This window comes from Lactuca serriola, chromosome 7 (assembly GCF_051521515.1).
Source record: "Lactuca serriola cultivar US96UC23 chromosome 7, Lser_US96UC23_V15, whole genome shotgun sequence".
In the NCBI taxonomy this organism is placed as follows: domain Eukaryota; kingdom Viridiplantae; phylum Streptophyta; class Magnoliopsida; order Asterales; family Asteraceae; genus Lactuca; species Lactuca serriola.
This window is the reverse complement of record NC_136414.1, coordinates 70,740,734-70,812,822: the sequence shown is the minus strand read 5'-3', so window position 1 is coordinate 70,812,822 and position 72,089 is coordinate 70,740,734. Positions and strand designations below refer to the sequence as shown.

The following is a 72,089-nucleotide window of genomic DNA, read 5'->3' as shown; positions in this document are numbered from 1 at the left end:
GTAGAGAAACTTCGAGGACGAAGTTTAGCTTAAGTGGGGGAGAGTTGTAACACCCATAATCAGAAAGACTAAGAAAGGAAAGGAAAACCCTAAGTCAAGAGGTTAACTCGTCGAGTCCATAGGTGAACTCGACGAGTCAGAGCGGGATCCGGGTTATGGAATAAGTGACCGACTCGACGAGTCGTCGAGTGGACTCGGCGAGTCTAGTCTGGATGTGAAAAGCCCTAATCTTAGGGTTTGCACCCTATTTAAAGGACCTTATGTCCTCTCCTTAGTCCCCCTTGTCGGCCAGAAGCTGCTATACACGATTCCAAACCATAAGTTGAGTGAGAGAATGAAGAAAGTGAGTTTGGGGCTTTTGCAAGAGGAAGATTTGTAGGATTTGACCACTAAGGAGTTGGAGGATCCAACCCTTTTGTGGTGAGCATCATTTTGAAGGTAACAATTTGTCACCTTGCCTTTGTTGCTTCTAGAACTTCAGATCTAGGCTTTCCTGGTAGGGAGGTGAGGATGGGCGAGGTCACGTATCTCACCAATAGCAGAGTCTGGACGGTGTTCCATATTTCATTAGCAGCAGAGCAGGGGGCGAGGCCCAAGTTAGGAAAGGAGTGAGTGTGGGTTGGTCCCGTATCTCACTATTAGAAGGAGCGTGGACGGGGTTCCACGACTTATCAATAGCAGGACAAGGGTGAGGCCCAAGATAAGCGAGGCCTTAGAACAAGATTTAGTAGTATATGTTCAGTTATGTGTTACATGATATTTTGTACTATATGTTTAGCGGACAGGGCCCAGAGACAGGCGGGGCCTAAGAGAAATAGATTTGTATCCGAGCGGGGCTCGAAGCCAGGCGGGGCCTAGAACGGCAGGGCTGTTGTAGCGGGCAAGGCCCGAAGTAGCGAGCGAGGCCCGTAATAGAGGGTGTGGCCCATTATGCGAATTATGTGTTTATGCAGGGTATGTGGTATGTTGGGGGAACTCACTAAGCTTCGTACTTACGGTTTTTAGTTTTGGTTTCAGGTACTTCCGCTAGCGGAGGGAAGAGCTTGGGGTGATCGCATGGAACACACCATTGTTTAGACAGACTGGGATGTTTTACTCTAATAACAAGAAAATGTTTTGAATTGATACTCTGAAATATTGTTATGATTTATGATATGTTTTTATAAACATGGTTTTAGTAATGTTTTAAGAAAAATTTTTGGCACGGATTTTTGGGATGTTACAGTCAATAATACGTTGGAAGTAGGTATTAAGGCAACACTGTCATGAAGTTGGCTTGTAGATGTCTAAAGTGTTGGACATAGAAAAAGTTGCTACAACATTCATGATTGCTCATAAGTTCTGAGTATTGGATTAAACCCACGCTCATTTAAATCATTTCATGGATTTTATCCCAAGTGAATCATGAGACGATAATATCTTGTATTCTTCAAACCTAGAGATATGAGTTGTTGAATATGAGTTGGTTATACATTCATTGCACGAAAACGCATTGGTAACTCGATGTTATAAAACATGCCTTTGTGTATGATTCAACAAGTAGTTAGTACAAACATATGAGTCGAAGTTTATCCATTCCTTTTACCTCATAAGGATAAAAGTGATATCTTTGGGCCCCTCAATGATTTAGTGATGACACCCCTAAGTGCTTGGCCAAGCCTGGATTAATTTCATTTGCTCAATTAGTCAGTTGTCATAAATCGAAAATTGGGAAACAACAAATTGACAGAGAGAATGATTATAATCCATGTCTCAGTCCATATGATATCTAGAATGGAGGAATATATGATCACTTATCGAATGGACGCTTCATTGATTTATTCAGACTTTGACAGCGGCTTTTAAGAGCTACGATTGTTGGTCGAGTTATGAAGTCATACTTGCAATAATAGTTATTAGAATTATCCAAGTGGGAGACTGTTGGATTAGTATCTAAGTCCATAACTATAATTGGTATATACTTGACCCGACCCGACATGGTTCATTTGGGTTGCATGGCATCGGAACATTTGGATAGACCTTTTGTGAGAAGAGGATATTTGTGACATATTAATATATTATAAGTTCTAATATATTAATACGAAATCATATTATTTAATTAGTATTGATCAATAATTAATTTGGAATTAATTTTGTGATCAAAAGAGACTAATTAAATATATGGGGATTGATTGTGTAAATTATTCATTCTTATATATGTGGGCTTACGATCCATGATTCCTTATGTTGGGCTATATCCATGGGGTGACCCATGGATACTCCATGGAGGTTAAAACCCATGGAGCATAAGGAATGGGTAAAGACATGGGTTACATGTTGTAACCATAATGTACACACTATATAAAGACCCCATTGTTTGGTGAAATGGGAACTAGTGGATACACAAGAGTGCAAGCCGATTTCTAAAAGCCAAGTATCTCTTCTCATGGTTATTCCAAATGTTGATGATGTGGTGTGAACCATTTGAGGTGTCACACTTGGGGCACTAGGCTCTTAAGCTCCATGGAATCCAGCTACAACAAAGAGGTATGTATTCTATCTAGTTTTGTATCCAAGTACATATAATTGTATGCTAGTTATGGTAATACCTTGGAAAATTGATATTTGCATGTATAATAGAGAAAACATTGATCCAAGGTATTTAGGGTTGCATGTACACCTTAGGAGTGTTAGAATGCTCAAAACCCAACAATATGTTAGACTGGTATATCAATATGATTACCTGTATTCACTGGCAGATATGTATGATTAGTTATAATTGTTGGTTATTGAGTTTTATTGTATATGTTGACATGTTATGGTTTGTTGGGTAGATGCGATCCTACATTGTGTTGAAGGCCAAGATACTCGGGGTGGTTCGGATAGGCTGTAGGCCTTACAAGGTGGTCCAGTCAGGTCAAAGGCATGGAGAGCAGTTCATATAGGTTGTAGGCACTGCGAGGCGGTCCAGTCAAGCCGAAGGCTCAAAGTGTGGTCCATATAGGTTGTAGGCCCTGCGAGTTGGTCCAGTCATGCTGAAGGCTCATTTTGCATGTCGTTATTTGTTTGATGGTGTGGGGTACTCTAGGGAAACTTACTAAGCTTTGGCTTACAGTTTGACTTTATGGTTTCAGGTACTTCAAAGGATAGGGGCAAGGCGAAGGCTTGATTGTGCATATCATCCTAGATATGTACTTAACCTATTATTTTTGGGATACTTTGATTTATAATTATGGCTTTTGGAAGCTATGTTTTGTATAATTAATGGATTTCGATATGGTTTAAAAATGAAAATTTTGTCATAATTTTTGGGATGTTACAAGTTGGTATCAGAGCCCTAGTTTGAAAGAATTGGATGAACACTTGTGTGATTCCAGACTCAAACTAAGGATCTGCAAAATATTTTTCAAAAATTAACTCTAAAGGACCGACAAAAAGGATGCGATGTGTACAATCAGCCGGAGCCAAGGAAAGTGTTCCCCAAGATTCCCATACTTGTTATGTGTATTGATGATATGACAGAATTGTTGGGTTTTGAGCACTATAATACTCCCACGGTGCACATGCAACCCTAAATGCTTTGGATCTATGTTTTCTCTAATTATACATGCATTTTGTTATTCCAAAGAATTCACCCTAGCTAGCATACAACTGAAGCTATATAATAAAAACTTAGTCTGGATGCTTACCTCTTGAGTAGGGTAGAGTTCTTGACCTTTTAAAGCTTGCGCACCTCAAGTGTGATGCCTCTAATGGTTCACAAACACTAATATGCAAGAGGAGGCTTTAAGAGAATAAGATACTTGACTCCAAAGAGTGTGTCTGTGTAGCCGATTTTGGCTTATGGGGTCACTATTTATAATGTGCCAAATGCTAGGGTTACACTTTGTAAACCCTAATAACCCATGACTTTCCACATTCTCATGCTCCATGTGTTTAACCTCCATGGACTATCCATGGATTAGTTTAACCCATAATCATGGATCATTGGCCCACATTACAAGAATCATTCATTTACATAATCAATCCCCATATATTTAATTAGTCTCTTTTGATCACAAAATTAATTCCAAATTAATTTTTGATCAATACTAATTAAATAATATTAATATATTATACTTGTAATATATTAATAAATCACAAATAACCTTATTCTCAAAAATGCATCCTATCAAATTAATGCGTTGTGAGCACTACATCATTCCTATGGTGTACATGCAAACCCTAAAGCATTGGATCTAGTTTGTCTAATGAACATGCAATAATCATCTAAAGCCATAAACCCTAGATCTAGCATACAATAAATGATTCAACATATGACTTAGGGTTTAGATCTTACCTTACAATGGTTACAAGAGTTCTTTGATCTCCAAGAAGCTTAGCGTCACAAGTGTCACACCTCTAATGGCTCACAAACACCAAGAGCAAGAGGATGACTTATGAGAAGGAGGATGAGCACCAAAAACATCCTAGGGTTCTTCCAAAAGAGTTCACCACATTTTTGGGGCCATAGGGGTCTTTATATAGTGAGGCAATTAGGGTTATCAAACAAAGAAACCCTAATTTGACTGCTTAGGCTCCAAGCAGCCCATGGGCTCACTTTAGAACACCCCTTAGACGAATTCCTTATGGGCTTCCCATAGAATTCGTCCAACCTATGTTCCAAGGTGATCCATAGCCCAATTGCAATTATCTTATAATTACAATTCCAGTCCCCTAAGTTTAATTAATGTCTTTTAGTCACAAAACTAATTCTTAATTAATTCTTGACTAATATTAATTAAACAATATGATTTGTCCTTTAATATATTATTCATATAATATATTAATAAATCATAATTAATCCTCTTTCTCCATAAATCATCCTATCAAATTGCTTTGGTGAAGGCAACCCAAAAGGACCATGCACAACCGGGTCAAGTACGTACCAAATATAGTTACAGGCTTAGACACTAATCTAACAGTCTCCCACTTGGATAAGTCTAGTAGCTATAATGTAAGTACAATCCGATTAGAAATCGTAGCTTCTCAAAGACGCTGTCGAACTCTGATCTTATCAGCAACCTATCCTTTAGATAAGGGATCATATATTCCTCCATTCAAGATATCGTATGAACTGAGACATGGATTTTAATCATACTCTCTGTTCACGTGTTTTTTCCCGATTTCCGATTTACGACGACTGACAACAAACTATAGTTGAACACATCAACTTAGTCCTAGCTTGGCCAAACGCTTAGGGTGTCATCATTAAATCATCGAGGGGCCCACAAATATCGCTTTTATCCCACTTTGGGTAAAAGGAACGAATAAACTTCGACTCAATGCTCGCTTGTATTCACTCACCGAATCATACACAACAATACATTTTATAACACTAAGTTACTGGTGCGTTTACATATTATCAATGTGTAACCGACTCGCAAGATACTGATGGGTTTTATCCATAAGAACATCCTATGTGCTCATGCAAACCCTAATGCTTGGATCTAGGTTTCCCTATTGTACATGCAATGTATCCAAGACTTACAATCTTATATCTAACATATTAAAAACTGAAATTAGGGTTTAGAGAATTACATTTGATTGTTATGTAGCAATAACAATCTTAAATCCTCTTTGTAATGACTTTAGAAAGCTTAGAGTCACAATTGTCACTCCTCTAATGGCTCACAAACACCAAGAGCAAGAGGATGAAGAATAAGGAGAGAGGAGGCTGCCCAAAACGTCTAGAAACCCTAGTGGAACTCTTAGCCACGTTTTTGGGGCTTAAGGGTACTATATATACATGTAGGCTATTAGGGTTTTCAACTAGGAAACCCTAATCTGACTGCTTAAGCCCTAAGCGGCCCATGGACCCTTTTAGAATATCCCTTGGACAATTTCTAATGGGTTTCCCCATAGAATTTTTCCAACCTATTATTCCAAGGTGATCCATAGCCCAAATGCAATTATCTTATAATTACAGTTCCAGTCCCTTAAGTTTAATTAATCTCTTTTAGCCACAAAATTAATTATCAATTAATTCTTGACTAATATTAATTAAACAATATGATTTCTCCTTTACTATATTATTCTCATAATATATTAATAAATCATAATTAATCTTCTCTCTCCATAATTCATCCTATCAAGTTGCTTTGGTGAAGCCAACCCAAAAGGACCATGCACCATCGGGTCAAGTACATACCAAAATAGTTATGGACTTAGACACTAATCCAACAGATACAACTCACACATCTCGGTTTCAAGAATATAAGATATTACCATCTCATCAATCACTAGTGATAAAATCCATGAAGTGATCCAAGTGAGTGTGGGTTGAATCTAATACTCTAATCTTATAGCAGCACTCATGAATTCTGCAGCAAACTTGTGCTATGTCTAAACACCTTAGACAATCTACAGACGGATTCATGACAGTCTTCATTCATACTTATTTCCAAAGTATGAGCGACTGTGGAGGGTTTGAATAAACTTATTATTCAGGAAGTCAAAACATGCAAAGTGAAACACACAAAAATAATACTAATCCTATATGGCCTCAAACCTTTGAGTATAAATAAAACATTTTATTTAATGACCATACTGATTACTCGTTATTTGTTGTTTCAGTTAATCAACTTCTTACTTGAATTATAACAATAGTTGTCCCATGCTCTTAGCATGCACATTATGTTTTCCTATGGTCTTTACTTTGTGAAATAGATGAAATGAACACATTTCCAATGATTCTCATTTCACAATTCCTAATCCATTAGTGTAAGAATACAAAATTCTCGGCACTATTAGAATATGTTAGATTCTAACATTTTATACAACGGTCCTTTCGTAATATCACAGCGCCAAAGTCACCAAGACTTTGCCAATGAAATTACAAAGTGCTCTAGTGGAGATTGTTACAAGACAATTCCATAGTCATGAAGTCTCACATTCAAAGTACATTCCTTTGAACATCCTTCTTGCATAGAAGTTTCTAATCTAGACATAGATCCTTAACGTCCAACTCCCAATAAGGAAACATTTCCATATTTGCCATATGACAACTCATTCTAAATAGAATCTTATCTATTCATAATAATGTCAATATGGTCCATCTATGACTATACTTCCAATTGTCCGCAAGCGACCAATCCTTGGAGAACCTTAGATTGTCCTTGACAGTTGTTTAATTATTTTAGTCAAATCCTGTTATATTCCCTCTTTCCCTCTAAATGCCCTAGGCATTTGGAAAATTTTAGAACGGTCGAATATTAGAGCATATGCAATCTATCCTATACCCAAAGCGTATGGCATACGATTCATAATGAAAAACGTGATACTTTACCAGTTTCTTGTTATAATATTGCCATAATATTTCTAGTTGTCGTGTTCTCAAAATTCAAACTATGAAGAGGGATGCCGTAATCATAATTGAACTTTGAGAATGCAAATAACAAATATATCCTTGACTAAATACAATTAAAATTTCTCGATATAAGCTCTTAGATTGGAACGAATTATAACATTCTCTCCCTTAATTATAGCAAAAACAATTTTTCAACCCCCGCAACTTTGCAAAGTAAACTTTTTTTTTTCTATAATTAATATTGCCAAATTGCAATACTTAAAATAATAATAATCATGCTCCCACTAACATGATGATTATATCCATTCCAGCATAACATTTTTACTCCCACTAGCTTTGACATGTATTCAAAAAACAGTTGGACTTCTAGAAGACAATACTTATTGACTTCCAAAGTTCATATTTCCAATACGATGTGCTTTGATAAGCCTTTATCTAAGCTTCTCAAACTCATACACCTTTTCTTAGATAGCTCACATGTGTGTCTAGACTAATTCAGAACTTATATTACTAAGTCCCAAAATGCTCAGACTATTCGCCAAATCTCACTAATCGAACTATGAAGAGGGATGCCGTAATCATAATCAAATTTGAGAATGCAATTTACATAATTGCTATCTCCTTAAAATCTCTCTTTAGCGAAAGAGTTTCCTCACAATCATTTTCATAAAGGAGAGAAACCTTATGTCACTTAGATTTTATGGTACATGTGTTCCTATCCATGCGAATTTGTCATAACCATAATCGTAAGATAATGTTTGTGACAAATCCAAACTCTTATGGATAGAACTTTTTCATTCTTAATTTCTTGCCATCAAGGTCCTACCATTGCTTCCAAGTTATTAAGCAGCTCACCCCTACCTTTCAATGTACTTTCCATTGATTAAGGTGCCTTGCCCCTATGCAACCTATTGAGAACTCGTAGAACTCATATGCATAATCAACTCAACTGGATTGGCACAGAAACAAGAATATGTCAACACGATAGGTTACAATCCTCTAGTCGTGTTCTAGTGTTTAATAGGTTTACTTCTTGATTTGTTCTTGAAACTTTTCAAGATCTTTATACTCCCACTGACCTCTTGACATATTAGACTCTCTTATCAAGAAACATTTCTTGACAAAAACAAATATCCAAGAGTTAGTGTGTGTCTATATCAAGACAAAACCTACACGCAATTTGGTACTAGTTAGTCTTTGTCTTATTCAAGACATCACAACTCACCAAAATGTGCAAGTATAAGAACATTCCTACTTAAGATTATATCACTCAAGTCACAATCTTGGAGTATGACTCTAAGACTTGATTTTGGAACGAAGTACGATACATCTTATTGACTTAACCACTACAACAATTCTTGATTCCTCTTCTTAGCCAAACTAGTGCACTAAGGTGTCCTTAGATGATGAATTGTAATATGGTTCCTATGATTAGCAAGATGATCATAAAAACACGATACAAAGGTACTCTCCCTTCTTCTTAGATTGGAGAAACCTTTTATCTTTCTGCCTTCATTGATTCTACTTATTCGTTCTTCCATTCATTGAAACTTTTCAATGATTCAGAATTACATTTAATCTTGTAAGTATAACCACATTTACTAGACTTTTAGTAAATCATGACAACTAATGTTATTATTATTTGTGGTGGACTTGACTAGTGTACAACATTGTGTACTAGTTCCTTTAGTCCTTCACTTGACTCACATACTTATGTGAACAAGGAATTAGTCTTAATTACCTAAGTACCAAGATTTCCATACATCACACAATACAAGTTGTATGATTCCAAGTTTCTGTCCAATTGAAACTTGGGCGATGGGAACCTTTCCTTACTTAGAAAATTATGACACTACCATAAATAACACATCCATTTCAATATTGCTAATAATAGAAATACACAAACATCAATTTTTCATACATGTCATTACAAGGATAAATAAATAAAACAAAATCAAAATTTATTTTATTGTGGAAAAAATTGTCCTTACAACGCAACTCAATTGAAAAACTATGCAATTACATTTCTTAGAAATCTATCCTAACTCTAAAGTAGCACCTCAAAATCCGATCTTCAAATCCATACGATCGAAATCCATTTCTTCAAGATCAGATTTAGCACGTTTCTTCCTTTGATCTTCCTTTCTTTTCTTTGATTCTACAAAACATCAAAAATGTAATCTTATCACATAATGTATTAAGAATCAAACAATAGGAACTTATAGAGTTAGTTAATGGATTTTACCTGAAGCGGATCCATACGTCTTGACTCTCCCATCTCTTAGATCTCTCAGGTAGACAGGGCAGCTTCGTTTCCAATTCCCCTTCTCTTGGCAAAAAAAGCAAATTGACTCTTTTGGAACAGCACACGGAACTACTTCAGACTTTGCCTTTCTCTTATGATCAAACTTTTCGACCATGGCATGCCTTTCGTTGCCATTGCCTGTGTCCATGGAGGTTCGGAAGGCAGATCCACCAATCAACTTTGCTTCTCCAGTACGCCAAATCATTTTTGATTCAGCAGCAACAAGCAAATAGGTGAGATCGATGAGGGTCACATCGTGGTCTATCATATAGTACTCTTTACGAACTCGCTATATAAGTTAGGAAGTGACTGAAGAACCCAGTTAACAACCAGCTTCTCACAGACAACGACTCCCATCATTCTTAACCTATCAATGTGTGACTTCATCTCTAAGACGCGCGTGTGCCCACACTGACTTTCCTTCTTTATGTTTACTTGCCAAAAGGGCTTGAGTGAGCTTGAACTTTTCAAGCCTTTGAACTTGTGGGTTAAGGAGAACAATAGCAGGAGGTGGAGGAAGTGAAGCATGATTTCTTGTTCCTCGATCGAATCGTGGAATATCATCTTCACGTGGAAAGCTTGTTGCAAGGGATTTGGAAAGACCATAGTTGTCATACTTTGACATCTACAAAACAGGAGAAAATTCAAGTTAGTCGATTGATTGAGTCATTAATAAAACACCCAAATGAGATATTAAGGCTACGACCCAGCACAATATTCTACAACTTGGAAGAGGGATGTCGTAATCCAAATTGAAGAACATTTGAAGGTAAGTGAATGACGATTCACTAATTTTCCACCATGAAAAACAAAAAATCAATTATGTTTTAAATGTATTGAAAACTCCTACATCCTTTGAGATTCATTGAACTTTTCAATGGCATGTTTAAATCTCGATATGCCCCTCGATTTGTGAACGGGATGCCGAGGATCACAAAACAGGGTGTACATAACCATGCAAACTCACATGGTGCCTCCAATGTTACAGTCACTTATTCGATGTGTCGGTTAACCACACACGCTCCACCGAATTATGAAAAACATCGAGTCACCCTTTGCTAACTTTGCTTAGAACCCATTTAGCGTGTCGGTTAACCACACACGCTCTACCAACGCCTTAGCAAGGGTACAAAGTGTAATTTCATGGAATTGCATCAAATTAACTTTTGCCTAAAGTAACTAGGATTGGAAATTTTGTAAAAACATTTAGTTACTTTATAATTCATTATACTTTTAATGTAAAGGGTTTGCCATATCCTACCCGTTCGGCTAACGACCATCAACTAGTCAAGAGTGCGGTGGGTAAGAGTGGATACCCAATGGCGGTCATTTTACAGGCCGCTTCCTTAAACACCCCTTATAGACCAGCTTCGTGAATGAGGCCTAATAACGGTAAGACTGACATTCAAGTTATACATATATAACATTAGACTTTTAATTTTATATATAATATAAGGGTGTATCTTACACTTTTAAAATACTATTTGGTCTAATTTAATAAATTACACTTTTAATTTAATTAAATGTAAACCATATCACTATGGATTTATTAACTTTCTTTAAATTATACACTTAATTAATTTAATAAAACCATAAGGGTGCAATTTGAACTTTTCAAAACTTAGGGTTTCAGAATTTTACATTTTAAAAATTAAACTTTTAATCAAAAATATAAATTCCAAAACATGAGGGCAAGTTTTGAAACTTTTCAAAACTATCTAGATCAAATTACAAATAATAAAAATTAATCAAATAATTGGTAATTATCTAAATTTGACCTAATTCGATTTCTAACAATATAATTCAAAAACAAAATTACAAATAATTAACATTTATCTTATAAAACAAGTAATTATCTTAATTTTGAAAATTATCTTCTATTTTGGTAAGGATAATCACCAAATATTGATAAAATTCGGATTTTATTAATGAAAAACGTTTTTGGTAATTATCTCACAGCAAAATAGGTCAAAATCCCGCAAAATCAGCAACCAGACCTGAAAACTCGTCGAGTCAAGGATGGACTCGTCGAGTTCCCAGTGAACTCGGCGAGTTCAGGCTCCAAATTGCAGATTTTCGCGATTTTTAGCATGAACGATGATCTAAAGCATCAAATACGTCAAACAAACAGTCTAGGCTCTGATACCACTAATGGGTTATGAGCACTACATCATTCCTATGGTGTACATGCAAACCCTAAAGCATTAGATATAATTTGTCTAATGAACATGTAATAATCATCCAAAGTCGTAAACCCTAGATCTAGCATACAATAAACCATTCAACGTATGAATTAGGGTTTAGATCTTACCTTACAATGGTTACAAGAGTTCTTTGATCTTCAAGAAGCTTAGCGTCATAATTGTCACACCTCTAATGGCTTACAAACACCAAGAGCAAGTGGATGACTTATGAGAAGGAAGAGGAGCACCAAAAACATCCTAGGGTTCTTCTAAAAGAGTTCACTATGTTTTTGGGGCCATAGGGGTCTTTATATAGTGAGGCAATTAGGGTTATCAAACAAAGAAACCCTAATTTGACTGCTTAGGCTCCAAGCAGTCCATGGGCTCACTTTAGAACACCCCTTAGACGAATTCCTTATGGGCTTCCCATAGAATTTGTCCAACCTATGTTCCAAGGTGATCCATAGTCCAATTGCAATTATCTTATAATTACAATTCCAGTCCCCTAAGTTTAATTAATGTATTTTAGTCACAAAACTAATTCTTAATTAATTCTTGACTAATATTAATTAAACAATATGATTTATCCTTTAATATATTATTCATATAATATATTAATAAATCATAATTAATCCTCTTTCTCCATAAATCATCCTATCAAATTGCTTTGGTGAAGGCAACCGAAAAGGACCATGCACAACCGAGTCAAGTACATACCAAATATAGTTACAAGCTTAGACTCTAATCCAACACAAATTGAACTGGTGAAGGAAACCCAAAAGGACCATGCTACTATCGGGTCAAGTAGATCCCAATTATAGTTATGGGCTTGGACACCAAATCCAACAAGAACTGCATGTTAGTTTGTAGGCTAGGGATCTTCAGGAATTGGATGATAGAATTGCCTGATTTATAATGCATGATAACCTAGGAGAATCTGTGTATATGTTATATAGAACTGAAAATATTATTGTATGCATCATAGTTGTACATAACTATGATTTTATAGCTCGAGAATATTTGATTTAGCTTTATTTTTTGTTCCTTGTTAGGTTGTGGGCTTAGGATAGAATCAAGTATTCGACTGTCAATCGAATATATTGTTATATATGATTAGCATACATGAGCGGCTGCATGGTTAGTGGAAGTTTCATGAGTGATTATGGTTTGTACTAGGCCAACATGAGGAAAGATTAGCCACTCTCAAGAGAGTGAGTATAGGATGTATGTGTATCCTAGAAAGTGATTTAGTATGATTGGTGTGCTATTTAGCGGGTTTTGGGAATATCATCATGAGTAGTTACTTAGATGATCCGAAACGATTCTTGAGGAAAGTGCAGATAGGTGTGGAAGCTAGTATTGGGCCTGTACTACTGAAAGCATGGGATACTTACTTGGATCCAGGAAAAGTTTAAGGATTTTAAGGAACTGTTAAGGGTAGATTGTACGATTTGGCACCATGATTCACTACAAAGTGTTGCTTCTTATTCGGTTTATCGGTTATAGGTGTTCAGGATGAGGATAAGTCTGGTGATTATTTGGGCCTTAGTGGCCATGTCAGGTTGGGTTTGAATGGTACAGACCTAGGTGAGTCAATTGATTTTGAGATCTTAAAGGCCTTGCTTGAGGTAGTTCCAGTTGAGTTGTGGGACTCAAGAGGGAAATGATTGTGATGGTCAGCTCCGGGATTGTAGCCGTAGGCTGAGTGATTGGCAGCTAGATTGGGATGTCACTATCTACATTGGCGGTTATGCTCTTCCAGCTTTCCGTGTTTGGAGGAAAGAAAGAGCAGACATGTGATTTTCATAGTTGGGGTGTAGACCCAACATGGGGCTAAATAGTTGCAGTTTTGGCAGTAAGTATGGCATTGTGGGAATGCACAAGAGGATTATTGTGGTATAAATGCCTTGAGATACAATCAAGGGTCTACTTTCTTTAAATATAGGCAGGTCAGGTGCTAGTTGATTATTTCAGGTGATCAGGGAAGTGAATCGGGAATGACAACTTTTGTTGTCTCTGATGTATCCCGACTATGAGAATGATGCCTCTTGTATTTTGAATGATCGTCATGATGAATTGATGGTTGGAGATTTATAGACTAGGTGTATTTTAGTTTATTTGTTTCTAGATAGAGAATTGGTGCTATGAATGGACTGTCAGAATTACTATGTGTGCATCTGCATGAGATTCTTAATGTTAAAGGCGGTTATGTGGGATGTTTAGGGGGTATCCATCTGAGATTTAGAACCTCTTTGATTTTTCTTGGTCTTTATCTGGAAGATCATCTTGCATTGTGTTATACATTCCAAGGGTCGGGGATGCTATGTATCTGGTTGAGTCGGTTTGAGTTTTGGTCTGTTTGAAATGTTAGTTTGTGGTAGTTCGAAACTTAAGTGGGGGAGAGCTACGTATTCTGCTTGGAGCATCATTGATCTGTTCCAATTATGGTTTCAGAAAAAAAGGTCATAGGGATTGGCGGTTCGGGTATTTAAAACATTGGTTCAGGATTTAGTCAAGACGGGGGTACATAGCAAGTTGCCATCAGATGTATGTGTTCAGGAATGCAAGAGTCGTCTTTGCAGCAGGAAGTTGTTGTATAAGAATATCGCTATAGCCAGTGGTTCCTTTCGGGAACGTCGGGGAATAGGTGAAGAGGCATTTGGGTCACTCAGGTTGATTATCAATTGTTGAGGGATTTTCCAATCCGTTGTATAGATTGGTATCTATAGTCTAGGATGGGCATTTGCTGATCGGTCAATCAACTTCGGTGTTTGGTATGTTTAGTTCCTCATGGGCTTTGTCCAGTAGTGTATTGGATCAACGGATTAGCTGTCAATGCACAACCAATCGTTGGTCTTTTCGTTCATCATCAATAGCAGAGGTTCTTCAGATGTTTCGAGTTGTATCAATTAGATTTCAATGGAGGCATCAACCTATCGTCAAGTTATGTACGTTGTATATTTTGGTTTTGAGTATGGGTGCTCTCAATTTTTGGTTGTGGAATTATTGTCATAAAAAGATCAAGTTTGACAAGTGTCCTTAATTATTGGAAGTTCAAATGTTAGGGCAATGTTGTTCAGTTTTCCATGTGTGGATTTAGATTTACGTAGAATCCAATTTTGGCATGGGGTGTTTACATGGATCGTATTTGGATTGATTTGACCAGGGTTTTAACAACATTTATGGATAACTTTGGAAGCTTTTATCGAACTAATTGTATATTGGTAGGATCTGTTTAGTTTCAATCAAGGTATAGGATCTTGTTTCAGCCATTCATGAGGATGTTTTTGTTAACGGGTGAGGTTCATCATTTCATTTAGATCTATTGGCACCTCACCCTTTGAGTAAGGTTGTGAGGAGGAAGGAATGAAACAGATCTAAGGTTGGTTATGTGTTTCCCGTGGGGGTGTATGTGGATTAAGTAAGATATAATGAGAGCACTTGGTCCGAATTTATTGGTATGGTTCTTATTTTTACAATATCCTTTGAATTGGAGCAAGAGTACAACCTCTTATCTCATTCATTGGTTGAGTGCGACCATGTTTTCATCTAATTTTGCATTGGTAGCCGCCTGTACTGTGAAAGGAATTGTGTGTTATAGAAGGGTATGGCTCGTGATGTGTCTGGTTAGTGATTGAGACGAATGTTGATTGGGTTCCTGCAAGTCAGTGGGTTGAGGGATGAGTGCCTTTAGGCCCTTGTGGTGCTGGTCGTCGGTCTTTAGGAAAACGATGGAATAACAGCAAGACCAATGTAGCACCATGAGCTTATCGTTCTAGTGGCTAGAGGGTATCACGATGTATCATGAACCAGTGATTGTATGTCTCATATGGGTGGGACCCGATAGTCATTTGATTGAGACTCTTAAGTCTCAGATCACTAGTCTTATTGGTATCTTTAGGTGTTAGTGCATTGATTGGGAGTCAGGTGACTCAGTGACCAGCTGGTTTAGACAATATAGACTGTAAAAGTTTGATGGGAGTTCTAAGTGTTCATCAGAAATCTCTTGCTGAATGTTACAGTATCAACCCCGTTTGCTTGCAGGTTGTCTACTAGGAGGTTGGTTACCAATGTTGAGTATCAGTTCTGAAATCTTGAGTCATGAAGTTCGTCATAAATGCATTGAGTATTTTTTTGGGTAGAGGTACACCTGAGCGGATGAGGGATTTAGATGCAACAGTAGATTCTTGGATTGACCATCATTATACTTATGGGAGTAGCAAGTTGGTGATAACTTATCATGAAGTCAAGCGTGAATTCAAGGGTTTCAGGCAGAATTTACGGAATTAGGATTGGGTAAAATTCACGATCAAGATGTTTTAGGTATTCTTTCTACATGGTTTAGTGGTGTTCCTGGTCAGGGAACTAGGAGTAGGTACGATGATAGGACGATAATTAGTACTAGGGTATGGTTTTTGAAGTTTAGACAAATGGGTTCCCGATTTTGGGGAGTATATTGTCGAAGATGGTTTGTGGTTGTAGTTTTTAAGAAGTTACCCGATTTCAGTGGTTTTCAATGGGAGTTGGGCCTTACAGGTATTAAGAGAAGGATAATGGTTGTGATTGAGTATTTTCAAGTTATTAGGTTGTTTGCTTGCAACTATGGTTTTCCAAGTGCTCTCTCAACTTCTTTGTATAGATGCCTTGATTTCAAAGTGGTTAACAGGAGCTTTTGGAATATGTTCATGTTGTTTCATAGATCCTAACCAATATGGATTTTGAGGACGAAATCCACTTTAAGTGGAGGAGAGTTGTAACATCTTGGTTCGAGAAGTTTCTTATTTCAGGATTATGGAAAATAAATGGATCAAGTAAATACCTTAGGCCTCAAGGGAGTAGGATTTAGACCATATTGGATGTTGATAATATTGACTATGTGGTCCAAGCCCTTGGTTTAGGTTTTAGAATCAAGTGGTAAAATGGGAGAAATATTGTTTTGGACTTCTTTCGTGAATTAATAATTTTAGTTTAGTATGTTTACATCAAACATAATTAGATAGGATTGTGGGTCTCTTCAATACCTTTCCATGCATATAAATGCCAAAAACGAAGTTGAAACGAAGAAGTTACGGTTGTTTGAAGTTGAAAGGGAAATTGGGAACCTTTGGGTTACATTGGGCGTAACATGTTTTAACAAACTATGCCATGCATAATTAAATTACGTTGGGCATAATATGAGCAGATCAAAACCCTAAATATTTGGTTGTGAGCCCTATGTAAGGTCTCTAACTTACAGGAAACCCTCTAATTACCAACCTTCGTCACCTAAGATCCCATGAGAAACCCTAGCCTCCTCTCACTTATTTTTGAGCCTTGGCGTCATTTATGAGCTTATTTCTCCATTTGATGGTTGAATCTTGAAGAACAAGGTGGAGGAAAAGTTTATAGAAGAAGAATTCAAGTATAGATCCGACAATATTGCATATTCCTGGACCTTTGTGAGTAAAAAGCTTCTAACTTGCTCATTGGTTTCATAGATCTAGTTGTTTGTCATAACTGCCATATTTTGGTCATTTTAGTACATAAAGTTTAGATCTTGAAAGCTTGTGACTTTGTTATGGATAAAGTTACAAACTTTATCCATCTCAACATCATATTGATTTAGATCTAAAAATTTGGGACTTGGACTTAATGGATTAAGTTAAGAAAGATGCATTTTGGTCCCTTTGGAACTTAAAGACTAGATCTTGGTTGTTTGGACCATCCTAATGGATAAATTTGGAAACTTTATCCATTATGGAGCTAGTAGGAATTAGATTTGAGTATTGGAGGAAAGGTCTTAAGGGAATAAGTGCTTAATAAAGAGATTGATTTTTTTGGCTTGAGTATGCAGTCGTACCTAAAGGTATGTAGCATGTACCCCTGTATTGTCTCGTAAAAGCTAAGCTACACTTTACGCAGTGCGTAGAGTTAGAGTACGCATGGCGTACTTAGGCTGTATGATGACCTTTGACTTTTGACTGTTGACTTTGACCAAGTTTGACTTTAGGTCATTTGGGGTGAACTGAATAGTGGATTGAGATTGGGTCCCTGTTTATTGTATATGTGATATGTAGAGGCAATATTTGGAGTAGTGATCAGCTTAACTATCCTTCAGACTTGTGAGGTGAGTTTCCCTTACTATACTTGTGGTCGAAGGCCCCAAGGCTGACCCACTAGGTTATATATCCTAGTATATAAGATGATTTTATGACAAATATATGTTAGACTGGTAGATGTGTATGATTGCCTGTATTCGTTGGTTATATGTTAGACTGGTAGATCTGTATGATTAGCTATACTTGTTGGTTATTGATTTTTATTGTATATGTTGACATGTTATGGTTTGTTAGGTTGAGGTGGTCCTACTTTGTGTTGAAGGCCAAGATACTTGGGGCGATTCAGATAGGTTGTAGGCCCTGCAAAGTAGTCCAATCAAGCTGAAGACCCGGAGAGCGGTTCGGATAGACTGTAGGCCCTACGAGGCGGTCTAGTCAGGCAGAAGGCTCGAAGAGCGGTCTAGATAGGTTTTAGGCCCTTTGAGGCGGTCTAGTCATGTTGAAGGTTCATGTCTGCATGCTGTTATCCATTTGGTGGTGTACGCTACTTTAGGGAAACTCACTAAGCTTTGGCTTACAATTTGACTATATGGTTTCAGGTACTTCAGATGACAGGGACAAGACGAAGGTTTGATTGTACACATCATCTTGGATATTTACTTGACCTATGATTTTGGGATACTTTGATTTATAATTATGGCTTTTGGAAGCTATGTTTTGTATAATTTATGGAATTTGATACTGTTTTAAAAAAGAAAATTTGTCACAATTTTTGGGATGTTACAACATGACCACGTCGTGGCACCCATCTAATGATATACACGATCCTGGTAGAATGTCACATCATGGTGATCCCTTCACCACGTCGTGACTATCAAAATTCTCACAATTGAACTATAAAAATCATATCTGAAATTTAGGTGTTACAGCAAGGGGTTATCATTTGATGGGTGAGTTTTTTTATATTATAAATATTTATGAAAAATAAAATAAATCGAAAAAGAATAAAAATGCCAGAATAGTCATTTCATGTCTCAGAGAGGATGAAGCGTGCAAATTTAAACTAACGAGGGATGACACGTGCAACTTTTAAGCAAACGAGGGACAATCCAATTTAATTTTTGAAAAAAGAGATTGAATGTGCCTTGTGAGTTGTGACACCTGCACGAGGGACGATTCGTATAGTTTACTATTAAAAAGTCGTCTTCATCATCGTCATCCACATACTGTTGTTGTCTTCAATATATATGTTTCGTCAAATTATGAAGAAGTTTAGGGTGTGTTAAGTATTTTGTATCTCTAAAATTGTCTCGAAGTATGGTGGGGTATCGGGTGCTATTTGCTTGCGATTAAGTTCATCGTTCGGATTATACATACACACAGTCAAACATTCTCTTCTATTATTATATTATATAAAATTAACACATCATACGGTACCATTCTTAGTTTTTCTGGCTCCCATAATCGTGCCAAGTATTTAAGTACGTGTCATTTCTCATTTATGACTTCAAAAGCTCGTTTCATATCATTCCTTGCCGCCTTTTGTTTTGTTTTGAACAATTTTCAATTTTCATCTTGTGGATATAGATACAATTTGACAAATGTAGGGGATTACAGATGTATATTATCACAAAGATAACAATCATATCCGGTGCATCAAACATTTTATTAATCACTTGAAGAAAAACATCATTCTCATTCGAAGATGATGATGAATAAGTTTTCATAATTAAATTGTGTTTGTGTAAAGTATTAATTAAAAATAGTGGGAATTTTATGAAAGTTGTAGATGGTATTTATAGTATTTACAAAGATTTAAAAAAAAAACAAAAAAAAATATATTATTTTAAAACGACCATATGATTGTTGTCTGCCCCTAATAACACCTGTAATTCCAACCTCAGATGGGTACCATTATGCTGACCACGCCGCCCTTGTGGTGGTGTTCACAACCATTGTGTGCACAACGCAGCTGATAGCCATAGGCTAATTTTTAACTATGTTTTGAAACATAATTGATGAAATTGAAGATATTTATCTTTTTTGTTTTGTTTTGAAAGTTTTATTAATAGTGGTATTCGTCGCATAAAACGTTATTGTTTTAAAAGTTTGCGATAAAGATGGGCACGGTTCACCAAGTAAGAGATTAGAGACACCAACACACATATATATTTTGTACATATACCTATGGGAGATATCTTTACTACTTATAAATTTCTATTCGTGCTTTAAATTTTAATCTACCAAAAATACAAGAAATTGCAATATCATAAGACAAACAATCTTTATAAATTTGCTCACTTTTCATGATTACCCATAAATATAAACTTAATTGCGTTAAACTTAATTAAATTAGAGTAATTGTTATAATGTTATTGCAAACTGGTTGTCAATATGTTTGCAATACACACGATCGCAACATTGTTAATAATGTTATTGCTTTTTTGATTTGATTAATTTCATTATAATTTAATTTATGATAACACGAGGAGAAGCGATTTTAACATTTTTGTGTCCACTTAAAATTGGACTAGTCAACAAGAAGCTGCTGCTTTTTTCCCAAAAAAAAGTTTTACAAAATAAAAATATCGAATTTTCTTTATTAAGAACATCTAACTGAATTAAGTGTATAACTTCACAATTTACTATTAGTATCAATAATAAAGTAAATATTTTTATTTCTATAATCATATAATTTATTTATAATTACAATATAATGATATTTCTACACTGATAATTACACTTTGACTTATGTCTTGAAATTTTTATATGACAAGTATTAGTATTATTTACAAAAAATAAATATATGTTGTTATTATTGATGAAACTATATATATATATATATATATATATATATATATATATATATATATATATATATATATAGGAAAAGTGAATATACCCTTAAGGGTATACAAGCTTAGGTACCCAAACTCACTATACTACATCGTTTTGTATCATATATATACATTGTAACTGTCTAATGTTCTTATAATTCAACTTCTAACTTGATTTCATTCAAAGATTTTTATAAATTTCACATTTATTTTCCTCTTACATAATTTTCATTTTCAACTATAATATATATAGCCTAATTGATGTTCGTCAAAAAGATGTGATGTAAGAGGAAGATAATAATGGAAATTTGAAAATCTTGAAAGTAAATCAAGTTAAGGATTGAAGTTGAAGAACATTATAATAAATATATCAAACAAAACGACGTATTATGGTGAGTTTGGATACCTAAGCTTATATACCCTTTAAGGGTATATTCACTTTTCCCTATATATATATATATATATATATATATATATATATATATATATATATATATATATATATATATATATATATATATATAACAAATAAATTTATGTAAATTATTTTTATTTCATGATTGTCGTGTTCTTTTTGAAGTAAATAAACCGCCATGCCCTTCCACTTTATCATATGGATATCATGACACTTGCTATCATGCATAGTCCAAAAAAGCCATTCCCACTAAATGGGATGTATCAACCATATCTCATTTTAGAATATGATATATATATATATATATATATATATATATATATATATATATATATATATATATATATATATATATATATATATATATATATATTGAGTAAATTATAATTTTGGTACACGTATCCGTGGAATTCTTCGTATTTTTGCCTACAAACAACACTATACATGGATTATCTATCTCCACACATAACGTGTTTTGGATATTTCACAAAACTTATATTATATAAATTTACAATGTATATTTTTTTTGTTGTTCTAATCAAACTGCTAAATAAACTATAATCTTCTTGTTTTGACATCTAATTTGTATGTGACCGATATAATGCCGTTATTTCTTTTTTTGACATATTTTAAATTTCTAATTATTTTATCTATATTAAAAATAAAATAATATTTATTGTGGGTGTAGTTTTTGAGAGAAGTATGGATGGTTGGAAAGAGAACCACAAGTTTTGGTAGTAGTTGGTGAAGGTGATTGAAGTTGAGGGACCGGAAATGAATGTCTTCATTCTCAGCCTTTTATTTGGACCACAGCCTTTTGGGCCCATTCACCATACTTGCAAACCATTACGAAACCGATCATTTATGTTGAGGTGTTGCATTTCTTTTTTTTCTAACATCTTACTATATTTTTAATATATTTTAAAAGCGTTATTTAATAATTTAATACTAAAAGGACCATTATTTCAAGTTTATAAGTCATGAGCATGATCCAAGTATTTTTTGGGCTCATACAACTCTGTGAGTCCAAATGAGTCAAGCCCGCGAGTCATGTACACATGTATTTTCTAGCCCACTAATGTTACGTTATGAAGGTTCTTAAGCCATTGATAAGATGTATTGGCCCTGATATACATTAAGGTATTGTGCCCACATATAAGAAATATACATCCAGGTATCCAAAACATCAAAAAGTTATTTACTAAAAAGTTATTCATATTTATATTTAGAACTAGTGTGGTTTGTATTTAATAAAAAGTATTCAAATTATGAATATAACAAACGTATTCACTCCATATGTTTAATACGTGATCATTTAAATATTAAGTAGATCTATTTGTTTACGTAACATGTATTTAATAAATAATAAATTGGTTTGGTTACTTTGTAGTTTAAAGTGTAGTTCTTATGTAGTTTATGGTGGACAATATCTTTTCATTAATCAAAATATATACAATACAATGATAGGTAATGGTTTGATTATTTGGTATTTTAAAGTGTAGTTCTTATTTAGTTTATGTTGGACAATATCTTTTCTTTAATCAAAATAAGGAGAATTCCGTCTATGGCTTTATAAACTTTTATAATTTGGTCTATATTTGTATAAACTTTTATAACTAAAACTATATCCATGTAAAACTTCAAATTATATGTATATCTTTAATCTATAAACTCACATATATACTTAAATACCTAATTTTATGATAATTAATATATTTAAAAACTAAAAACACTATCTTTAACTAGATTATAACTAAATTACTAAAATACACATTTGCAATTTCTCTCATAATCAATATCCTTATTCACAATATGGCTATTCACGACCTGATTCTTTATAACTTCATATTTTTCATATTCGATTAGCAAAATCTGGTGATTGCATATATTCTCAGTCGATTACTAAACAATATGTTTCATCTCCTACAATCGGTTTAGGAGACCAATAATTATTCTCTTATAAAAAATTTTTGTTGTTCCTCTAGTACTTCATGTAAAATCACGAAAAAATGTATTTCAATGTCGGTTAAATTGAAGCTAACTATCATCTAGATCTGTGGCTCAACACTTCATTGGCATATGGACTTGTGTCCTTAATTCTTGTATTGACAGGGGGTAACTAAGGGGTTCTGATAAATTGGATCTGTTTAAAATCGTTATTCTTTCTTTCTTAGTCAGCCATATGTTGTCCCCTCTGCATGATCAGAAGATCCGACATGGGATACAACATATGCACTCAAATGATGTTCACTGCTTTTAAGTTAGTATATTGTCTCCTACATATCTCCTACTCTCTACGTTAGTTGTATGTTGTCCCCTTTGCGTGATCGGTAGATCCGACCTGGGACACAACATATGCATTCTACGATGATTATCTACTCACCTAAAGTAAAGGATTTCGAAGAAATTTCCTTGATTACAGGGGTATGCATGAAGTGGGGAACATGTTGTAGTGTATTAACATTAACTGCACCCAGAAGTAAAGGCTGACTGGTAGATTTTACTGGCTAAATTTAAGTGGACAACAATATCCCTGGTCGCCGTCAGACAAAATGGTCTATCTAGGAATATAGTAGCTATATATCGTCACTCATGATCTGTCCTGAAAAATGTCCTTTGTGCTTAAGTGGAACACAGTATCAATGATTGACCAGAGCTTTTCATGAACGTTTGTGCTGATAAACCTTAATATTTTGCTTCATAACGTTTGATCCCAAAAGTTTTTGTTTTATTAGAATATGTTTATTACATTTGTTTTTATTTAGATTTGTACATATTTTCACTGTTATGCACAAATTTAGGGGGTGAAATTATTTTATTCCAAAAAAATATATTTTAATTTTATTTTTATTCTTAGTTATTTTTATTTCTAAAATTTCTTTGTCTTGAAACGTGGATGAGAAATGAGAAGATACCTAGAAAGGAATTGATGGACATTACACTTCACACTACTTTCACAAGGAATTGACAGCTTGCGGATCCAAACTGTTTAAGTTTCTTGATCTCGTTGTTATAAATTGCTCTGGATGTCCGAGCTTAATTGCCTTGGTTAATCCAACGCAGCCGAAAGGCACACACTCACTCTCAATAAGCGAGAGAAGATGGGAACTTATTATGTTCAAGTTGGTTTTGGTAGTATCTTCCTAAGAACTGTTATATTTAAGGAATTAAAGGCATGAAACTGTACAAATTGTCATGCCATACCCTGTTAAGACAGGTGTCGCCCTTTAAAGGTTAACCATGTTCATTCAACGAGCAGTGGTTGGGAATTACATCTCCATGTCGGTCTTATCAGTTCATGTAACCTAAGAACTGTCATGACACCATGACGATTCAGCTAACTGGGAAATAGATATCGTTGAACATCTCGCCCTGGGTCTTGACATTCTTTTTTTCATGCAAAACTGCGGAGATTCAAATGTATTCTCGGATACATTCTACGCAGGTAAGGAATAAATGGTATTGACACCAGGGCGATGCACTTCGCAAGGCACGATTATCGCTGAATGTCCCGCCGAGGGCCTTGACCTCGTGTCATGCTAAATTGTGGAAATATGTCTTTGGATACATTTGTCGCAAGAATGTTTATATGGGTTATTCCTCATTAATTCTCACTGGCACTAGAATGGTACACTCAGCTGAGCTTCATAAACCATTGAACGTCTCGCTAAGGGCCAAGTTAGCTTGTTAACTTGAAAATTGTATTGAGATTTTTGATCGAGGATATGCAGGGGCTAACATCGAAAATAATCATGAGTAGTTCTCCGATACTCAACAAATCGCAGTGCGTTCCTCCGTGTTCACACATATACTGCGAGTAGTCTCCATCTGAGCCAAGGTTGGGTCCTTGAAAAACTGTGGTGAGAAGGGTCTTTATGAGTCTGTGATCCACAAGGACTTTTATTCATGGTTACTTTTCAAGATCCATATGTGATCGATGAAGAATATTCATTTGAAGGAACAAGAAGTGAAAATTATTTTTCAGCATACAACCTTTCAACCCCAGAAGCAAGGTGAAGTTGTATTTGAAGTTATGTGACGAATTGCATTGAAGCCTCCTCAATCAATTTGCTACTATCTATGAACCTGCAAAAGTGATCAAGAAGCATCGAACTCTATGTAATTATCAAGGAAGAAATTTAAAGCTGAATGTGCTGATCTTGAAGAACTAATACAAGAAGCCTCTATGCCCAATGTGTATTAAAAGTCAAATTTTGAAGGAATTCCGACTACTAAATATGAAGTTATTCATGTAGAATATTCATATGTACATCTTGTAGTCAAGTCATGAGAGATCGAGGAAAGATCTGAAAGTCAAGATCAAGGAAGACTGAAAAGAAAAGAAAGCTATAAACCAAGGGGGGATTGTTAGGACATAATTTTTTTTGTTTATACTTTTCTTCTCAAGGATTTTAGAGTTCTCAGTTTAGGACCGAAAGCACTATATATGATCTCGGTGGTACTTGGACTGAAATCACCATGTGAATTCGGTGGGCTTAATGATGTTTTTGGTTGGGTTGGGCTCTAGTAAGTAGGTATTAGTATATAATATGTTATTTTCAGCCGTGAAGATAGTTATTCATTCAGTTTTATCAGAGAGAGATTTAGAGAGCATTAACAGTTAGAGAGAAATCGTTTGATCTTATGTACCTGACTATTAATCAATAATAGTGTGGATTGAAGATTCGTGTTTGTGTTCTTGTTTTGTGTTTATCACTTGATTAGGATTCCGCACTAATCTCGTGTTTTAGATTTATACCTAGATTGGGGTTTTACATAATTTGATTTATGAAATTCCATTATGGACAAAACCGATATCTACCATTTCTATCATGTGTGACAGTGAAACAAACTTGGCTAAGGCTTATAGTAAAGTGTACATTGGGAAGTCTAGACATTTAGGTGTCAGACATATCATGATTCGTGAGCTCATCAAGACTGGTGTGATATTTGTAGAGTTTGTGAGAAATTAGTTGAATTTAGCCGATCATCTAAACAAAGGGTTAGCAAGAGATCTGTAACACTTGGTTCATTGTGCTTTTCAGTTTAGACCCTTTGGGAGTGGTAGGTTTTGCAGATTTGGTCCCTAAGGGGCAAAATTGTCAACTTTGGGGAAGTTGGAGTACAATGGGCGTACTCATGCAGGTTGGTCGTGGAGCTCATCCATGTATGTTGGGCGTACGTAGAGTACATTTAGTGTGCATGAGCAAATTGGAAACCCTAATTTTAGGGCTTGTACCCTATATAAACCATAAGATAGCCTCATTTTGCTTTGTTTAACCAACCTCCATACCCTTGAAAACCCTAATTCATTCCTTAGCCTTTGTGTGGTGGTTTTGATCTCCTGTGAAGCTTTTGGTGGGTGTTATGCATCTTGAGGTGGTAGAAGAATAAGCTTGAAGACTCATTCTTTGGAGGAGAGCTTTGAGATCTAGCTTTAGCACCTTCATTTCATGGATTTTGAGGTATAAAGTTCAAGGCTTTTCATCTCATTTCATAGATCTACTCTTTAGCTTGTTTATGGTCATTTTGGTCCCTTTTGGTTGGTTTTGTGAGCTAAGGATGTTTTTGGAGCTTATCCTTGTAGATCTGTACACATTAAGGCTTTCTTGAGCATAAAGGTGCAAACTTTATGGTGGTTTTGGTCTCATGCATGTGTTAAGTCATTTATTAAGCTCTTTTGAGCTCTAAACCCCCATTAAGCCATGCATGCATGTAAAGTTGGCAACTTTACGTGATAAACCACCTTAAGGAAGTTATATTGGAGTTTGGGTTGAAGTGTTAATCGATTAAGAGCTGAAAACGGGAAGTGGGTTAAGATGGTGGAGTACGTTGGGCGTAAAAGCAGGTACGCTGCACGTATAAGTCCTCCAACTAGTACGCTGAGCGTACGAGCTGAGTACGCCCCGCGTACTTAGTAGTTTGGGCTTCGAACATATGGGCTCACGGTTTTGGGCCATGTTGGAATTTAGTTGTTATAGGCCTTGTTGGGCCATCATAATTCCATTTTGGGTTGTTGATATTTTATTGGACTCTCATGGATGAAGGCCCATGAAAGAGATTGGGCCTAATTTGGAAATTTGGGCCATATTGGGCTTTGGGTGATTATTTTAGAATTTGGGCTTTTTGGACAATCGAATTGAGCCTTGTCCTTGGGCCAAGTTGGGTAAAGGGTAAAAAGGTCTTTTACCCTAGTTTGGACTCTTAGGGTGAGTCAGGATCCAATTATTAATTGGGTGATGTTTTATGATTATAGCGCAGGGATTTTTAGCGGGCCAACAGCCAGAGATTTATCTATGAGATTTAGCAGTGTGAGGTGAGTTTCTTCACTATGATTAGCGGGTCGAATGCACCAATTTCGGACCATGATTTTGTTATGTTAGGATGCTAGATGACTGTGTGACTCTTGCATGTGTTATGTGCTCATATGCTTACCGGGCGGGGCCCGATGACTATTATGTATGTTATGTATCTTTGTGATTATTTCATGTGTTATGTGTTTATATGTTAATATATTTATATGATATTGGGCGGGGCCTGATAACTAACAGATCTATATTGTAACATCCATAAAATTCATAAAAACTGGAAACTTTTTCAAGCATCCAAAAACCATTACTTATTACAAAATATTTTCATAATAGTTTCATATCATAGTATCCCAGAAATCAAAATCATAAAATGTGAGGAGGTGCACGATCAAGCCTTCACCTTCATGCGATCATCCGAAGTACCTACAAACAAAATCCAAAACTGTAAGCCCGAAGCTTAGTGGGTTCCCCCAAAATACCATACAAACCAGATCAATATCATCATAACAACAACATACATATAGAATCTTCAGTATGACCGGACCGCCCTCGTCGGGCCTTCAGTCTATCTGGCCCACTCTCAGAACCTTCAGCATGTCTGGTCCGCCCTACCGGGCCTTCAACCTTTCTGGACCATTCTCCGGGCCTTCAGCCAGACTGGTACACCCCGATGAGCCTTCAGTCTATCCGGGCCGCCTTGGGTCTGTTGGCCTAGAGCACAAAGCAGGACCACCTCAACTCACTCACAATCACACAATCAAAACATAAATATCATACACTAGCTAGCATGTACAAATAGTCAGATAGATCTAACATATCACTAATCATAACATCATCCTATATATCAGGATACCGACCTAATAGATCAGTAAACATAACATCATCCTATATACCAGGATACAAATCTAACAGATTACTAAGCATATCATCATGCGATAACAAGGATAACAATCCAAAAAGGGCCGGCCTTGGTGCCTTCGGCCCTGTTGTCATAGTGAGGAAAACTTACCTCACAAGTAGTGTTGAACCGATAAATCGAATCCCAACTCACAGCTCCAAAATCAACTACCTGTAACCACCATATGACTAATTCCATTAAAATCCCAAATTACCAAAATACCCTCAGAAGTTAAACTTAGTCAACCCTAGTCAAAGTCAACAGTCAACAGTCAAGGTCAACAGTCCATGTTGACCCAACTCGTCGAGTGCATCAGTAACTCGTCGAGTTCCTTCATATCTTAAAAGATCGTAAAAAGCTCGAGACAACTCGCCGAGTTAACTCATCGAGTTCTTCAGTGTTCAGAAAACCGGGAAAACTCAACCAACTTGTCGAGTTATCTCATCAACTCGCCGAGTTCACTTAACATCCATAAAGCGGGAAAACCCTATCAACTCGTCGAGTTGGCCAAGTAACTCATCGAGTTTTCCTGTCTTAACGTGCTCAGCCCCTTCCGGTCGAATTCAAGGCCCCAAACTACAGATCTAGCCTCTTAGGACTGGGATACCACGTAAAGTTGCTAACTTTACGTGCATGCAAGACATCAAAGGGATTAAAACGCTAAAACTAAGCTTAATAAGAGGTTTAGGGCATGAGGAGGGCCAAGACTAGATAAAGTGGGCAACTCTATGTTCATGGAGGCCTAGAGGTGTCCAAATCTGAAACCACATCCTCTTGACAAGCTCAAATCCGAGAATGACTCCGTTTTGCACCAAAAATGACCATATGCTTTCATAAGAGGAGATCTAAGCAATAAGAGGTCAAGGTATCAACTTTATACCTCAAGATGGGTGCCAAAACAGAGTAGATGCCGGATCTATAGCCTTCTCCTCACTCCAATCTCTTCAACCTTCGAGTTTCCTTCCAAAATAGCACCAAAAGTCACCTTCCAAGCTTTCACACAGACACACACACACATAATGTGATATGATGCACAAAATAGGGTTTCTATAGGCAATAAGGTGGTAAGGGAGCCTCTGAGGGGACTTAAGGTCCTTTAATTAGGATGCAAACCCTAAAAATTAGGGTTTTCATGATCTGGTGCCAATTCGTCGAGTTGGCTTCCAATTCTTCGAGTAGGCTTTGTAAATTACGCGGCCATCTTGGTCTCTACATGACGAGTTAGGGACTCTAACTCTTCGAGTAGGTCTTATGAAATGCATAAAAACCCTTAAATATCATACCTAGGAGTTGGGATGTTACATGTATACCGAGTGGGGTCTGATGTTGGGCGGGGCCCGATGATGGGCGTGGACCATTATGTGTTTATTTATATATGTATGGTATGTGGTATTTTGGGGAAATCATTAAACTTTATGCTTACAATTTTCAATTATGTTTTAGGTACTTCAGGTTCCAAAGGAAAGAGCCCATGATGATTGCAAAGCACACACCACACGATTACGCATTTTTTGATTTACTCTGATGATTGATGATGTATTGATACAATTTGTTACCTTGGTTTTATGAAAATGATATGGCTTACTATTTTATTAATCTAAAAATGAAAAAAAATCGGCTCTTATTTTTGGGACGTTACAAGTAGGTGGGTTGCACCTGATCCCACATCGGCTTGGAAGGAGAACGAAATGTTTCCTTATAAGGGGTGTGGATACCTTCCTCGTCATAACGCATTTTAAAGCCACACAAGCAACAGATCCTATAAGAACTCTACAGTTAAGCGTGCTCGGGTGAGAGAAATATAGGGATGGGTGACTCCCTGGGAAGTTTTTCTTGTCTGGAGCCCACAACAGACAATATTATGATATGTGCTAGAGGGGGATGTTACAAATGGAATCAAAGCTAGGGCATGGGTCGATGTGTTCGACGAGGACGTCGAACCTTATAATGGGGGGTGAAGGTAGGTTACACCTGATCCTACATCGGCTTGGAAGGAGAACGAAACATTTCCTTATAAGGGGGTGTGGATACCTTCCATGTCACAAGACATTTTAAAGTCGTGCGAGCAACATATCCCATAAGAACTCTGCAGTTAAGTGTCGGAAGTTTTCATGTCAGGAGTCCATAGCGGACAATATTGTGATACGTGTCAGATGGGGATGTTACAAGATCTTGTGTACAAGGTTGCTGTAGGGATGAGTTTAAAGTCCACCTAAAATCTTTCATATTGAGATACCCAATGCCCATCTAATGTAATATTAGATGTTGAATTCAATGTGGAAAGCTTGATATTTGAAGTTTGGAGCACATTATTATCATAATCCCAATGTATGTGTTTAGTATTGCAAGTAAAGGATGTTGAAATTTTATTTCTTAATAGTTCTTTTGAAAAATTGCATTTGCAGGTGTAAGAATAAAAGGACTACCTATATAAGTATGAAGTTTAGCTTCTTCAAGAAGTTGGGACTTGGCTTTAATATGCTTACTGAAGAATAAGACACAAAGCTAGTAAAATACAGTGTCAAGTTAGAACTTATGAGAATGTAAAATGTTGTGTGTATTATCTTCATGTATTCACTATAAATATAAAGGGTTCAATCCTTAGTGGCACCCTCATATTCAAATATTTTGAATGAATATTATACTAATTTTAAATTTAATTGTCACGACATTTCATTTATTCATCAGTTTGTTGTTGTTGTTATGTTTTGTTTTTAAGTTAATCAAGATTACACTTAAATATGGGAAGTTTGTTGGTGATTTGTATTACCAATATGTATTTAAGTGTAATGGATTAATATGTTGACCAAATATTATCTTGATAAACGTTAAGCAAATAAGGGTGTTGTAGTGTGCACACTTGTTTGAGTTTATTTAGGGGCGAAGCCCCTAAATAAACAGGGGACTGTGGGGCAGTGCCCCTAGAAGTGGGGTCCAAGGGGCAAAGACCCTCGCTAGGGTTGACTTTGTTGTAGACCCTTAAAAATGCATAAGAAATCCGGATTCTAGAAAATTGACCCGATTTCGTCTTTGTTCCAGACCCTTATTGAAAACCCGATTTTGTGATAGTTTTATGATTGTTGAAAACTGTCTTGTCACAATTTTCAAACATAAAACTTTTTAGTGACAATTCTCAAACAAAGATATACATGACACAAGTTCTTTTGAGAACCAAAAAATTTGTGCGAACTTGACAACTATTAATCCACACATCATTTTTCAAAATCAAAACCACAGATATTAACGAAATGCAACATCTAAGCCATATCTAGGCTAAAAAAAAAAAGATTTGATGATTTTTTTTGGCTGCAGATTCTTTTTTTTACTGCAGATTCATATATATGCATGCATGCATATTTATTAATCAACAGTCAATATGACTGCATATACATATAAATCATATAACTACGGATAATTATGCATATGTAGTCAATATGACTCTGCTGATGATATATATATATATATATATATATATATATATATATATATATATATATATATATCATCAGCAGAGTCATATTGACTACATATGCATAATTATCCGTAGTTATATGATTGTGGACATGTAGTTTTCAGCTACGAATTTGGAGTTCGCAAGTTTTTATTTTTTGGTGCAGACGAAATTGATAACCTCTCATTCTCTGTTCTTAAATCTCATAGTCTTATCCGATTTATGATTCAGAAGTACCACCAAATACTTCAACCTAAAAGTGTTTTACACAATTATCAAAATTTCAAGTGTTATTATACCCTAAATTTCTAACAATGCCAATACTCACCCCCGAAGTCAATGAAACTATATTTGTTTGAACTTGGGTAGGTAGAATACACCATGCCATTTTACTTGAGTTTTCCCATTATAAGGTTTGTAACTTTGTATCCGATCCTAATTCAGTTATATCGAACATTCCCAAGCCAAATGCGTATAAATCCGATCTGCATTTTTGTAAAACTGGTTTTGCCACTTTGGGTTTAAATCCGGATCGTAGGGTTATGTGTACCTCTAACGGTCTTACGTCACCCGACGCACACCAATTCGTAAAACTCAAAGTTCATCCCTTTCCCGACATTCCCCCCCAAATCTCCATGTTTCTTCGTTTTCAAATCGGGGGAGAAAGACAAGGACAAAAACGTTATTGTTCTTCTTCCCACACACTACAATTTACAGACTTCCATTTGATCGTCTTTTGTATATAGATACACGCATTTGTATACATATTTATACGTATATATAATTTGTTACAATGTCGGAAGAGGAGAAGTTGCTGAAAGATGCCAAGAAATTGCCATGGGAGGCTCGATTGTTACACAAGAACTGGAAGGTGCGTAACGATGCCAACATTGACCTTGCCGCCCTCTGCGACTCTATCACTGATCCTAAAGATAATCGCATCCGTGAATTGGGTTAGTCAGTTTCGCTTCTCATTATGTTTTTTTTCCCTTGATCATCGTAGATCCAAAGTTCGCTCTTTTTTAACCTCGATCATGTAATGCATATCAAATATTGCCTTTTTTGTTGATTCTTTATGGGGTTTGATCAGGACGTTACTTTAAGAAAACCATTGCTGATTCGAATGCTCCTGTACAAGATAAGGCGCTTGATGCCCTAATTGCTTACTTAAAAGCCGCGGATGCTGATGCTGGAAGGTTTAACCCATTTTGTTTCCTCTTTGATTTTGATAAGTTGTATTACCTACGTTAACAACACTCCATGCACGAGAAGCTGGATGTTTCTATACGACCAGTCTTCTGAAGTGTAAAATTTTCATAAATGTTTTTAAGATTTCATTCAATATGTTTAACTTCTTCCATTTCAAAGACACAAGAGTAGTTATAATTTGGTTTTGTAGGTATGCCAAGGAAGTTTGTGATGCAATTGTGGCAAAATGTCTTACTGGGAGGCCAAAAACAGTGGAGAAGGCACAAATGGTGTTTATGCTTTGGGTGGAATTGGAGGCTGTGGATGCATTCCTTGTAAGTTTGATGACAAATAGTTATTTTGAATTTGATGTTTATCTTATGAGGTAGGAATGTGGAATCTTGTTTTTTTCGGTTTATATGAGTTTGGCCCCTCTATTAAATCATCTCCAACACATAACACCATTTTTTGCACCAAAATTGACAAAAATAGTGTAATCTTAGGTAAATGTTGCTATTTTTGTTATTGGAATGTTTGTTGATAGGATGTTATGGAGAAAGCGATAAAAAACAAAGTTGCTAAAGCTGTTGTTCCTGCCATAGATGTGATGTTTCAAGCTTTAAGGTTTGCAACTGAGTTACGTTGTTAGTTTCTATTTGTTTATCAATTACAAAATTAAAATCTTGCTTGGCATTCCAAATACAAGTGAATTTGGTTCAAAAGTTGTGCCACCAAAGAGAATATTGAAGATGCTTCCGGAACTCTTTGATCATCAAGATCAAAATGTCCGTGCTTCATCTAAAGGGTTAACACTTGAGCTTTGTCGTTGGATTGGTAGAGACAATGTTAAATCCATACTGTTTGAGAAAATGCGGGATACAATGGTATGTTGATGAATGATTTACACATGTTTAATTCGTTTAAAAAACTCATATTTGTTTTTTCAAACTTTTTAAAGAAAAAAGAGTTGGAGGCTGAGCTTGTTAATGCTACGGGGGCTGCAAAGCCTACACGGAAAATAAGGTTTGTGACTCGTTTCTTAAGTTGCCTACACAAATTTATTGTGTTATTTAGTAATTAATATATTTTTTTTTATATTGACAATAATAACTATGAATATATTCTCTACTTGTTGCCAGATCTGAGCAAGACAAGGAATTAGAACAGGAAGTTGTAGGCTCTGGCCCAGCTGGTGAAGAATCTGCTGCCGAGAGTATGTGATGAATCTAATGAAACAAACAGCTATATTTATTGAATTGTTGGTTTGTTTTTAAAAAAATTATTTCTTTTTAACGAGTTGAAATTGTGTACCAGTTCCTGAGGAAATTGATGAGTATGAACTTGTTGACCCTGTTGATATCTTAACACCATTGGAGAAGTCAAAGTTTTGGAAAGATGTGGTAAGTGCTCCTTCTCCCTGCTTTATAAGAATTAGCATCCATGTCCATATTTTATTATTATTTTTAGATTAATTCTTTATTACTTTCTCTTTTCCAGAAATCTAGCAAATGGTTGGAGCGGAAAAATGCTGTTGAGGGATTGAATAAGCTTGCGTCGGCAAAGAGGATTGCTCCTGGAGATTTTATAGAAGTATGCCGTGCACTTAAGAAGGTATTATGAACAACAATCTTTTGATCCAATTGAATAAATTATTTAGGCTGCTTAATTTGTGAATCTTTATTACCAAGGACAAATCATTACAACCTGATATTTTAAGATTGGAGTTCTACAATGACTATTCCTTTCATATTGGAACAAAGAACCATCAATCCACTAAAATTAACACAAGAGAATGCCCTCTTTCTAGCTCCAAGTGCCATGCACCTCACGTACTCATTTTGAGTTTAGTTTGACATAACCGAAAGAGCTCCTGCCAGAAGTTGCTTAAAAAAATAACATACAATGGAGCGGGGAAAACCATGCAGACGGACTAATTCTTTGCAGAAAAGGGTAGCAACACTTTTGGCTGTAAAAGGATGAGATAAAGGAAGGAAGTGTGCATACTTGCTCAGCCAATCAATTACTACTAAAATTGTGTCAAACTTGTGCGAAGGAGGCAGTCCCACCATGAAATCAAATGAGATATCCTCCCATATACGCTCAGCAGCCCTGCTGGGGATAAGGTTTCGTATTTGTTTTGTTGGCAATAAGACATCGCTGAACAAAAGTTCGAACATCTTTACTTAATTGAGGCCTATATATAGTATTGAGAAGAAACCCGTTTTAGTGTTTTTAGAAACCCACCATGACCTCCTGTAGGTGTTGCATGGCAAAAGTGTACTTCGCGGTCTCCCATAATCAGGTATATATGACCAAACGCCCTTTATATAGGAGTTGTTGACCCGCGAGTGAATAACCAGGAACTGAAGAGGAATCTTTCACGAGCGCTGCTAAAATATTAATTACTGGTGTACGGGTCGTGGGTTAATCCCTTTTGAATGTCAGCTATATCCAAGCAATAAGGTATCACCAAATGGTCAGATTGAGTCAAAATGGCTCCCACTCCATCCGATGAAGCATCACATTCAACAGTAAACGGTGAAGAGAAATCAGGGAGCTGAAGTACTGGAGCCGAAACCAAGGCTTGCTTGAGTGCATTAATTAAAGGCAGTAAAAGCTTCATCGGTCCATATAAATCCGTCTTTCTTGGTGAGATTCGTAAAAGGGCGAGCGATAAGGCCATAATTACGAACAAAACGACAGAATGAAAACACTTGTGTTTGTTTGCCACGTAGGAATGAAATGGAGCATTCCTCATGGAATTGTTGGAATTTATGGGGTGAAATAGGGATTTATTGACAATCAAATCATTTGGATAGTTGAGGATCATGTAATCAGTTCTCTTCAAATTCTAGTTGCTCCATGTGTGCCTGTGAATCTGCAAATAATTTCGTAAGATAACCTTACAAAAAAAACACATAAACTGTTAGGCACAAGAAATTAAGCAAGCACAAGTTCTGTATGCGAGTTGCTCGAAATCTTAGGTATGTCAAAATGTGGAGTAGAATGTGTATTTATACTCACATTACTCGCTTCTACTCCAAAGGTTTCCACCCCTAGATCCCCAACTTTCTTCGTGCTCGGATCAAAATCGCCTTATACAAGTGTGCACTCTGTTCCACCTAACTTGTACTAGATCATAGAATGGACCCTCTAGCACTTGTGTTAATTCTTGAAACACCAAAATGATATGGCGACACCACAATCACCGATGGGAATTTGATTCCTTCTCTTGGGAAGATTTTCATTCCATTGGTAATGGGTGTTTTTTATTCCTTGATGGAATAAAATGATATATTATAATTACAAATCATTTTTATTTAAATAATTTAAAATAACAATAACAATTTATTTAAACTTACAATTTACCTGTCTATTAAATCATTTTCATTAGTTTTTAACTGATCTCGCATTAACAAGTTATTCTAAATTACATGATAGTCCTTATGGTTTCATGTTCTTTCGTTTTTCGTCCAGATCACAATGGATCGTCACGAGGATGAGTTTCATGGTGTGTAATCCTTCATCTACATCATTTTCAATTAGGAATCCCAAAATCAATTCGGCATTCCAATTCCTATAATCTATGATTGGTTAAACCAGCATTAGGAAGGGAACCTCGACGATTTAGTAAACAAACCAAAACTTCTGATCATTAGGTTGATGTTGGCAGGCCAAAAAAGCAAACACTTGTGCTCTTCATTCACAAAAAGACGAGTTTTTAAAACGATTGAAGATGAAAACGAAGCAACAACTCTATCATTAGAAAATATGATCCCGAAACCAAAAGAACAGTCCCAAACAAGTTCTTCCCCGATAGTTTTCAAGATGAAACACCACTGGCTATGACTTGCACACAAGGAATCCCGAATCCCAAGATTTACTAATCGCCAAAATTGACCTCGACTCCTTTTCGGAAAATGAAAAAAAATCCAAAAACTCAAATTCCGTAGATATAAACTTTCCATCTAGAACTGTCGTAGCCACCGCCACACCGCTTGTGAAAAAAATATTACAGCTAGTAACGGGGAAAAATTAGGGTCAAACTCAAACATTGTAGCTGAAGCTGAGAGTTCTATAAACGGTGCATAGAGTGAGATCCAATTGTGTGTATCCCCAGTTGAGTTAATGCAAGGGCAATACGAGAATTATAGCAATGAAGTCGAGTTGATGATGTACACTGCAAATACTGCTAAAAGCGATAACTATCCGATTCCAAGAGAAGGAAGGTTTTAGGTTGGTCGGAACCGCAACTATGTGAATTATAGCCGGTGGGGTCCGGTACAAAGGAGAAAAGGCACACACCACGAAACTCATCCTCGAGACAAGCCATGGTGATCTGGACGAAACACGAAAAAAACTGAAACCATAGGGACCATTCATCTAATTTAGAATAACTGGTTAAGTGATGATCTGTTAAAGACTAACGAACGTGACTTAATAGAAGGTAAGTTATAAGTTTAATGACATATTGCATAAAAAAAAACTTTAGTGACTAAATCGAGCCATAGACATAAGTTTATTGTACTATAATGACATTTTCCCTTTTAAGATTTCATGGTAATTAATGTTATTTTATCTTTTGTTTAGGTAAGCAATTTTTTTAAATGAGAAATAAACTTTTTTTTTTTTTTTTTTTACTATTTTAACACATGTTATGTATTTAAAATGAAATGAAATCTATTTATATGCGTACTTTTACCGATATAATCGTATGTAATGCCGTTCCATTAAGTTGTTCATCCTATTTTTTATGATTCTATTCCATCATACCAAACAACCCCTTTTTCAAGAGATTTTTTTGGGTATCAAAGCTAATCGAACAAACCGATCATTAGAATCAAGTCCGGTAAAAATTAAATGTATGTGATGGAAAGAAATAGGGGTACTTATCATGGAAGAAGAACTTAAAAATGCAACAATAGTTAATAAAAGGACGTGTGTTGGATTGACACTGCATATATACTAAATCTTCTAGTTTAGACTTTAGATGGAGAATATATAAATAAGCAGCAAAAACAATTCATGAAGCTTCTTCTTTGAAAAGAGATGACATTTCTGGTATATTACTTTACAAATAAGGAAATTTCTATTCTCTATGCAGCTTGTTATGGATGTAAATCTTGCTGTATCAGTAGAAGCAGTCCAGGCAATTGGGAATCTTGCATCGGGCTTAAGAACACATTTTTCTGCAAGTTCACGCTTCCTGTTGCCTATTTTACTCGTAAGTCTACATTGTATCATGTTTTTTGTAATGGTGCCTATCCCTTTTTATTACATTCAAGTAGTTTCCTTTTGCTATCACTTACTTTGACTTCAATTTTAGTTAACAAGTTGTGACTTATAGGAAAAACTAAAAGAGAAAAAGCCTACCATGGCCGAGGCACTCTCTCATACTCTCAAAGCAATGCACAAGGCTAAATGTTTGACTCTTGCTGATATTGTTGAAGGTAGGCTTTATTTATTTATTTTTAATTTGATTTTTTTTTTTTTTTTTTTTTTTTTTTTCATTTTGAAATTCTATTAGTGTCCTAATAAATGGCTTTACAACAGACGTTAAAACAGCTGTCAAAAATAAAGTTCCACATGTGCGTTCACTAACATTGAATTGGGTAGCAAATTGTGTTGAAACGAGCAACAAGGCTACTATTCTGAAAGTGCACAAGGACTATGTTCCAATTTGCATGGAGGTTAGTCAAATAGGTGGACTTTTGATATAGGTTTTCCACCATTTTATTTGTCTTTAGTTTTTACAGTTAATGCCATCACATAGTAACCAAGTTTCAGGTTTTATCTACCTAGATACTGTAAACTGTTAAGAGATTTTAGCACTCAAGTTTCATTTTTGATCTATTCGTGTCAAAAAGGTAAAAGGCAACTTGTTTACCAGTTTGACCGTATTTGACTAATACCCAACTTTCAGTTTTGTTCCACCTAGCAAGCTCAACTCTTTTATGAACTTTAACCAGTAAATCAATAAAACTAGAAATTGTTACGTGTTACCTTTTTGTATAATTTTACATAATTCTATAAATCAATAAAAGGAACTTCGGTTTATTTACATTCAATTAATAAATCTTTATAGAGTTTCTTTCTTTGTGAGTTTTGAAGTGTTTATTTACACCACCTAAAAAAATTTAAGACTTGAAATAGGAATACAGCAATACGCTAATGAAACTTTGTTGATATGATATATTATCTTGACAATTACGTAAAATAACAAAAGATAATTAATTGACTAATACAAACAAAAATTAAAACACGTTATTATTGTATATAAAAAATGTTGTAACATAAGTTATGCTGTTATTACATAGTGGGGTGACATCCTTTTATGTTTTTCAACCACTTTATTTGCTTTTAGTTATTCAGACAGAACTTATTTGGGTTTGTAGTGTCTGAACGATGGAACACCTGAAGTGAGGGATGCTGCATTTTCAGTTTTGGCATCAATAGGAAAGGTACTTATACCATCATCATCATACTGACAAGCTAGTAATATTGTGGGGGTAAAACTGTAAATAATATCACTTGCTTGTTTCCTCTTTTTAGATGGTTGGAATGAGGCCTTTGGAGAAGTCATTGGAAAAACTTGATGATATCAGACGAAAGAAGCTCTCAGAAATGATTGGTATTTCTGGATCTGGTGCTTCAACTGTAGGACCCTCAGGTGGAACTGTATCATCTGCCCAGGTGTGTTTTATTTTTTCATCACTTCAATCTTTATTTATTGTTAATATTGTTTAATAATATGTTCAAGTAACACTTATTTAAGAGTAATGTGATATATATACTTGCAGGCTTCTGATGGAACTGTTGTTAAAAAGTCAGCTGCAAGCATGCTTAGTGGGAAAAATCCTGCTCCTGCTGCTGTGAGTTTCACCTATAATCCATCATACTTATTATTTATTTTTATCTTTTTATTCTTTGAAAATCTTTACTTCCCAATTTATAATTTTCTCTACCACTTTCAAGCCTACCGGTAAGAAGGTGGCTTCGGGAAAAACAGGTGCTAGCAAGAAAGCAGATGGACCAAGTCAAAGTCAAACCAAAACATCTGGTCAACCTGAAGATGTTGAGGTGAGTTAGTTACTTACACAAACACAAACACACACACACACACAAACACAAGATCTTTGACTTAGTCAAATACCATGTTGGGCTTGTTAATTGCAGCCAGGTGAAATGAGTCTTGAAGAGATTGAAACTAGATTAGAATCTCTGATTCAAGCACAAACTATTGCTGATTTGAAAAGCAATGCATGGCAAAAACGATCTGAAGGTTTCTTGTTTTACTCATTTTCATAAATTAAATATGAAAAAATGTAACATTCTGATTTATGATGTTCTTTTTTGCAGCACTTAATTCATTCAAACAAGAAGTTGAAGCACTCCAGCAACTTGACAAGTCAGTTGAGATTTTAATCCGTCTACTCTGTGTTGTTCCTGGTTGGAGTGATAAACACATAAAGGTACTTGAAGTTTTGATGAAAAAACATGATTAATATATTATGGAGTTTATGATATGTTGTTTTGGATTGGAAATTGCAGGTCCAGCAACTGGTGATTGAAGTTGTCAACCATATAGCTTCTACTGCATCAAAGTTCTCAAAAAAGTGTGTTGTACTTTGCATAGGAGGTAAAAAGATCACTTATGTGAACTTTTACTGATAACAGTTATTTGCAAATATATACAAATCATGCTATAGCTTTGCCACATGTCTACAGGGCTTTATGAAAGATTGGCCGATATTAAGACACGCACTCAAGCTATGAAATGTCTAACAACTTTCTCTGAGGCGGTGGGCCCAGGTTTTATTTTTGAAAGGGTAAGTGTATCGAATTGTGCTAATTTATGCGTCGGAGTTTTTTTTTTTTTTTTTTTTTTGACTTAATGAGCTTAAGGGTTTAAGCATGTAATTCTTTTTGACTTAATGTGGACAAAATGACTTAATGTGCGGCTTAATTTATTAAGACACTAACCTTTACCTATTTGCCGTTATTCTTGTTTCCACCTCACAACTGTTATTAATTTTACCAACTTGATGAGAAAATGTTAAACATCATAATTGTTACTAACTTACTAATTTATATAATACAATTTGATTAATGTTTAATAAGAATAATACAATTGACATAATTGAAAAACATAAACTATTTATCCAATGATAGATCAATTTATGTTTCGTTTAAAATAGAACGAATTAAAACAGTTCTTAATTATTATGTTCGGCTTAAAAAATTCTATAATATTATGATTTTCTTTATCATGTTCAATTGAAGTTACTAATCATATTATGATTTGTATCATAATTTATAGAAACTAAACTTTGATTTGTAACAATTTTTAGATACACAATCATTTGTTTTTTACCATCAGTTATACATAGAAGGGTAAAATAGTCTTACTAGATTCAGACAGTTCATTCAGTCCAAAAAAGGAACAATCTTTATGTGTACAACACTATAAATACAGACATCATTACCTATTCTACCACTTCACCCATATATGATTTAATAAAAAAAGAACGAGCCCTTTAGTTTAACTAACAATGAAGTTATATTCCATATTCTTTGTAGATGTTCAAGATAATGAAAGAGCAGAAGAACCCTAAGATTAGTGAGGGCCTGTTGTTGTGGATGGTTTCTGCAGTTGAAGACTTTGGTGTCGCACATCTTAAATTGAAGGATGTAATTGATTTTTGCAAAAATATTGGCTTACAATCAAGTGCATCTGCTACTAGAAATGCTACCATTAAACTTATTGGTGCATTACACAAATTTGTTGGTCCTGGTATGTGTTCTTACTTATTTTTCTGTCATATTTTTTTATTACACAATTACAGTCACTGATGCATACTTGTCTGCAGATATTAAAGCATTCTTTTCAGATGTCAAGCCTTCCCTCCTTACTGCAGTTGAGGCAGAGTGTCAAAAAAATCCATTTGAGGTTTGTCCGTGTTTTTTTATTGTTTTTGGCTATTTGGGTTCTTAGGCTATGTTTGGCACGCCACAACTAGTTTATAAGCTAGCTTATTTTTCGATTTTCTTTAGGTTGTCATGCTTGGCAAACAAAAATGTAAATTATATCCTAGCTTTTTAAAAAGCTACACAGAATGGCGTTTCAACGAGCTTATTGAGCTTTTTCAAAATTCTCCCAAATATATCATTTATTAATTATAAAAAAACTCTATCTTATGTATGCTCTTTTATGTCATTTTACATATTTTAGCTAGCTTATCAGCTAGTTTTAGCAAATGTTTTTTTATCAGCAGCCAACTTTTCGTCTATCAGCTAGTCTACCAAACATAGTTTTAATGACTTAAATAGGTAACAAACTATCTGAGATTTTCTCATTCGACCATCTAAGTTCTAATTGTGTTCAGTTATAGATCACTAAGCATAAAAAGAAAATCAATATTTGCAACCTAACTATTGTCTTTTAGTGTATCCCACGTTGGCGTCCTATAGTTGTCTATATACTTTGGGAGTCTCCACTCTCTTTTATGCCAACATAACATTTTTTTAAATGACATAATTACAACAAAATATTTGAGAAGTGTACATTTAGTCATCAGATTTTTAATTGGTTCTAATAAAGCCCTAAACATCAAGTTTTGTTACAATGTTGGCAATCCGACCTCATGTAACCAGTATGCATGCCAGCTTGGCTTGTACGTGGCAAATTAGTTTTTAACTACTCCCTCCATCCCAAAATTATTGTCCACAGACAAAAAACACATAGATTAAGAAAAACAATCATTAGTTTTGTCTTTTTGAGTAAAATGACCCTCTTGCCCTTTTCTAAAACCAATGAGAAATGTGCGTTTGTAATTATTCAAGTTTACTTTATTAAATGTTAGGGATAATATGGTAAAAGTGTATATCTACTTTTGGTAGTGGACAATAATTTTGGGACAAACTAAAATAGTAAGGTGGACAATAATTTTGGGACGGAGGGAGTATATTTTCTATTTCATCTTAGTTTGTTTGGAAAGTCATCCAAGAAAATAAATCAAACCCCAGTAAATAAACATATTGTGTCCATTCAACAAAAAATAAACACCTCGTTTTTTTTTTTTTTTTTATCTTTGGGTTTGATTTTTCTTATATAATTTCTTCCAAACAAACAAAGATGAAATTGTTGAATACACTCCATTCAGGTAAAAATCATTTCCAGAAATAAGTCCAACTTAAATTGTGTTAAGTTACTATAAAATACTCCCTCCGTCCCAAATTGATAGTCCACTTTTTAGTTTTGAAGTCTTTTTTCTTCAACTTTGACCTTAACTATTTTTATTTGTGTTGTATATTACTTGATAAAACTTATAACAATGAAAAAATATTTAAAATACAATCCATTCATATATTTTGCATCAAGTATTATCTATCAAACACATAAATATTTAAGGTCAAAATTTAAGAAAAAAAGACTTTAAAAGTCAAAAGTAGACTATTAATTTGGGACGGAGGTAGTAAAAGATAGATAAAATATAAAATAGAAATAGAAACTAGTTTGCCACGTAGGAGCCACACTGGATGCCACATTGGCATGGATACCGGTTACAAACTTCTATATAAGGTCCGGTTGCCAACATTGTAACAAAGTTTGATGTTTAAGTGTCTATTAGACCCAATTAGAACTTTAATGAATTCATGAACAAATTTCAAATAGTATGTTGCCATTCTATGTCATTAAAAGTTATGCCACGTAGGCATAAAACCTGTTATACCTGCTACAACATGTTATGTCAACACTGAATTTTTATTTAATGTCTAGTGATCTATTTTTAATACAATTTGAACATACGTAACTCAATAAAAAAAATCTCAGATAGTTTGTGGTTATCTTTAACATTCAAGTACTTTTTCTTGCAGGGTGCAGGCACAAAACCAAAGAAGACTGTCAAGGCATCAGATGCTGCATCATCATCAGTGTCTGGTGGTGGTTTGGATGGTTTGCCACGTGAGGACATTAGTTCAAAGATACCACCAGCCTTTCTTAAAGAATTCGAGAGTTCTAATTGGAAAGTGAGAATTTTAATTTTATTGTTTTACTAATTAGTGAAGCATGAAAAATCCATACTTGAATCATTCTAAGATTATTGGTTATTAATTGAGTGAAGGTTCGTTTGCAATCTATTGAAGCAGTAAATAAAATCGTGGAAGAAGCCAACAAACGTATTCAGCCTAATGGAACTGGTAATATGGTAATGATTTGCATTGGTGGACCATGTTCCATGTTTTTTCACTATCTTGTGTCATCTTTTTTTTTAATAGTGGAATTGTTTGGGGCTCTTCGAGGTCGGCTATATGACAGCAACAAAAATATAACCATGGCTACTTTGACCTGTATAAGTGGTCTTGCATCTGCTATGGGACCCGCAGTTGATAAGTCAAGCAAGGTCCATTAAATATGCCTTCCAATATTCCATCTATATATACTCCATAGTTTCAAATTGCAACTCTAAAAGCAACCGATTTTTGATATTTTTTTAGGGAATTTTATCAGATGTTTTGAAATGTCTCAGTGACAACAAAAAGCAAATGAGAGAATGTACATTGGCAACTTTGGATTCTTGGGTTGCTGTTACTCACCTCGATAAAATGGTCAGTGTCCTGCATGTTTTATTTTTTCCTTATTTTATGTTATTACCTTTTGACTCTTGGTTTCTTTTTAGATACCATATATTGCTACTTGTTTGACTGATGCTAAACTTGGTGTCGAAGGACGGAAGGATCTTTTTGATTGGTTATGTAGAAAACTTACAGGATTAGCAGAGTTTCTTGATGCCATTAGTTTGCTGAGACCAGTTGCTATTGCTATGACGGTATTTAATTATTTTTTTAAGAAAGGGTTAGTATCATAAATGGGTTACAAGCTATTTTTTTTTCTTACTAATAATCTGGTATGAATTGTGTATGTATTGTATATTCTCAATGATAATTACACGAGTATATATATGCCTCTAAGTTACACATTCAGCCCTCTAACTATATACTTATAATTAATATCGCCTAGTCTAATATTCCCCCTCAAGCTAAGGGCGGTCTCCGACTCTTAGCTTGGACTTCATAAACAAGAATCTCTCAACGGCTAGAGGCTTTGTAAAAACATCTGCTATCTGATCTTGTGTTGAGATGAATTGAACAGACAATCTCCCTTGACCAACCTTCTCCCTGGCAAAGTGAAAATCAAGTTCTACATGTTTTGTTCGGGCATGAGGACCGCAAGACAACCATGTCAGTTCAGCAACTGTATCAGCCAGGGCTTTGTACTCAGACTCAATGGAGGACCGCGAGACAACCTTTTGTTTCCGTGCGGACCACGAAACTAAATTATAGCCAAGATAGATAGCAAATCCTCCAGTGGATCGATGGTCATCCGTGCAACCAGCCCAATCAACATCGGAGAAGGCACTAAATGAATTAAAAGCAACATCGGTGTAGGCGTGTAGGACGGCATCAGACTGATGTGAGAACCGAAGGCCATGATCAGCAGTGCCATTAAGGTAACGCAAAATGTGTTTCACTGCTTTCCAGTGATTTTTAGTACGAGCATGAGCATGCATAAACTGGCACACTTTATTAACTACATAAGTAATGTCGGGTCTTGAGAGGGTGACAACTATAAGGCGCCCACTAGCTGACGATATTGTATCGGATCGTGAAAGGAAGGGCTATCATCTAGGGCTAGGTTTGCCATGGTGGTAATTGGAGATGGAACCGATTTGGGTAGAGAAATTGGCACGTTCTACTAGATCCAGAATATACTTGCATTGTGAGAAAAGTAGACCGCAGCCATGTCGCTGAACTTCAATACCTAAGAAATAGGTTAGTGGACCCATGTCTTGAACCGCAAAGGACTTGTCGAGACTGTGGACAAAGTGATCAATGGCACCAGAATTGTTCCCTGTTATGATGGTGTCATCAACATAAACTAACATGTATAAAAGAATATCGTTAGTGCAATAAATAAACAATGGGAGATCAGTTTTCGATCCGCAAAAGCCCAAGGTGAGTAGGGCGGATGAAAGTCGTTGAAACCAAGACCGTGACGCCTGCTTGAGTCCGTATAGGGACTTGTGAAGAAGACAAACATGATCTGGTTGGTTTCTGTGGATCGATAAAACTAGGTGGTTTCTCTAAGTAAACCATCTCTTTTAAAGTCACCGTGAAGAAAAGCGTTTTGAATATCTAACTGTCGGAGAGACCACTTTTGTGTGACAACAAGAGATAAAGCAACACGGATTGTGGTACATTTAACTACCGGGCTAAATGTCTCGGTGTAGTCGATATCGGATTGTTGATTGAAACCTTTTGTTACGAGACGAGCTTTGTAGCATGTAATAGCCACTGTCTGATCACGTTTCACTTTGTACACTCATTTACAGTCGACTACATTGGACCCAAACATAGGAGGAACCAAGGTCCATGTACCATTTCTTAATAGAGCCGAGTATTCCTCAGCCATAGCTTGATGCCAATGAGGATGCTTGTTAGCAACGGAAAAGGAGGTAGGTTCAGGAACGGAGGAAGTAGTAGTTGTGTGAAATGATTCATGTGAGAAAGGTTTGGTTTGTTTGGGTTGTTGTCGTAAATGAGCAGGGCGAGGTCGATGGGTGGTGGATGTTGGTGGGTCGAACGGCGGCGGTTGTAGAGTTGGCGGGGCGGTAGCGGAAGTGGCTCGTTGGAATGACTCAAAGGCGGAAGAGTGAGGTTGGTCAGTAGTGTTCGAAGAGGAATGTTGACGATGATACATATGAATGGGGGTTTGGGTTCGGATGGAATATCCGAGGACGGAGATGTGGTATGTTGTGGCAGATCATTTGAGTTATTTGGTGGGTCAGACGCCGGCAGTTGTGGGGTCGGCAGGATGGTAGCGGAAGTGGCTCATTGGAATGACTCAAAGGAGGAAGAGTGGGGTTGGTCAGTAGTGTTTAAAGAGGAATGTTGACGATTACGTATGAATGGGGGGTTCGGGTTCAGGTTTGGATGGAATATCTGAGGGGGGGAGATGTGGTATGTTGTGGCAGATCATTAGAGTTATTTGGAGTTAGAGAGGAAGGTGGGATTTGGGAAGGTTCAGGGTAAGAGGATACATATAGGTTGATGGAAACGGGTGTTGGAGGAGGAGGAGGAGGAGTAGAGTGGAACGGAAAAACATGTTCATTGAAGCGAACATGTTGAGCTATGTAGATGCGATCAGAGAAAGGATCAAGACACCGACAACCGTGGTGGGAGGTGCTATTACCTAAAAAGACACAAGGAGTATATTAGAAGTCCATTTTGTGAGAATTGTAAGGACGAAGATGGGGATAAAATTGACATCCAAAAACACGAAGGAAGGAGAAGTCAGGTTTGCGTTTGAAGAGAAGTTCAAAAGGGGAGATACCGGTTGTGGTTCGGGAAGGCATTCGATTTATGAGGTAGATAACGGTTTCAAATGCGAGGTTCCAAAAACGTTTAGGGACATTGGATTGGGCTAGTAAGGTGAGACCAATTTCGAGGACGTGACGATGGCGTCTCTAAACTATCCCGTTTTGTTCACTTGTGTGAGGACAGGAGAGACTGTGAATGATGCAAAGACAGGAGAAAAAAGAGGAGAGATTGTGAAACTCGCCTCCCTAGTTAGTTTGAACATGTCTTAGCTTAGTGTTGAATTAACGTTCAACAGTTATCAAAAATTGTTTAAAGGGGGCATAAACATTATATTTTCGTTTTAATAAAAAAAGCCATGTGAAAATGAGTACAGTGATCAACACAAAGTAAGAAATAATTGTGACCATCAGAAGAGGTAACAGGAGCAGGACCCCACACATCATAAAAAAATAAGTCCAAAACATGAGAACTTTTATTATTTGATGGGAAGTAAATGAAAGTTTGAAGATTTTCCAATAAAACAGGAATTACATGGACAACTTGAACTATTATTCGAAACGAATAAATTAAACTTAGATAGCATAAATCGAAGAAGATGAGGATGAGGATGCCCTAATCTTTGATGCCAAATGCTGGAGGAAGCTCGGACAAAAGAAAAAACAACTTTAAACAGCGACTGAAAGGTAGGAAGACGAAGGGTATAGAGACCACTGTTACTTGGTCCCGTGAGGAGGTAGTTTGTGTGTCCTCGTCCTTCACATCAAAAAAGGAAGACTGAAACTAAAAAAAAAACATTATTATTGAGACAAAATTGTTGAACACAAAGGTGTTTTTTGATATCAGGAACATCAAAAATTTTGTTTAGAGAAAAGGTTTTGTGAGGAGAATAAACACGTTTTGATCCAATGTGCAGAATGGGTAAGCCCTTACCGTTGCTGACATGAAGGTTGTCTTCTCCGTAGTATGGCTCAGTAGTATCGAATCCGTTAAGATCTGGTGCAACGTGACTGTTGGAACCTGTGTCTACATGTGTCTGGGAACCATGATGTGGAAGCTTAGACTGATAATCTGCATAAATGGCAGATGGTTGCTTCATCCGAATAGTGGAAGGGTCTTGGTTGGGTCATTGAGATGGGAACATGTGCAATGGCGCACCTATTGCAAGTTTCATACACCATGTTTTGATTTGAGGCCCTACGATTTCCATCACCTTGAGATCGATATCGATTACTGTTGTAGTTGCCTCCACGTCCTCCACGACCCCGATTGTTGTAGTTACCTCGACTAAGATTTGAATTGTTGTTACTTGTTCGGTTGGGGTTGGAATAGAGAGCCTGTGGTGTGTTTGGTTAAATGTTGAGCCTAATTGAGCCATCAACTGTTGAAGAGACTATACAATGTCCGGAGAAATCGAAGACAAACGGTTCGATGTGGTAGCTGTAAAGGCCTGAACAAGTGGTGGACATGGAGTATTCTTTCGGAGTAAGTAATCATGATCAGCTAGCAGTCCATCAAATCTGAAAAGGCGATAGGTTTCTCCACGCCAAGTAAGGTGGACTTAAGGCTAGAGTATTCTTCTTGCAACCCTGAAATCACGAGCATCACCAGATCTTGTTCATCTATTGGTTTACCGATGTTTTCTAATGCAACAGAGTACTCCTGCGCGCTCTGGTAAGGTAGGCGGTAGAGGTCTCATCACCTTTCATATCGATTTTAAGAAGCTGTATCTTGTGAGTATATTCTCTGGAGGATGTATGTGGGGCATATGCTCGTTCCAAAGAAAGCCAGAGATCACGAGAAGTTGTACCTTGTACATGTTAAAAGGCAGCCTTAGAAATCGTGGACATGAGTAATATTTTGACGTGGGCATCATTTGATAGCTAGATCAAGTAACTAAGGTTAGGAATGGCTGCAACATTTTTTTCTGCTGATGGTATTGTGGTAGTGGACTGAGGAATTGTGCCATCGATATAGCCGAATAAGCTACTGGTGAGGAAAAAAGGTTGAATCATGGCTTTCCAGTGGCCATAGTTTGTAGGAGATAGAGTAAATCCAAATTTGTGAGAGTTGTGTGTTGTTTTATCTTTAGAAGAAAAAAGTGTGAGAGTCATTGTAGAGGTAGCAGAAGGTGACGCTGATCAGGAGGCTGAAGAGGGCGTGAACAGTACCTTCGTGAACAGTATCTTTGTGAACAGTTATTCTGATGGCAGAGGGCGGCGGCAGATTTTAGGATTTTGTGAGGTATTCGGCTGGCTCTGATACTGATATGCGTAGTGTATGTATTGTATATTCTGAATGATAATTACATAAGTATATATAAGCCTCTAAGCTACACATTTAGCCCTCTAACTATATACTTATAATTAACATCGCCTAGTCTAATACTTACAAACTATTGTTGTTGTTTTGAGTGTAAGTTGTATTTTTGGTCCCTATGTAATACTCATGTTTAATATATCATCCCAAAAAAATTTCTCTTGTGAGCTTATTGAAGTTTTTGTAATGATTTTGGCCACTGCTCAAAGTAAAATGTCTATATTTTTGGGACCAAAATTGCAAAAACTAGCTATAATCGAGGACCAAAAGTAGTTAATTTAAATGGAACAAGGACCAAAAAACGTTACAAGAACCTCAAATAATGACGAAAATTGCAAAAATCAGTTGTACCCAGGGACCAAAAATATAATTTAATCTTGTTTTTGAAAAGTAGTATGAGAAGGTAAGCAACTGAATTTTTTTTAGAAATACCATTAAAATAAGGGTATTTTGTGAGCATAGTTGCTTACCTTCTGAAAGTACCTTTTCAAGCCATGGTATTTTTGAACATATAAAATAGTTAGTGACCCATTTATGACATTTAAATCATTTAGAAATATTATATTCATTTGTTAATATGAAATTTTCACTCAAGACATCATTGAGTAATCTATGTTTGTCATCAGGACAAGTCCGTGGATGTTCGTAAAGCAGCAGAAACATTTTTTGGAGAACTAGTGAGAGTTTGTGGAGCGGAAATGGTATGTAGTCTTCATGTTTTGATCTTTTTGTTAATTATTTTATTTTTCAATAACCAATTTTTTATCCACTTTAGGTCATGAAAAATGTACAAGATATCCAAGGACCTGCTTTGACAATTGTTCTTGAACGGTTGAAGTCATATGGTCCAATTCCAGGTATGACTTTGTATATGGTTTAAATGCAATGAATAGCACCATACTTCCATTGATTTGTTAATTATGGCATCCTACTTCCATTTTCCTTATTAAAGCTAAGGGTCTTTGTTTGAATGGATCAATTCGATCCCAAGTTGGATCGGTTTTCACAATTTGGCTCATTTTTTTACCAAATATAGTATATAGTTCAAAAGTCGAGACATTCCAAAAAGTATATAACTAGTTGAACATTAACAAGCTTGATTTGTCACAAAGTATTCAATCAATACAACAATTTCCATCATAACTCTAAAATTAAACAAATTGTAAAAGTATCCATCATATATTTATTATTGACTCTAATATAATTAAAAAACCAACTCCAACATATTAATAAATGGTTAAAGATATATATTAAATATAAAAAGTTCAAACAAATGAATAAGAAATTGTTATTCAGTTTTTCTCGAATATCCATTTCTCATTTTAGTAACCACAACAATCCAAAATAATAATTTGGTTTTGATTCAAACCAATCCAAAAATCCGAATATGCATACGATACAGTCCAATCCAAATCGCAGAATTGGACAATTTGGTTTTATCAAAATTGTGAACAACCCTAGCTACAACATTCTACGTTGAGAACCTTACCCAATTGTGTCAATGACATCCAAATACAAAACAATTTTTTACTGATATAAATAAGGTAAAGTTTTCAAATTATAATGTCATAATAAGTAGTTTTGAAAGTATAATGTTATAATTGGCCAGATCTTACAAAATACACTGCTTTAATAAGAAAAAAGTGTTATGACTCGGGATCTAGACCTCGTGACAGGACCAGTGCTAGTGCTTGAAAAAGCCGTGAACTCCCCTGTAACCTAGCCTCCTGTTTGTTTGCAGGAGACCAAACTAAGCTATTAACCTAATATTACTCTATTGATTGTTTTCAAATTCCAGCCTATCTTATTTCATGAATGACTACCCTTTAAATAGGGATAAACAAAAGACTCATCAGGAAACAAAGACTTTAAAATCGACTCAAATAATAAAAGATCTTAATTACCAAAATTAAAAACTGAAACAAGATAACTTCCTAGAATATAAAATACTTATTATCTATTAACTTGCAGGCTTATCAAGTATGATGCATAACATTACTCCCTTCCTTTGCATTGAGCTTGTCCGCAAGCTCAAAATCTGGGTACGCGTGGGTCAAAACAATACGATCATCCCAAGTAACATCTTCTTCATCCTCCAACATGATACCAAACAGTTTCGCACACTTATGGCCGATCGAGAACATCTCATCACAGTTAAAGCATAATCCTTTTGCTCGCCTTTCCGCCATCTCTGTAGCCGTAAGCCATTTCAAAGTTGGGTTCCGCACATCAGATTTCACTGTTCTGGCTTCACCACCTGCTGACTCTCGGTTTTTGCTTCCTGCCGAGGGTTGATTCCCAGTTAATAGAGGTGCTCCAAAACTCCTTGGTCGTCCCTCCTCCATGAGTTTGAACTCAATCTGTCTGGCTAGGTTCATAGCATAGTATAGTGTGGTGGGTCTAGCAAACTTTACTTCATAACGGATAGCATTAGTCAAACCTGCACAAAAATGCCAAACACTTTGCTCCGGAGTCACACCTTTCGTTCGCCCCAGCAGCAACTCAAAGCCTTCACAATAGTCCTCGGTCATACCTATTTGCCTTAATCGAGTTAACTCGCCTAACGGGTTCATGCTCATCGGGGGTCCAAATCTGATTTTGCACTCTTCTGAGAACTCGAACCAATTCAAGCGAGTCTTTATTCTTCGCAGGTTATGATACCACCCACTAGCTCGACCTTGTAGTGAAAAGGTGGCCTGTCTAACCCAAGCTTCAGCAGGGTCTGTTGTTCTTCAAAGAAGTCTTCACATCTTTGAAGCCACTCGACTGGATTACCCTTCCCATCATATGTAGGAAACTCCATCTTGGTGAATCTTGGTACTCTTCCCCCAAGGTATCCCGTATCTTCTGTCTCCTCCGAGTCTTTTGGTGCCCCCTAATCCTTTCTGTTTGACCCTTCTGGTTTTATGGATTCCCAATGGTGCTTGAAAGGTTGGGGTTCACCTGTCCGCCATTATTCAAAAGCCTTGCTTGATCCTCTTCCTGCTCCTTCCTGGATCAAACCCTTACCTCTTCTAGCCAAGCCTCCTTGGTACGAAAACTTACTGTTTGGATTGGCACCAAAGGTGGCGCCACGTCCTCTTCCACACACCTGTTCCGATGGGTCATCAAATCTATCAGACTCGAACATCTTGTCCACGCTCTCATCTTCTTCTTCTTGTCTGTTGGATTTGTTTTGGGTTAGGATTTGAAATCTCTCTTCCATCGCTGCTTGCTTGGTCTGCAAGGCTGTCATAGCCACTTTTAAATCATTGGTACTTGTCTTCAAATCATTGTTGCTTTGTGTTTGTTGGATCATGAACGCTTCCGAATTCTTCATCAACTCTTCGTGTTGTGTCGACATCACGAGCGGCTCTGATACCAAATTTGTTATGACCCGGGAGCTAGACCTCGTGATAGGACCAGTGCTAGTGCTTGAAAAATCCATGAACTCCCCTGTAACCTAGCCTCCTGTTTGCAGGAGACTAAACTAAGCTATTAACCTAATATTACTCTATTGATTGTTTTCAAATTCCAGCCTATTTTATTTCATGAATGACTACCCTTTAAATAGGGATAAACAAAAGACTCAAATCAGGAAACAAAGACTCTAAAATCGACTCAAATAATAAAAGATCCTAATTACCAAAATTAAAAATGGAAACAAAATAACCTCCTAGAATATATAATACTTATTATCTATTAACTTGCAGACTTATCAAGTATGATGCATAACAAAATGTTGAAATTATAATACTGTAATAAAGAAAATGAAAGTAGGAATACACAAATAAATTAAATCATGTTGCATTTAGTCGCCTTTTAGTTGTTACTTTCCTTTTTTGAGGTTGATGAGCTTATGTATTTATCTTCATTCAGAAATACATGATGCTACAAAAACAGGCTCAAGTTGGCAAGCAGTGAAAAAAAAGGTTGGAAAGTCTAATGGCCATGGATCAAAACATGGAAGCAAAGTTGTATCTTCGGTATGATACATCTTTTTTAACTTGCTCATTTTAATTTATAAAATAGATATCAGATTTATTGTTTCTACTCTGTATTGAAGAAAGTGGATTCAACAAAGGACTCAAAGCCAGAACCTCAAGCTTTGCTAAATGTCAAGGACTCTAATAAGGTACTATCCTCTAAGTTCCATAAATGTTATATGTTAATTGGAAAATAAATAAGAATCATACAATTTTATTTACTTGCAGGATAAACGGGAGAGAAGTGTGGCTCTTAGGTTTAAATTTGAAGAGTTGCGATTAGAGCATATTCAAGATCTTGAGGTTGCTATATATAATGACATTGTTTTGGTTGTATTTGAAATCTTAGAAAATTAATTAAATGCCTTACAGAATGATCTGATGAAGTACTTGAGGGAGGATTTGCACACACAGCTTTTGAGCACGGACTTCAAAAAACAAGTTGATGGGATTGAGATGCTTCAGAAGGTACGTTTTCTATTTAAATAATATTTGAGAAGTTTAATTTTTTGTTTAATTTCACTCACATTTGTATATATTTATATTCTATACACAGGAACTTCCTTCAATAACCAAGGAGATAATTGAAGTTTTAGATATACTATTAAAGTGGTTTGTTTTGCGAATCTGTGAATCCAACACGTCTTGTCTACTTAAGGTGAACTCCCTATCATTCCCTCGTTTTATGTAGAAAACTTTTAAGAATGACATTGGATCCTTTAATTAGTTAATAATAAAAATGCTAAGCCCTCCAACAAATTCAAAAGTTTACTCACACACCCCTTTGATTATTTTGATGAATAAACCTTTCCATAACAAGAGTTCGTATAAAAACTTATATATTTTTTTGAAACATGGTTATAATTAAGGTACTGGAATTCCTCCCAGAGCTATTTGACACATTGAGGAATGAGAACTACACCATGAATGAATCTGAAGCCTCCATTCTTCTTCCTTGTTTGATTGAAAAGGTTATTCTGAACCTATACATGCTTAAAACTTATATTATGGTGGATATTTGATGATATTAATATCAGCTCTATTCTTAATTTGTTATGCAGAGTGGTCATGAAAATGAGAAAGTGCTAGAAAAAATGCGGGAACTAATGAAGCAGATGATATATTGTTATTCTGCTTCTAAAACATTCCCATATATCATGGAAGGTTTGCGTTCTAGAAATAACAGAACAAGAACTGTGTGTGGTGACCTTGTTGGATTTTTGCTCGATAATCATTACGTTGAGGTAATGGAATCACAAAGTAATGGAATGGATCTTTACATTCCATTATCATGTTTGGTTGACTTGAAGGAATGAAATAGATCATTCAAAGATAATGTTTTTTTATGTACAATTTACAAAACTAAATGAAATAAAATTGATAAATAAAGAAAAGTAATATATACTCTTTGTATTTCAAACTAAAAAATATATATCACAATAAAAATTTGTTTACAAGAAAAAGGTAAATACCATGAAATCCTAGAATAAATTTATAATGTAAAAATAACAAAAAAAAAATAGTATATATTAAAGTTATAGTTTTTAATGAAAATATTACTTTTCTTGAAGATTATAAAAATACAACTAATATATAGCTATGCTATATCGTTCTATTTCATCAAGGAATGAAAATAAAAACAACCCTCCCATGGAATGTAAGCCGGAATCACATTACATTCCGATGTAGCAACCAAAGATGATTTTTCCATTCAGCCGTAATGCTTCATTCCATTCCTTATTCAATTACACCATACCAATACCACCTTAATGAACCTTTGATCATCATCTTGCAGATAACCAAACAACTAAAATCCCTCAATACGGCTCTAGATATCGTTACATATTGCTCTCCTGATGAGGTGTGAATTCAACTTCTTTACATTTTCTATAACTTTTGTAAATTTTTTATACTTTAAATTGTTGATTTGCAGGCTGTGGAAGGTATGAAAATTTTATGCCAAGAATTGGAAACCGCAACCAATGACCCCGAAGGCAATTTAATGGATGATTTAGCCAAAGATGCTGACAGAATTGTTTGTTGTTTAGCATATAAGGTAAATTTGATCTCATTTCTTGTTGAAAATGTGTGTTTTTAACATATGTTTTTTTTTGCCAGGTGGCAATCACTTTTGACTTCAGCTTGATGGGTGAATCTTCTAGGCCTTGTAAATATGTTCTTAACACACTCATGCAGGTGAAATGGTGTCATTTTCTTTACATTTCTTCTCTGATCCTTTTACGTTAAGTTTAAAGTAAATTACAGTTTTGGCCCTTGAGTATAGCTGATTTTTGCAATTTTGGTTGTAAAAAGATTTCTTTTGCAGTTTCAGTCCTCATTTGAGGTTCTTGTAATGTTGGTGGTCCTTGTTCTAAGTAAAATAAGTATTCTTGGTCCCTGAGCATAACTGATCATGGACTAAAAACGTCAATAAAAACTCAGATAAGGATCAAAATTGCAAAAATCAGCTATAACCCAGTGACCAAAAATATAATTTACTTTAAGTTTACGGGATTGTGTTTTTGTTTTTTTATATATATTTCGCAGATATTTCAAAATAAAAGACTTGCTCATGTGGTCAGCGAGAGAACACTTGAGAATCTGATTACGAAGCTTTTGCTTTGGCTTTTATATGAAAGGGTTCCAAGGATGGATAATGGTAGTCAACTTCTGAAAGCATTAAATGTTTTAGTGCTCAAGATATTGGTGAATTTTCATATGTGCCCCTACTGAACTCATGTACATATTTGCAAGTGTAAACTACATTTTTGATCCTTGAGTATAGTTGTTTTTTTAGTTTTCGTCCCAAAAGGATTTCTCTCTCAATTTTGGTTGTTATTTGAGGTTTTTGTAAACATATTTGATCCCGTTTCAAGTAAAATGACTATTTTTTGGACGAAAATTGTAAAAATTCATGGACCAAAGATAGTCATTTTACTTGGATCAGATGGTGACCAAAAAACATTATAAGGACCTCAAAAAAGGACCAAACTGCAAGAGAACTTTTTGGGACCAAAATTTTAAATATCGGCTATACATAGGGACCAAAAATGTAATTTACTCTACTTTCAACTGTGTATTGACTTTTTTGTAAATGCAGGATACTGCAGAGCGGACTTTGTCATTCGTGATACTCATTAGTCTCCTAAAACCACAAGGGGATCCCTCAAATGAGTCTTTTGCTACAAGAAGTATCAACTTCTCTGAGTTGGTAGTCAAATGCTTGATCAAACTTACAAACGTTAGTGTTCTTTTCCTTTAGAGTTAATTTCATTTTTGGTCTCTGAGTATGGCTACTTTTTTTAGTTTTGGTCCCTAAAAGTTAATACTTGCAATTGTGGTCCTTATTTGGGGTTCTTGTAACATTTTTGCTCCATGTTCAAAGTGAAATGACTACTTTTGGTCCAAAAAATATATTCATTTTACTTGAAATAGGGAACTAAAACGTTAGAAAAATCTCAAATAAGGAACAAAATTTGCATGGGAAAACTTTTTGGGACTAAATTTGATAAAATCAGTTGTATTCAGGGACCAAATATATAATTTACTCTTTTCGTTACTAGAAACATTGTAAATTATACACTTACCATCTTTTCTTCGCATTGATGAAGGCTCTTGAAAATACCATAGATGAGGTCAACATTGACCGCATTCTCCAAAGCATTCATGTATACTTGGAAGAACTCGGGGTGGAAGAAATCAGAAGGAGGTTTGTATTATCCTAAGGAAATATACAGAAAATAGCAACGTACTTTACTTTTTGTCAATAAGGAAATATACAGAATATAGACAATCTACTTTATTTCTTATAAGTATTATATATATTTATTATTGTACATTTTGTTACCCATGATAGAAATTTACTTAAATTAATAAAATATATTCCTTATTTTTGCTATTCTAACTATTTATTTATAGAGCGGGAACCGAGGAGAGGCCTTTCCGCATGGTGAAAACTCTTTTATATGAGCTTGTAAAGCTTCGTGGGCCCGCAATAAAAGATAATCTTTCTATGGTCCCAATAGATATGGAACCCCAACCTATAATACTTGCCTATATTGATCTTAATCTTCAGGTACTGTTTTTTAAAACAAGTAGCATCATTTTAAATCATCGTATTAATTCTATTTCTTATTAAAAATTGTTAGATCAGAATGTTGATACCAGCTGGTCAAGCACATTCGATGCCCAATAATCCAATTCCTACGGGTACCACGCATTCTGCAGAATGCCCAATTGAAGGTCAGTTGCTTTCCTTATTTTGTCTTGTTTTTTAGGTTGAAGGCATTAAATCACAACGTACTTTGATTTTTTCTTATTACAACATTCTACTTTGAAAAGAATACGCAATTGTCATATCTAAATGTAAAACAATTTTATTTGAAAATAGGATCCACTAATAAGAACGTATTTGACGGCAGATTGTTGTGATATAAGTGGTCCCTGAGTATAGCTGATTTTTTTTATTAGTTTTGGTCCCAAAAAATTCTCTTGCGGTTTTTGTCCTTATTAGAGGTTTATGTAATGTTTTTTTTGGTCCATGTTCGGCTGTTCCATGTACAATAAGTATGTTATGGGACCATAATAGAAAAAGTTAGCTATAATCAAGGATCAAATATAGTCATTTTACGTGGAATATGCACCAAAAAAACATTACAAGAACCTGAAATAAGGACCAAAGTTGCAGTAGAAATCTTTTTAGGACCAAATTTGCAAAAATCATGGAACAAGAGTCATTTTACTAGGAATAGTTACAAAAATGCTCAAGAACATCAAATAAGGACCAAAATTGCAAGAGAAAACTTTTTTCGGACTAAAATGGCAAATTTTGTAGACTAGAGCACCACAAAAGTAATTTAGTAAATAAGAAATGAAAGTAAGATGCTAAAATAAACAATTACAAAACATTTTTTAAGTTTTACTTTAGTGTTCATCCCCATGACAAGTTGAGGTTTAAATATTTTTCAGGTTGATATATTTTCTTAACTTGAAAATGAAATTAAGTGAAGCTTTGTTGACATGCATTTATAATCTCCAGGTAAATATCAGCTTCCCATATAACAACAATATGTAGGTTTCCTTTTTATCCTTTTTTTTTTTTTTTTTTTTTTTAATTATGCAGGACAAAATATATATATATATATATATATATATATATATATATATATATATATATATATATTAATTATGCAGGACAAAATAGAAACCTTTTGCTGCTTATTGGACTGAGATCAAGACTCATGTGATAAAACAAAAAAAAAAGGTTCCTTTTTTTATGTTCATTATGAGGGGTGCTCTGGACTTCATGTGATGGCAATTTTGACTTGAAAGTTAAATAATGTTTTATTTTCAATGGGCGAAATTAGTGACGGTTGAAAACATAGCTAAAAATCGAACTGGCGAAAGTATACATATAATTGTATATACTACATTAAATTCTTTATATAATTACAACAAATGGACAGAAATATCGATTTTCAAACGATGGTATGTTATATTTTATCGATTGTTTTGGTAGTATTGGGTTTTCTTTGAAGGATTAGATATCTCTAGTTTGCACCTGAATGCATATTATAACTGTAAAATAATAAAACAAGTAAATAAGTAGTCATGTTTGTCAAAACTTTGAAGATCATTCTAAACAACCAAAATAACAATCATTTTGCTATAATATGTAACTAGGGGGTTGTTTCTTTTCTTTTGTTTAAGTGGTATATATGAATAAAGTGTTGCGTATATAACGTCAATTTCTCTGTTATACTTATTGTCCAAAATCATGTTTAATGATAAATTTGTTTTCAACAAGGAACCGGTGAATATAAAGTCTAACGATGAAAATAGTTCAATATTTCTAGATTCATGTGTGTGAGGGACATTATTTATGGTCAATTAAAAGTTTGTAATTGCTAGAGTTTTTATAGAAATATATACAACACTAAAATGTACATGAATGTACATGGTTATATATAAGGTCATGTATGACATTAAAGGACTAAGACTTGGCACTTAGGTTCTTGACACTTCCTGGTATATGAATTTGATTTCCATGAATATAATCCATATGTATTTAACAAACTAATGAAATGTGTATGTATACATTATATGTATTATAGTATTGTTTTCTATAAGTTAAATAAATACACATATGTATATAACATTAGAAAAATAATGAATGCATGGGAAATCTTATAAAAAGGTCTATCAGTACACAAAAATGACAGTATACTAACTCACCCATATAAGATATACATGGTACACTTGAACTCGCCACAAACTCACTCTTACACACCTGCTCTACCTCATGCAAGCCAAACTCTCACAAAACATTACTATGTCACACATGCAAAAGATCTAAAGAAATAATGTATATGTACCTTCAAGATCTTTCAATTGATCATATTTGTACCATGAGATCACCAAGAAATCTGATCAAATATCTTTCCTATTTCTGCATTAATCATAGCAAACAGTCTCACCCTTTTCCTCTTTCTCTCTCTCTCTCTCTGTGTGTGTGTGTATATATATATATATATATATATATATACACAGAGAGAGAGAGAGAGAAAGAAAGAGAGAGGTTCAAATATGGATTGACATCTATTATGCAGACGTGTGGACAATGTTATTTTGTGAGAATGACATAATATATGTTGTTTGATAATATGAATACGTTCAATCTTACATAACTATTGTCATTATCACACATTCTCACCAATTAAATCGTCTATAAAGTTATTATACATTTTTTATTATTATTCTCATTCTATCAGAATGTTGTCAAAATGTTTATTGAGTCGTATTCTGTAAAAATGAAAATGAATGAAAAACGATGTGTGAGAACAAAATTGAATAAGAATTAGTGAGAATGCATGAAAATGACGATATTTGTATGAGGTTAAACATATTCGCATTACTAAAAAAACTTATTCTCTTAGTAATTCTCATAGAATAGCATTGTCCACACGTCCGCACAATAGTTGTCCATCCAGAGAAGGCAACCACAACCTGTAGTGGTAGAAGGGAGTTGTTTGGGGCTTGATTGTTGTTGAGAATGGAGGTAGGAAGGGATCGAAGGAAGGAAGAAGCCTATGATTCTGTTTTGGGTTTCCGACGGTTGAGAGAGAAACGATATATATATATATATATATATATATATCGTTTCTCTCTCAACCGTCGGAAACCCAAAACAGAATCATAGGCTTCTTCCTTCCTTCGATCCCTTCCTACCTCCATTCTCAACAACAATCAAGCCCCAAACAACTCCCTTCTACCACTACAGGTTGTGGTTGCCTTCTCTAGTTATCAATAGCCCTTTGAAAACGATGATAAACCACATACCGTTTCCTCTTTTGCTCAACTATCTCAGCCCTCCAGCAACTCCTCATCGATTTCATGCTTCATCCATCGGTTTCTAGGTGAGAATCTCTTTTCCCTTGTCAAAAATAGCTCAAGAACCACCAAGAACAGCTGCCACGAGCCATCATGGCCGGCGGCGTGTGGAGCTCCGACGAGGTGGTTATGGTGATGATTTTTGTTGCAAATTGATTTTTATAGTGTTCTAACATATTGTTTTCTTTTTGGTATGTCAAGATCGATCACAAGGCTCTTTATTCCAAAAATCACTTTAGTGTTCAATTTCTCGTTCTCCCGACAAAACTCGACTTACGCATCTAGGGTGAGTCTGTATGGCCCCATTTTCATAGATTTCATGTTTGGGGGAGAATACATGTTGTGTGTCAAAAATATATATGTTTGTTGTTATGATTTTTCATGCACAAAATAGCAACTTGGTAATGTTTTGAAAGTTGTGAAATAACAACCAAAAATGTTATTTTACATTAAAAAGGTCTCATAAGCAAGTAGAATGCTATTTATGACATTCTTGAATTTTGTTCGAAAAATGGTTATAAAAGATAAGAAAAATCATAAATTATAAGTAGGATGCTATAATGAGATAAGTTGTTATGAAAAGTCATAAAATTTTAATCCTTGTATATTTAAGTTTAAGTATGTTAGGAATGAATTGAAAAGATACAACTATGACTAAAAATGTTATTATGCATAAAAAGGAAAGTACATTGGCTTAAATGGTGCAAAAGCCAAGTTTAAGAAATTATATAATTGTTAGTTATAATTCTCAAATAATTAACTATTAGTATATAAATTAAGTAAAAAGGAATGTAAAATTTATTATATATTTTTACATTAATTATAAAAATATAGTTCGTTTTTACTAAGATATGGATTTGTTGCATAAATTAATGTGATTAACTTCAAGACTTAAAAATCATTAATTATGAAATATTTTATCGTGTAAATCATGTGACTCATAAGTATTATGGAATTGTTGGTTTCACGTTGGTTGAAACCAAGAAAATATTACAAAAACAACCGTTGTGCTGCCTAAATTTCATCATATTAGACAATTAAATTTGGAAATCATTTAAGTATTACAAATCACAAATACTAAATATTTAAATCAAAGATCATTTTCCTAAGCAATAAACATTATAAGTAATAAACAATCTTATAATGGAAAATTTAGGATTAGGATGCCTAGACACATTGTTAGGATCCAACACCCATGAGATATTCCATATGAGCTTCACTTGTTTCTAAAAACAATATGAGTTAGGATCATTTCCTAAGCTATTGAGTTATGTTTATCACCACACTAAGTCAGTATGTCTTAGTAAAGTCCTTTGCGGTATAACTGCTAATCCGTATGGAACGTGGAACGTCAAGTATATATCGACGACATTGATCTATATGGGTAGACAACCTGCCCACATGTTGTTAGCTACAACCATCACCCGACGAGACGAGTATGATGTTGACTTTACTACACTATTTACCCCCATGAAGTTGATAAAGTGTAGGTGTGGCCTTTTTAGCACGTCCATGTTAGTGCTTTTACAGACGCTGCGATGTCGTAGTTTGGTTATGAGCTCATTATAGATCCCAAAATTTGTATGTGACCGTATATAATTGAAATAGGATTTATACGAGATTTTTGTTCACTGATACTATTTGAAAGACAATGTATGTAGTGGGATAGTTATGAATCATATTGTAAGTGTTATCACCTCTATTAAGTCTTAATCACTTCATTATAATATGACACGATTGAGAAATGTTTTAAACTCAAAATAATTTCATTTAATTTTAAAAATCTTGTATAAATGATGTACTTCATCATTTTAAAGCTATACGGAGTCTAAACCTACATAATTGAGCAACAATTCATTATTGACGTTATTTTAAAACATGTAGAGTAAATTACACGAATGGTCCCTATGGTTTAGAGTAAGTTGCGTGTTTGGTCCCTGACTTATTTTTTTAACTCGGAAGGTCCCTACTATTTGTTTTTGTTACGCATTTGGTCCCTGTCTTACCTAAAAAGACTATTTTTCCCTTGATTTTTTAATTTATCTAAATAAACAGACCCCAACCCCAACCCCTCATCTTACCTTACCTATCCCACCATTTTTCCCTATTTAAATAATAGTCTTTTTAGGTAAGACATGGACCAAACGCATAACAAAAACAAACAGTAGTGAGCAAGTGCATAACAAAAACAAATAGTAGGGACCTTCCGAGTTAAAAAAAATAAGTTAGGGACCAAACGCACAAATTACCCTAAACCATAGGGAGCATTCGTGTAATTTAGTCAAACATGTATTCTTAGGGAAGTAGCGTAACAGGAGTCCCGGTGCGGGATTTATGGCATCATCTTTTTATATTAATTATGTTTTGTCGCAACTCGTCACTACTTTGAAGATATGTAATGATACCTATTTCGATGTAAGATATTTTGGATTTATGTAATCATGATACCTTATATTTTAATATGTTTTCTATGTATGCTTTAAATGTGATATCATTGACGTCGCACCTCCCGTTGTTTCTGCGGTTGGCTAGGGGTGTGACTTATAGAATCTAGGCTTTAGTCTTTTAACTTTTTTTTGTCCTCAATGAAGGACTTTAATAGCAAGTCCTTTTTGTTTACTTTGTAAGTTTTGGTTAGTTAACTTTCAACACATGAAAATTAGGTGAGGGAAACTGCGTAATTTCCAAACCAAAGGACCACTTTTCTTCCCCAAGCCTATCCTTGGAATAGAAATATTAAAACATAAAAATAATAGGGACTAAAACTGTAAATTACCTTAAAAGTTAATTATTGAACAAAGCTTCTTCCACATTAGCCTCTTGTCAAACTACTCTTCCATTCCCATTCTTGAAATCATTTTTTCCGGCGAAAACTCCAAGCACAACTCCGACGACATCTTTGATTTTCGGTTATTATATGATACTGACAACAACCACCTCCACCCTCGTTGCATCACCTCCAAACCTCATTGCCTCACCTTTCCCATGTACTATAACGCCACTACCATCCCTACCCGTGTCGTCTCTTTTTCCCCATACCTCCTTTATTTCCTCCTTGTTTGTCTCTCCAATCAAATATTTATGCTAATATTTATGTCAATTTTTTCATATCTACACACACCTAATACATATATGGATCGTTGTAGGAATCGGTACATAAATTTAGATCTTGCCCTTATCACCCAATTTATTTTATTACTCTTGTTTTTTATTAGTTTGATTTTAGGACTGATATTTCGTCTGTTGCTGATGTTTGTTGACAATAGGCTTACTGCTAGAATGGGATTGTAAGTCATTCACACTCATTTCTTGATTATTTTCATACTAGTTACATATAATTTTCATTCTCAAAATCACTAATTTAAAATAAAATAGGAATTTTAGTCGACAGAGAGCTACTTGATTTTATGGAAGAATGGTGGTGAAAAAGGTACAATAAAAAAGTGAAAGGTTAATGCCATAAAAACCCTCAAGTTTATAATTTTTTGTTAGTTTTACCCAAACTCATTTTTTGTGTCCATTAATGTCTAATAGTTGCATACTTTTGTTCTTATTGTTTCATGTGACTTTCATGTTAACAAGTCGGTAACATAGAATCGTGGCTGACATCAGTGTAATGGTAGGTTGCAAGAATCGAAGATCCGACCTCCTAAACACATAACAAGCGACGTTTCCATTAGGTTGAAAGTGTTTATATGTTAACTTGCGAAATACTTATATATACCGAATATGTTGTCAAGAAAGTAAGCTACGATGGAAGAAAATAAACGGCTCTAAGAATCGAACTCGCGACCTTATGTGTAGAATGGGTCATGGCCTTATCCACTAAGCTACAAAAAACTTTATATTTAATCTTCTAATTTCTTATATATAATGCATATCTATATAATTCATTTTTTTCTATTGTTGTTGTTGTTGTTATTGTTATTGTTGTTGTTGTTGTTGTTGTTGTTGTTGTTGTTGTTGTTGTTGTTGTTGTCGGGAAACAAATTGTTGGACATTGAGAATGATTATGTTCCATGTCATTTTCACACGATATCTTGTAGAGCGGAGGATTATATGATCTCTTATCTAAAGGACGCGCCATTGACTAGGTCAGTGTTCGACAACGGCTTTTGAGAGCTATGATTGCTAATCGGATTTTGAAGTTGTACTTGCAGTTATAGTTATTAGACTTATCCAAGTGGGAGACTATTGGATTAGGTGTCTAAGCCCATAACTATAATTGGTATGTACTTGACCCGATAGTAGCATGGTCCTTTTGGGTCGCCTTCACCATAACAACTTGACTGGATGAATCATGGAGAAAGAGGTTAATTGTCATTAATTAATCTATTATAAGACTAATATATTAATTGAGAAATCATATTATTTAATTAGTATTGATCAGAAATTAATTTTGGTGATCAAAAGAGACTGATTAAATTATGGGGACTGATGTTGCAATTATATGATAGTTGAAAGTTGGGCTTGTGGATCCTTAGGAAGGGGTGGGCAAAATTCTATGTGTAGCCCACATAGATTTCATCCAAAGGGTCCTTCTAGAAGGATCTACTGGATTGCTTAAGGTCTATGCAGAGAATTAGGGTTCCAGTCAAATACCCTAGCAGCTTAACTATACAAGGAACCCCTTGGATCCCTGAAATCGGCCACTTGATCCTAAGAGGATACCCTAGCCGATTTTTAGAGCCTCCTAACGTCTCTCATATTCTTCCAATTGCTACTTGGTGTTTGTGACTCACTAGAGGTGCAACAATTGAGGCACTAAGCTCTTGAAGGTCAAGATCTACACGCTACAAGGAAAAGGTATTCATCTAGCTTTGTTTTATGTTACAAATCTCAAAAATTGTATGCTAGTTAGGGTTCATGCTTTAGATGATTAGGTTTGCATGTATAACTTGAGAAAAACCTAGATCCAAGGCATTAGGGTTGCATGTACACCATATGAATGTTGTAGTGCTCAAAACCCATCATAACATAGATAATCATACAAATCTATCGATCACTATAGCCTACTAACATCTCATATACTAGGATACATAAACTAATGGGCCAACATTAGTGCCTTCGACCCACGAGTATAGTGAGAAAAACTCACTTCACAGTTTGAAATGTAGCTGAATAGATCACTGCTCCCACTGCTGACACTACTGGTTACCTATATAATAAACAGTAACCTAAAATCCAACTACTACACAAATTACCCAAATGCCCCTAAATCAAACTTGTTCAAAATCCTGGTCAAAGTCAAGGTCAAAAAGGTAAAGAGGTCAACACAGACTTCGGTCCGATGTCGGGAGGGGCCTAGTATTTGCTTATATGTCATTGTATAGTATGTGGTAGTTTGGGGGAGCTCACTAAGCTTCATGCTTACAGTTTCAGGTTTTGGTTTCAGGTACTTCCGCTACTAAGGAGGAGAGCTCGGGATGATAGCATCGCACACACCACAACTTCAGTTTTTTTTTATCTTGGGAGTTTTCATCAGAAACTGTGATATGTTTTGATACAGTTGTTATGTTACATTTGTTATGATCTTTTGGGATACTTGTTCCATAGCTTTTGTTGGTATGTTGTCGATGATGTGATTATTAGTATTATTAAAACAAAAAATTTTGGGTCGTATTTTTGGACGTTACACTCTTGGAGGGAGAGCGTGAGATTTGTGAATAGATCTATTCGAGACTGACAATCCCACACCTGAAATGCTAGCTACAGTTAGGCAGGCATGCCTGCGGTGAACAAATGTCATTTAGCTTAACGCTTGAAGAACGTTATAAAGGTCTCTCGGTCATATCAAGTATGGTTATACGACTCGCAAATAAGTATAAACTAACTTTGGTTTACAGACTCTACCCTTCATTTATTATATTTTAAGTAATAAAATTACTTTTATATATATACTGATAGTAATCAGGGATTTATAAACTTGCATCTCTACCTCTAGGACGGATAACTGTTTTTAGGGAAAATATAGGATTTTCCCGGGATAACTCGGCTATTCATAAACGGATTGTTTTTTACATGTAACTAACGGATATTCATATTCATTCCACAACTCCTTGAATTGTACATACCTTGTATGAATCTGGAATTCATGGAAGGAATGGTTTTTCAAACACGCTTTTCATAAGAAAATATAGGATTTTCTTGAGGAACACTTTCCAAAAGGATCAAAGAAACATTTTTCCACCAAAACTAAATGCTTATGAACTCACCAGCTTTATGCTGATATTCTTTCAAAACTGCTTGTATTCTCAGGGATTTAGTAGACAAGTACTTTCAAGAGATTGGAGAAGTCGGAGCGATAGAGTCACTTCTTTCTATTTTACTTTGGATATGAACAAAACTATGTATTAAGATAATGTAAAACCTTTTTCATATATGTAATCACTGTCTGGTTGTGTTTACTATGCTTGCTATGATACAATTGTTGTGATACTACGTATGACGTCCTCCGCCCCAGAACGATTCCGCCGTTCCGGTTTTGGGGTGTGACAGATTGGTATCAGAGCTCTTGTTTATAGTGAACTAAGTATACCGAACCATATATGGTATACAACTATAAATACTAAGGGGCCTAAGTGCTCTAAACTAAAATTATACTTTCAAAAATATAAGTATTTTTATAACAAAGTATACAAGCATACCTAAGTACCTGAATCAGTGTCATAAGTAGAACAAAACAAAAGTATTAGGATGTTGAACATCGCGGTTAAACCTGGGCAGTTATGTAATCATGTCTAGGATCAATATAGCCTGATCAGCTATATTCATTCGAGACATGACGAGCATATGCTTGGGAGTGATTTTGGTGTCGCAGGAAGCCTAAAACTTACCTAGGTACCAAAAAAGTTCTAGAATCAAACATAAGGTTTAAAATACTATAGGAGTATTTTAGGGTGCTATAACAACCGCACCGGAAACTTACCCAAGAATCCATCCCTCGAGAATCAATCATGTAACTATAATACATTGGATGTATTATTAGATTCGATACCTAATAACTATCCCTTTACCCCTTATCTCACGTAGTTAGCATGGTCGTATTCCATCTCCCTGGCGACCCGTACTTTCCCAACCAAGGAGATGATGGATGGCTCGAACTAGCGCCAGAAGAGAACCATGAGATTCCTTTGGACGATGACTTCGCCGAACCATTTCCTGAAGAGACTGACTCAGAACCCAAAGTCGAGAACCTACCTCAAGTAGCCCCGATACCAAATCCAAACCCCCGACCTGAGTTTGAAGGCCCAACGCCTATGTGGGTCGGAAGCCTGGATAGGTGGAGTCACGAACAAGGCCAACCCCGCCCGTACAATGGGGATCGCCACTTCTACAAGGTGAAAGAGGGAGGCTTCGCAAACAGAGCCCTTCTAATCATAGTCCGTCGAGTGGCCCGCAATTTTGAACAAAACGTGGCGGCCATCCAGCGAACTATGGAGCTTGAGGCAGACTCGGGTGCCAACACAAACCGCATTCACAATCTTGAAGTGGCTCACGGAAGAACTGTTAGGGCTTATTGTGTTGCGTCTTGGGCTTTTTGTTTTATATCCGGATTGGGCATGTCCATCCATGATTCTCTTGTAGGGTTAGACTATATATATGCATGCATGTGTGCATTATAGAACAAATTTGATTACGTTTGAGTATTGTAACCCTAAAACACCTCTACATTCGAGTTCTTAGTCGAGCTCTTCTGAGGTGTTGAAGCATTAATCATTCAACATATTCAAACCATATTCGTGTTTATATTTATGTACTTATTTGTTTGCATGCACAGAATCAATCGATCCTGAAAGAACTACGTTCTAACAATTGGTATCAGAGCAGGAGACTGTGTGATCAATACACATTCCTTCTGTATTCAGAACTCGTTAGGGTTTCCGCTTTTATCGTATAAATAAGAAGTCTTCTTCTTTGTTTCGACGACAACTAAGTTTTAGATAAAATCCTAATCTCAAGTTTACAGGTTAGATTCTAGCAGCTCACCATGTCTCACGATGACTCGCAAACAAACCCAATCAACATCTCAAACAACATTGGATCCACTACCAGAAAACCCATACTCTACACTCAGGACTATGAAGTGTGGGCACATCACTTTGAAGACTACGTGGTAGGATCTGAGGATAATGGCTATCTCATATGGGAAGCCATCACACTCGGACCGTTTGTTCATTTTGGAATGAACACAATATCAAACGCACCACCTGTGTCTTCTACACCAGTTTCTTCTACAACTATTTCGATAATACCCTTACCTCCTATTATTACCCAAACACACACTTCTACCATTCCTGAACAGACAGTGGTCGTCAACGTATCTGATACGGGGGCAACTACTGACACTCAACCTCCTGTCATCACTAAACCACTTTCACCAACCAACTCAACCGGTTCCGGTGCTACTCTAGGAGGAGACAATGATGAGTATGACTCTACATACTTTAGTCCCTATCAGCTTCAATCTGATGAAGATAATGACGCTCCTGTCAACCACCAACAGTAGCAGAGCATTAATGAACAGCTGGATCAGTTACTTGAAGACAATAAAGCTTATGGTGGGGTAGTTCTTAAGGATTTTGTGGAAACTGCCATAGAACAATATGCAACGGCTATGGACAAGTCAACTGATGCAATCAACGAATTGGCCTCTACTTGCAGAAAAGCCTCTGCCGATGTTACTGAAGTTGTTCAAACTACGCAGCTCTTTTTGGATTCTCTTAAAGAGCACGCTGATACAAATGCTGCCAAACTCCATGAATCCATTGAATCTCTTTCAAACTCTCTCCAGGAAGAACAACAGAAGTTTGCTGGTGTTCGTTCCTCCATCCAAGCCGAAAATACTTCCCTTATAAGTTCAGTTTCCTCTCGGCTGGACTAACTTCATGCTGATATTGCCAAAGAGAGTGCTTTAATAGAAGAAATTGCTCGTCAAGCCTCTTCCATTGAAGTTCAAAAAGGTCACCTGGCTCAAGCCGAGAAGGAGATTACCTTATTAAAAAGCGAGAAAGCTGTCTTACGAAGTTGTGCAAGTGATGTCGCGGACATGTTGACCAATCTACTTGGTGCTCATGATCCAATTCTAACTATCACCATCCGAAATCATCAATGCTAGCAAATTGCTTCCTGCCCTTGCCAGGCATCATGAGATGAAAGGTGTTTTGGAGCCTTTCATTACTCCAAAACAAGGGGGAGAGGGTTGTTGGATAAGGTTTCTAAGTCCATAACTATTTCTGGTATGTACTTGACCCGACCCGACATGGTCCATTTGGGTTGCATGGCACCATGCAATTGGATAAACTAAATGAGAGAAATAACACTTGTGGTTTATTAATATATTATAAGTTCTAATATATTAATAATATTATTTAATTAGTTGATCAAGAATTAATTAAGTGATCAAATTGTAACTAATTAAATATATGGGTTGATTATGTAAATCATCCATAACTTATATAGTTGGCTAAGAGGCTCCATGGATAATCAAGTTGGGTTAAACCCATTGGATGCTCCATGAAGGCTCCATGGGAGTTACAAACCCATGGGTCATGGAAATGAAGAGTCATGACACATTAGGGTTTACATGGTGTAACCCTAAATGTGTCAACACTATATAAAGCTCATGTTTCTCCTAAAATCAGCTACACATGCATGCTTGAGGGCTAGAGCCTATTTTTAGAGTGTTATACTTTCTCTCCAAGTTTACTCCATAGCATTTGGTGTTGTGTGAAGCATTTGAGGCATCACACTTGGGGTGCTAGGCTCACAAGGTTTCAAGGATCAAAATCAACAACAAGGTATGTAGTTCTATCTTTCATTTAAGTTAAAATTGTTCCCCATGTATGCTAGATAGGATCATAACCTTGGAAGTTAACTTTGCATGAGAATTAGACAAACATAGATCCAAGGTTATTAGGGTTGCATGTACTTAGGAAGTGTTAGAATGCTCAAAACCCATCAGTGGTATCAGAGCCTAGGCTTGTTTGTTTGATACTTGATGCAAAATTGTTGAAAAAAGTCAATTTTGTACAATCTGCCTGATGAACTCGCTGAGTCCATGGGGGGACTCGCCGAGTTCATGTGTATCTTCATCCTACTCGCCGAGTAGGTTCGTGCACTCGACGAGTAGGAGCCTCAGAATGCAGATTTTCGACTTTTGCTGCTGGAAATGGACTAGAAACATTACCCTAAACTGTTTTGGTGTTATTAAACTTGTTTTAGATGGTGTAATGTTTGTTCTGATCCATTTACAATGGCTAATATCAATTTTTCATGATTATATGTGTTCATATGGTCTTGAAACTTTGATATGGATATTCATGTTCTTGATCTTATGAATTTAGATGATCATAGGAATTACTTGTAACCTACTTGGTAGTTTAATTCTTGGTCATAATGTGTTTTAATGGAGTCCATAACTTGCCCTCAAGTTATGGAAAACCAAGAGTCACACTTTGTTAAAAGCCATTAAAAGAACACATGGGTAATAAAAAATGAAGAGTCCTCATTTTTTAATACTCTATTAACTCATAAGTTACAAGAAATGAAAAGTTTTGAAAGTTTACAAAACTTGCCCTCAAGTTTTGGAACAAGTAAAGTCATATTAAAACTTGAGTTCCAACCCTTAGAATTTTAAAAGTTAAAATTCAACCCTTATACTTATAATATTATAAGTTAATAATATATATATATATATATATATATATATATATATATATATATATATATATATATATAAGATCAAAGTCGTTTTACCGCTAGTACGCCTCATTCACGAAGCCAGTCTATAAGGTGGGTATAAGGTTGTTGCCTATAAAATGGCAACTTAATGCGTGTCCACTCTCACCCACCACTTGCTTGACTGGTGGAGGGTCGTTAGCTGAACGGGTAGGACAATGACTTAAAAATTCTCATTAAAAGTATAATGATTGCTATAAAGTAACTAAATGTTTTATAAATTCCCAATCTTAGTTACTTTAGAAAAAAAATGTGTATAAGGTGCTAATCCATGAAATTACACTTTGCACCTTGTTTAAGTCGTTGGTGGAGCATGTGTGGTTTACCGGCACACTAACTTGGAC

The 72,089-nt window shown here is 35.5% G+C and overlaps 1 protein-coding gene and 1 pseudogene across 1 annotated transcript; both read left to right on the top strand.

Moving 5' to 3' along the window:
• Positions 1–32,306: 32,306 nt before the first annotated feature.
• LOC145064084 (protein MOR1-like) lies at positions 32,307–58,655 on the top strand. Its single transcript, XM_079011600.1, has 45 exons — positions 32,307–32,718; positions 32,856–32,961; positions 33,165–33,288; positions 33,498–33,577; positions 33,660–33,837; positions 33,912–33,976; positions 34,093–34,166; positions 34,268–34,353; positions 34,451–34,564; positions 38,058–38,177; positions 38,301–38,403; positions 38,507–38,643; positions 39,349–39,414; positions 39,506–39,646; positions 39,754–39,825; positions 39,929–40,033; positions 40,130–40,235; positions 40,313–40,425; positions 40,505–40,592; positions 40,682–40,782; positions 41,534–41,747; positions 41,824–41,903; positions 43,832–43,984; positions 44,080–44,155; positions 44,234–44,358; positions 44,453–44,563; positions 44,635–44,784; positions 50,278–50,352; positions 50,427–50,508; positions 53,510–53,616; positions 53,697–53,765; positions 53,845–53,919; positions 53,989–54,084; positions 54,173–54,274; positions 54,486–54,587; positions 54,678–54,860; positions 55,412–55,477; positions 55,550–55,672; positions 55,735–55,812; positions 56,164–56,322; positions 56,717–56,857; positions 57,228–57,325; positions 57,535–57,691; positions 57,765–57,858; positions 58,585–58,655. The coding sequence occupies exons 1-45, from the start codon at positions 32,559–32,561 to the stop codon at positions 58,587–58,589; spliced, it is 4,860 nt and encodes a 1,619-aa protein (XP_078867726.1). The 5' UTR covers positions 32,307–32,558; the 3' UTR covers positions 58,590–58,655.
• Positions 35,446–37,189, top strand: LOC145061834 (uncharacterized; annotated as a pseudogene).
• Positions 58,656–72,089: the final 13,434 nt, after the last annotated feature.

What these genes read in the sequence shown, in the direction of transcription:
- LOC145064084 (XM_079011600.1), top strand. Translation starts at nt 32,559, where the DNA reads ATGTCGGAAGAGGAGAAGTTGCTGAAAGATGCCAAGAAATTGCCATGG. An exon ending in TTCTTAACACACTCATGCAG is followed by an intron (nt 55,813 to 56,163) that starts GTGAAATGGTGT and finishes TATATTTCGCAG; the next exon opens with ATATTTCAAAATAAAAGACT. An exon ending in ATATTGATCTTAATCTTCAG is followed by an intron (nt 57,692 to 57,764) that starts GTACTGTTTTTT and finishes AAAAATTGTTAG; the next exon opens with ATCAGAATGTTGATACCAGC.